This window comes from Mesoplodon bidens (genome assembly GCF_964165515.1).
Source record: "Mesoplodon bidens genome assembly, chromosome: 3".
Taxonomy (NCBI): Eukaryota; Metazoa; Chordata; class Mammalia; order Artiodactyla; family Ziphiidae; genus Mesoplodon; species Mesoplodon bidens.
In genome coordinates, this window is record NC_138178.1 from 168,152,345 (window position 1) to 168,223,086 (window position 70,742).

At 53.0% G+C, this 70,742-nt stretch overlaps 2 protein-coding genes across 2 annotated transcripts; one reads left to right on the plus strand and one right to left on the minus strand.

Moving 5' to 3' along the window:
- Nucleotides 1-12,491: 12,491 nt before the first annotated feature.
- FAM181A (family with sequence similarity 181 member A) lies at nt 12,492-13,453 on the plus strand (the record flags this gene model as incomplete). The annotated part of the gene is made up of 1 exon (XM_081229163.1): nt 12,492-13,453. Exon 1 carries the CDS (start codon nt 12,575-12,577, stop codon nt 13,451-13,453), a length of 879 nt encoding a protein of 292 aa, XP_081085289.1. The 5' UTR covers nt 12,492-12,574.
- A 5,320-nt stretch (nt 13,454-18,773) lies between these two features.
- On the minus strand, nt 18,774-47,639 carry ASB2 (ankyrin repeat and SOCS box containing 2; the record flags this gene model as incomplete). Its single annotated transcript, XM_081228576.1, has 9 exons — nt 47,337-47,639; nt 40,206-40,304; nt 36,925-37,091; nt 35,921-36,076; nt 33,632-33,877; nt 30,447-30,618; nt 22,749-23,313; nt 21,646-21,799; nt 18,774-18,910 (listed from the first exon to the last, which is right to left on the minus strand). Exons 1-9 carry the CDS (start codon nt 47,540-47,542, stop codon nt 18,774-18,776), a joined length of 1,902 nt encoding a protein of 633 aa, XP_081084702.1. The 5' UTR covers nt 47,543-47,639.
- Nucleotides 47,640-70,742: the final 23,103 nt, after the last annotated feature.

Here is a 70,742-nt window from a genome sequence, read left to right on the forward strand (position 1 = left end):
ACTGACCTCTAGTGGCAGCAGACAGTAAAGCAGGTGAGTAAATATCCAGAGTGTTTCGCGGAGGTGAGGGCGATGGAGAAGAATAAGGCAGAGGAGGCGGATAGGATGGGGGGAGAGAAGACACACCAGGGGGATAGTGGGGCAAGACATAAAGGAGGTGAAGGGGTGAGGCCTGCAAAGATCCAGGGCAGGGGTTGGCAAACTTTTCTGTGAAGGACCAGATAGTAAATACTTCGGGGTTGCACACCCTCTGGTGTTTGTCACGGGCCCTCCGCTCTGCTGCTGTTACCCCAAAGCAGCACAGACAACAGGTCAATGGATGGGCATGGCTGGGTCCCAGTAAAACTTTACACAAGCAGGTGGTGGGCTGTGGCTTACCAATCCTGATCTAGGGGAAGGGAGTTCCAGGAAGAGGGAACAGGACATGCAAAGGCCCAGTGCCTGGTGACCGAGGAATAGCAAGGAGACCGGCTATACCATGTACCAAGCACAGGAACGCAATACAAGGGGGAGACGTTGGCCAGGAGAGCTCAGGCTCGGTGCTGGGACAGAGGTGAGGGGGCTACTGCATTCACCGTGGCAACTCTTCTGACTCCCCTCTTACCTGATCAGGACCCACTGGGGACCTTGGGAATGGAATGCACACAGCAGGCCTGAACAGCCCATTTGCTGATCATGCAAATGTTCCTCTGCTGTGGTAAGACTTTGTTCAGAGAATTCTTTAAAGGGGTGTTTGGGGTTGGATTTGGGATACACACAGAGTTGTGATCAGATGTCAGGAAATGCAGCTAGATGATGAAAAGGAGTCCGCTATATATGACCAAAGTGGGACAGTTGCTCCAGGTGGGGGGCAGAGGGTTAGAAGTCCGTGAGGTCAGAGATAGACAAGAGGGGGCAATGCCCGCCCTTCTCTGAGGAATGCTGGGGTATAGACACAGACTGAGGTCAAACCCAGCTCTTCTGCTGCTCAGCTCAGTTATAAGAAATAGTTCTTCTACCTCCCCAAGCCTCAGTTTCCTAATCTGTTGAATGAGAAGGACAACGCCCACCTCAGAAAGTTTCATTTGTTCATTCATTCACTCACTCATTCATTCATTGAGGATTAAACAAGATGGCAGATATAAAACTCTGAGCACATTGCAGTATTCAAGGGGAGTCAGACCCCTGCCCCACCATCTTTCTCTTGGGAAATCCCATTCCTAGGGAGCAAGGGCTCCCCTTTGATGATGAGAGTGTGTTGTTTGTGCAAAGCAGCCGAGAGGGAGAGCTGTGGCTGGGAAGGCCGAGCACTGAAGAGGCACCTGCTGTTTACAGGTTTTTAGGTGACTATCTGTTGAGTTCCCAGGATGACTCAGAAACCAACCAACCATTTTGCTCCATGTTCAAGTTTGTTCATTAAATCATATACTCAGCACACTTTATTATGTGCCTACTGTATGCAAATATACATGGAAGACAACCTTCCTTTCTAGCCTTTTCCTGCCCCACTCCCTGTGGCAACCTCTCCTCTCCGTTGCACTAAACTTCTCACTGTCTTCATTCTCCAGCACGCCTCACACCCCGGTCTCAGTTTGGTGAACTCAACTGATGAACTCTGGCCTGGAGAGTGAGAGCACCTGAGTCCTCGGGGAGTCGTTTCCCTTCTCTGGGGCCCTGATCCCTTGATGAAAACCCCAGAGGTTGGGTTACCAGAATGCCAAGCTTCATACCCCCAGCTTTGCATCCTGTGATATCAAACGGGATTCAGGGACACCTAGCCCATCTCTATCCAGGCCCACAGAAGACACCACTAGGCAATCAGGGCATTCTAACTGATGAGCCCTGCGGGGTCCTCAGAATCTTTCCAGGGGGTACCTTCCAGCCATTACCAATCAAATCCAAGTTGGCAGTTGAGATTAAACAGACTTTCATTCCTGGCTGGTGCCCTGGATGAGGTGAAGAGACACATCAGAAAGGCGCCAGATACAGTCAAGGTGATGGGCATGTGGAGGGTGGCAGGGGTCAGTACGGGGCAGTGGTCCATTGGGGGCACCCAACAGGGGTACTAAGACACTACTTCTGTGTCATTCCTGTCACATCAGACCCTTTAGGGTGAGACATGCCCAAGGTGGGCTTCACCTGCCAGTTTTGGACCCAGCTCAGAGGGGAGGAAAAAGTGGGGGAAGGGCATTAACTATCAGCCAGGCACCATGTTAGTCTTTTTTAAAGATGATCTTTCCTATTTCCCATTATCCACCCTGCCTGGGAACTACTGTTAGCTCCATTTCAAGATGAAGAACCTGAGTCTCAGAGCTTATTGAACATGATGACTAATCATAAAACCATAATAATCTGCTGGGGTTGGACTCCAGCTTCACCTCTTCTGGCTGTGGGGTCTTAGGCAAGTCGCCTAGTCAGCCTGTCCCTCAGTCTCCTCATCTGTAGAGTGGGGATAATAGCAACAGCCAGCTCATTTTGAAGGAGTTAATATAGATGACATTTTGGGAACATTCTCTAGCATAGAGCAAGAGGTCTATTTGCTAGGCTGTTTGCACGGGTGTCTTATTTATTTTGATATCTCCAGCACCTCACAGAATGCCTTGCACATAGTAGGTGCTCATTAAATGCTTTGGAACTGAGCCATTGAGCTCTGACTATCCTTAGAAGAGTCCCGCATAGCTCTCCTTGTCCCCGTTTCACAGAGAGAAAAACTGAAGCTTGGTGTGATAAGGTGACCTGCCCGAAGTCCCAAAGCTAAGAAATGGTGGAGTGAACTTCCACTCCAGGTGTGTGTGAGCCCAGAGTGCTTCCCATGCCCCTGCCTCCCTCAGGGGCTTCACCCTTCACTTTGTCCTTAAAATGTTCCAAAGACTCACCTGCTGTTCAGCCCCTGAATAGAGGATATGTAACCACGTGTCATAGGAGAACGTGAGTGGACAGTGATTCTGACCAGAAGGAATTAATTAACCAATGAAGTCTGAAAGCTAGATCTATAAAGTAACTGAGATATTTGATAAGTGTGTTCCGAGCTAACCTTGATTCGAGGCAGTGGAAGGTGAAGAATGAACATGATATAAAGTGAATTAAGAGAGTTCAAGGTGCCCATAAGCTGGATAGGGATTGACCATGGGTTTTATCTTATTTGGTGGAGGCTGCTGAAAGGTACAGAGCCACTGCAGGGGTCAGCAGGAAAGGGTGCTGACTTGCTGTGATGTCTGCCCAGGGATGGATGTGAACAGTTGGCATCTGTGAAGGAAATGATAAAAGGCTGGTTCTTTGGCTGGGAACTGGCCCCAGGAACGGTGACGAAGGGATCCTGAGCCTTTCCGCAATCTCCTGATGCTCACTCAGTGACTCAGGTGTTTTGTGAATGGCCAGCCTCTAGAACAATTGGGAGCATTGACTTCTAGAGAAACTGAGCACGGGCTAAGAGCAGAGCCCTCCTTGGTGAGATGGCCGTGTGTCTGTCTCATTCTTCCTAACTTCACCCACAGGTTTGCTTCACTGTACTAAGTAACTTCTAGCCTTGGAATTATGGTGAAGTTTCAGACCTGGACATGTTTCCAGGCTCTGTGAGAACCTACACCTGCCCAATTTATCTGTCCTGGAAGGAGTCTCAGAGAGCATCCAGGCAGTGAACTTCCATCCTGGCTGCACATTAGAATCACCTGGGGGGCTTTTAAAACTACCAGGGCCTGCCTCACCTTCCCCCCCACTGCCCCAGTGAAAAAGATTCTGAGTTTGTTGGTCTCAGGAGGAGCCTGGCATTGGGTAGAGAAGCACTGATTTAGGACAACAGTAAAATGATGGCAACACATTGAAACTAATAGACTGTAACAGTTATGTATGTACACTGAAATACGTAGAGCAACCGCTAAAAAAACTATGCAGAGAGATATATCCAAAGAAACAGAAAACAAATGACCAAATGGCAGACTTAAGCCCTAACATGTCAACAGTTAATGTAACATAAATGGTATAAAAATTAAAAGAGATTGGCAGAGTGGATTAAAAAATGACCCAATCGCCTATTGTCTACAAGAGATTCACTTCAAATATAACTATATAGGCAGGTTGAAAGTTAAAAGATGAACAAAGATATATCATGCAAACATTAATTTTTAAAAGCAGGAGTGGCTATATTAATATCAAGTAAAGTAGATTTTAGAGCAAAGAGAATTACCAGGGACAAAGAGAAGCATTACATAATGCTAAAAGCGTCAATCAACCAGGAAAACATAGCAATCTTAAATGTTTGCACATCAAACAATAGAACTGCATAGTACATGAAGCAAAATCTGATAAAGCTGAAAGGAGAAGTAGACAAGTCCACAATTATAGTTGAATACTTAGACACCCCTCTCTCGGCAATTGACAGAACTACCAGACAGAAAAGCAGCAAAGATGTAGAAGAACTGAACAGCACGGTCAGCCAGCGAGATCTAATTGACATTTATAGAACCCTCAAGCCCACAACAGCAGACCATACATTCTTTTCAAGTGCTTGTGGAATATTTGCTAGGATAGACCATACCCTGAGTGATTAAACAAACTTCAACAAATTTAAAAGAATTCAAGTTATACTGTGTATGTTCTCTGACCATAATGAAATCAAAGTAGAGATCAACAGCAGAAGGATTACTCCCCAAATCTCTAGGCACTGGAAATTAAACAACATACCTCTCATGCTTCTCAGTAATCAGTGGGTCTGTAATTATCTGTAATTAGTCAGAGTTCTCCAGAGAAACTATGTCTATCTATCTAATCTATACACACACACACACACACACACACACACACACACACATACACACACATATATGGGAGAGAGAGATTTATTATGAGGAATTGACTCATGTGATTATGGAGGCTAAGAAGTCGTATGATCTGCCGTATGCAAGCTAGAGACCTAGGAAGGCTGGTGGTGTACTTCCAGTCTGAGTCCAAAGGTCTGAGAACCAAGCGAGCTGAATATGTAAATCCCAGTTCAGTTCAAGGGGAGGAGAAGACCGATGTCCCAGCTCAAGCAGGGAGGCAGGAAGAGAAGAAATCTTCCCTTCCTCTGTTTTTTGTTTTATTCAGACCCTCAACAGATTGGATGATGCCCGCCCACACTGGGAAGGGCAATGCCTTCTCAGTCCACTATTTCAAATATCTCTTCCAGAAACACCCTCACAGACACACCCAGAACTAATGACTAACCAGACATCTGGGCACCTCATAATCCAGTCAAGTTGACACATAAAATTAACCATCACAGGGTCAAAGAGGATATATCAAGAGAAATACCAAAGACGCACTGAACCGATGGAAATTTAAGATAAAAGATGTCAAAATTTGTGAGATGCAGCTAAAACAGCACTGAGAGGAAATTTTATAGCACTAACTTCTTACATTAGAAAAGAAAATCTCAATTATTTAAGTTCATGAAAGTAGAAAAAGAAAAGTAAAACAAACCCAAAGAAGGGGGAAGAAAAGAAATAATAAAGAGTAGAAATCAATGAAATTGAAAACAGAAAGACAATACAGAAAATCAATAAACTGCTTGTTCTTTGAAAAGATCAATAAAATTGATAAACCTCTAGCAAGGCTGACCAAAAAAGGAGATACAAATCACCAGTATCAGGAATGAAATGAGATAGCACTACAGATAACAGCAGACATTAAAATGATAATAAAGGAATACTATGAACAACTCTATGCACATAAATTCAACAACTTAGATGAAATGGATCAATTCCTCAAACACTACAAACTACTAAAGCTCATCCAATATGAAGTAGATAATCTGAATAATCCTATTACTATTAAAGAAATTGAGTTTGTAGTTAAAAACCTCCCCCCAAAGAAATCCCCAGGCCCAGATGTTTTCGTGGGAGAATCCTACCAAACATTTAAAGAATTAGCACCAATTTTATACTCTTCTAGGAAAAAAAATTTGGAAACATTGCCAAATTCATTTTATGGGGCCATTGTTACCATGAAGCCAAAACCAGACAAAAACAGTACAAAAACCAAAACTATAGACTAATACACCCAATGAACATAGAGAAGAGCAAAAAAAAAAAAAAAATCCTCAATAAAATATCAGCAAATTAAATTCAGCAATATATGAAAAGAATTATACACCCTAACTGAGTGGAATGTTTTTCCCAGGAATGCAAGGCTGGTTCAATATTTGAAAATCTACCAGTATAATTCACCATATCTATAGGCTAAACAAGAAAAACCACATGATCATATAAATTAATGAAAAAAATCATTTGACAATATTTAACACTGATTCATGATTAAAAAAACTCTCTGCATATTTGGAATAGAGGAGAACTTTCTCAACCAGATAAAGGGCATCTACAAAAATCCTATAGCTAACATCATACTTAATGGTAAAAGACTGAATGCTTTCCCCCTAAGACCAAGAACAAGGCACGGATGTCTGTTCTCACCTCATTCAACATAAAATTCTTTCTCTGAACCTGGCCCTTCCTGAGACCCCATGTGATGAATGAAAATTTGAGGCTCTAGCCTCTCTTCCTAGAGAGTTGGGTCCTCGGACTCACCTGCTCATTCGTATAACTTTCCAGAAAGCACAAGAGAATGCAAAGGAGTTCACCTAATTTTAATATGCTGAATCTGCTCTAATTTATGTTAGGAAAAAGCACATTTTCTAAGTTTGGAACGTGTGTAAATAACACAGACTTGTGACACACCAGCTCCACACCAATGTCCATGTGTGCACCATGGAGGCTGAGAGCTGCTAATGTAATCCAGCCAGGAAACTGAGGCCCAGAGAGGGTGACTGACTGGTCCAAGATCACACAGCCAGGTATGGGCAGAGTTCAGAGGTCTTATCTCCAAAACCAGTCTCCCTTCTGGCTTCATAATAATGCAGTGAAATCACTTCCAATATGGGACTTAATCACACTGACATTTGTCTCTGTCACTGCAGTCGAGCTGTGGCCCAGGACACAGGGACTGTCTGAGCTGGGCTGTGACCTCTCCAGGTCATCGTGAGGTCTCTAGCTGCTCTGAGGGCACAGCCATGCTGATGTTCAGCCTCAGTTGTGAGGGAAGGTCGCCAAGGTCAGAAGCCCTCGGCCCAGCAGCCAAATTTCAACCCGACACCTCCCATTACAAGGAAACAGGAAGCCTGTCTGCTCTAATTACAGTTGACAGTAAGCCTCAGGCTGGTCTTTCATAGAAATACTCCCATTATGTAAGGAGGTTACATAAATCATCTTGTGATGCCGCGTCATACATCCACAGAGGTGCTGGCTGGACCACTGTGCCCTTGCCCCCAGTGTAGCCTCTGCACGTTTCCTGAGCGGGGGTGGTTGGACAGTACAGCTGACGTCAGAATGTAATCTATAGGCCCTTATTTCCACATTCCCTGTCATCAAAACAGACTCCTTGCTCTAATCCACTGTTTGCAAAATAAGTAGAAAGTATGCATTTGCGTGTGCAAAGTCAATCTGGACTCACCACACACTGTTGTCACTGTTTTACATGTTGGACTCCCACACACTGTTTCTTAATGGGCTTCTCTGCATAAAAGCGGTTTGAAAGCGCACTGCCCCAGATCGCCTCCCTAGGTTCCCTCTGGCTGGGTTGGCACCAGACATGGCTAACTGCCTCCTTTAGCTTTTCAGTTTCAGGCTGCACCGGTGTCAGCTAATTCTAGAAGAGGACCATGTCAGATGACATCCAGAGATTCTGGATGGGTGGTCCCTAGTAGTTTGGGAAACCAAGGAAAGTTAGGGTGTCGTTCGTTTCACTGCTGGATGGGCCCGAAGATGGATGCTTAATCATCAAGACAAAGTTGATCTCTCCCCTCCAGTAAGTTGCCTTGAGGACAGAGAAGCAAGCGAAATGTGCCCACCCTTGAACCCTCTGGTCCTGGCACATAGTAGGTGCCGAATGGAGTCCCTCGAGATGAATAGTGTGGATAAACTTGAGGCGGGGTTAACACGACTGGGATGTAGGAGATCCATGGTAATGACAGCAGATGGTTGGGACGGGACCCTCAAGTTCAATTCAGCACAGCTCACTTGCTTTCAACAGGGCTTTCTAGAGCCCCTGCTGTGGCGCAGGGGGATGCAATTGTGAAAAAGAGCTTCCTGCTTTCAAGGCACACACAGTTGAGAAGGAACACACAGTTGAGAAGTAACACACAATTTCTCATCAAGTGCAACCACAGCAGCCACAAGGGTCAGTCATGAAGGCCTGCTCTGTGCCAAGGCCATTCTAGGCACCAGAGATACAGAAATGAACTGGCAGACAAGCTCCCTGCTCTCATGGAGCTTGCCCAGGAAAGGCTGGGAGGTGGGGGCAAGCAATAAACAATAACACTAGACAGGAAGCAGTTGCTTCTAGTCCACAGGATAAATTCTATTCGGCAGGATGGCCAAAGTATTTAATTCACGAAACACTTAATGAGAAGCTACTCTGTGCCAGGCCCCAGTAGGGGCCAGATTCCAAAGGGCCTTTTGTGTTAAGCCAAGGAGGTTAGACTTCATCTTTGAATCCGTAAATGGAAGGATGGGAGATGGTGTCGTATACAATGCTGGCAGTTGGTGGAAGTCTTCCTGGATGTTTGAGCTGGGCCTTGAAGAATGCCGAGGGGACAGGGTTGCCTGAGTTGGGCCCAAGAAGCAGAAGTCTGAGGCTTGCCTTTGGGTGTGTCACCAATTGTACATAGGGAGAGCAATTCACTCCCTGCGCAGGGCCAGGACCACAGTGAGAGAACGACTGTGGAAGGACTGTCTAGAGTGAAGCATGGTTATTATTAGTGATGTTTTTCCACCTGTCTATACGGCCCGTTGGAAAATAACGGAGAAGCCTTCCCCAGCAGGGGTCACCGGCACTGCCAGAGGCCTGGCCTGAGGCCTGGGGTGCCTCCGCGTCCATGTGGAGCCGTGGATCAGGTTCTCAGGCCACAGTTCAAGCCACAGCTGGCCTGCTCCCCTCGCCTGGTCACCGACAGCCACGGCTCCCGTGTTCCTGAGTCGGAAGTTGAAAGTCGCATTCCAACGAAAGGACGCAAGAGCTGAACCCGGGACTTGATGTAGAAAATCTGGTCTGCGAGGCCTCCGGACAGCTCAGGGAATCAGCGAGGGCTGGTGGGACTGACATGGGCTTTGTACACAGACAGTCCTGGCTTCAAGTTCAAGTTCTGCCACTTAGTAGCTGCGGGGCCTTGGGAAAGTAACTGCACCTGTGCTCTTCCTCTGTGATGGCCACACGCACACCCTCGGAGCTGTCTCAGGGCCACGTGAGATGGTCCGTGTGCATGCGTCTCAGCGCGAACCAGATGTCCTGCAAGTATCGACTGTCTTCACCCCGTGTTTTTCTCCCTCCCTCCCTTCCTTCCCTCTTTCCTCAAAAAGTATTTGGTGGAAGAACAGCCAGTGTTAAGAGCTCTGGAGATTTTTAAAGATGCAGACTCAACTCCCACGGAGCTCAGGGACCTGTTGGGGACAAGGGTCCATTACTGGCTGAAAAGCAAGGGGATACTGTCACAGGCAGGCAGCATCAGGTGGGTTGGAGTGACCGCAGGTGCCCTGGAGTCTAAAAGGAAGCTGAGATCCGAGCAGAGTGGCCTGAGAGCGTCTTGATGCTCTTAGAAGGGAGAAGGCGTTCCAGAGAGAGGGGCAGGCAGGAGCAGACATGGAGTGTTCAGGAGGCCAGGCAGGAATGGGGCCAGTGTCCCAGCAGAGAGTAATGGAGAAGGTGTCTCCTGGGCCGGTGCTGGGTTATGGAGGAACCGGAACGCACATCAGGCTGGCTGACCCAGCCTCCACCAGGCAGCAGGCAGCGGGGAGCCATGATGAGAGCAGTTCCAGAGCCTAACCTGGTGACCTCAGGCATTAGAGTGTTTTCTCCAGCCATGTGTGTGCAGGACATTTTGGAGCAGAAAGGATGTTTCTTGCTTCTACCAGTCAGGGTGGGCTGGGTTATGCTGCAGAAACAAATAACCCCTAAATCTCAGGGGTTTAAAATGACAGTGGTTTAGCCCTCAGCCACACAGACGCTGCTGCAGATATGGGCCAATAATCCAGGATGCTCCGGTCCAAGGTCACCTTCACCTCAGCAGCAGGGGAAGAGGGCATAGAGAACAGTGCACTGGCTCGTAAATGCCTAAACTGAATTCTCCTCCGAACCCGTCCTTCTGCCTGTAGAGACTTTCAGGCCAGAGAGGAGGCGGCTTGGAGCCCAGTGCTGTGGGCAGGCGCCTCGTGCTGGCAGTGGCTGCCTATTGGCCAGCAGGAGGGGGTGGGACCACCACTCTTGGGTGAGTCCTCCTGCCCTGCCGGTGCTCCCAGTCTGGGGGAGTGGGACCCTTGGAGAGGAGTCCTTGGCATTATAGGTTGTGATGTCAAGGTGTGGGTTGGTGTCAGCTGGCTAGGGACAGGAGGAGAAGGTGGCAGAGGAAAGGGGGAAAAGAAAGGAAGAGGAAGGGAAGGAGGAGGGGAAGGAAGAGACAGAGTGTGGGACGGTGGGGGCCCACCCAGCTGGCTGGCATGGAGGCCTCGCCCATCAGCACTTCCCAGGCAGCTTCCCTCCACCTGCGGCCTCACCTTCCCTCCGGGCCATCAGTGGGCAGGGCCAGAGGCTGGCTTTAGGCTCCCTTGCTTGCTCAGAGCAGCCCTGCTTGCGGGCCCCGCCAGCGTTGGCACGGTGACAGTAGCCAAGTGTGCAAACTTGTGCCATTGTCCCCAGGCCAGGGGGAGCCATGGAGACTGGCTAATATGACACAGGAAAATGTTTGCTGATGGCAATTCTATGGGCTTTGTCCACCTCTTTCTCCATCATGACGACTCGATTTAAGTCCCTAACTGTTTGACTACAAATGCTAGGGGACCGTGCAACGCCAACCTTTTGTCCGGCCGCGCTGAATGGGCAATTCAGGCTTTGTGCAGCTCAATTGAGGAAGCAAACATAAAGACAAGATTCCTGAGAGCTCCAGCTCCCTTCCCATGGATATCCCAGCACCTCGTTAGAGAGTCCTTCCCTGGCTACCTCTCCAACATCAGTGTGCTGCCCGCCCTCGCAGGCCTGCCAGCGCCCGATGCCTTGGGAAGGGGGTGGGGAGAGAGACAGGACAGGGGAGAGAGGGAAAGAGGCAGAGACAGCAGAGAGAGCCACTCAACACCCCCCCCCCCCCCGGGGACAGCAGGGGAAGCAGCCCGCCCCGGCTCACCCCATCCGATTGTCTGTCTGCACTGGAGCATGGCAGCTGTAGGCCTGGAGTCTGGGGGAGCTTTGCCAGCCCATCTCTTCTGGGCCCAGCCCCTCCTCAATCTTGGACTTTTTAAACGTGCGCGCGCGCACACACACGTACATACACGCACTCGTGCGTGCACGCGCGCGCGCGCACACACACACACACACACACACCCCGCCCCCTCGAGGAAACAGGGAACCGAGGTCAAGGGGAGGAGGGGCGTGGAGGCCGAGAAGGAGAGTGGGCTGAGGGGTAGAAATTTACCGGGAAATGATTGCATTTGGGAGCTGTCTTTTTTGTGATGGTCCCCATGGTGACAATTTGTGACGGCAAAGAATGTGGGAACGGGGCGCTGCCGCCTGATTGGGATGCTTTGTATCTGGAGAGGCGCTCCTGATTGGCCTGAGGGGCCCCCCAGCTCCGGGGACTCGTCCTCCATTCAGCCCGCTCGAGGGCTGCACAACTGCCTGCAGCCGGACCACGGAGCTCGCCGGCCGCGCCGGGCCTGGCCCAGGTCTGCGGCGGGGAACCTGCCGGGCCACCTTGGTGGGGCCCAGGGCCCCGCACCCTCGGTCAGTGTGGAGGTCCAGGCGTCTTAGGCCCCACTGGGTGGGGACGTGGGGCAGGCTGGGGCCTGGGGGAGGGGCGAGGTGCTGCGGGTGGTGGCCGAGGAGGCATGAAATTGCTGCAGATGCTTCTACGGGGGAGTCCCTGCTGCCCACAGCCTGAGATCAGCCCGCCAGGCAGGCCTCGGCTTGAGTGCCAGACAGGGGTCCTGCCTGTCCTGCGTGAGAACTGTGGGTGGAGCGTGGGGACTGAGGAGGGGGGTGGATGCTAGTAGGGCTGGGGGCGGGGGTGGGAGGAGGAGGGCACCGCCGGGGAGACAGGGGGCTTGGCCTTGCCTTAAAGTGGAGCGGTTGCCTCGGCTCAGAAAATGAAAACCTTGCTGGCAGGTTGTGCATGCCGGCGGCGTGGTATGTGGGAGACACAGTGGGCTCCAGCCCCAGCAATGCCACTTGTGGCTGGGTCGCCTAGGGCAAGTCGCCCGACCTCTCTGAGCCTAGGCTGCGTGTGCAGGGCAACAGACCCAAGAAGATGAAATGTGTTTGTGCATCACAGATGCTCTGGGAATGCTTAGAGGCTTGAATGAGCGTCCCACGGCCCAGGACTCTGTCTAGGGCTGAGGGGTGTTGTGGTGAGGCGCACCGTCTGCAGCCATGTGGCCTCTGGGGAGGGCTGAGCGTGGTTGTGCAAAGAGACTCCAGCGGCTGCTGTGTCCCTCCAGGTCAGCCCCGTGCCCTTCCCTGGAGCCGCCAGACGCCTGCAGAGCCGCCCTCTTCATGGAAAGCCCCGTGCGGCGGTCCCCTGGTGATGGCATCCGACAGCGACGTGAAGATGCTGCTGAACTTTGTAAATCTGGCATCCAGCGACATCAAGGCGGCCCTGGACAAGTCTGCACCCTGCCGCCGCTCGGTGGACCACCGCAAGTACCTGCAGAAGCAGCTCAAGCGCTTCTCCCAGAAGTATGCCCGGCTCCCGCGGGGCCTCCCCGGCAGAGGGGCCGAGCCTCACCTGAAAAGGGGGTCCGAGGACCGGCCTGGGAGGCTGCCCCTCGATTCTGGCCACAGTTCCAGCCCCAGCGGGGGTGGGTGCTGCAAGGAGAAGGCGTTGGGGAACCCCTACAGGGAGGAATGTCTCTCTAAGGAGCAGACCTTACACGGGCCGGATCCAGAAGCTGCCAGGCCTGGCCAGGTGCCCATGAGGAAAAGACAGCTACCCGCTTCCTTCTGGGAAGAGCCACGGCCCACCCAAAGCTACCCCGTGGGGTTGGAGGGGGGACTGGGCCCCAGGGAGGGACCTCCCTATGAGGGTAAGAAACACTGCAAGGGCTTGGAGCCCCTGGGGCCCGAGACAGCCCCAGTGCCCGCACCCCCAAGGGCACCCGCTGAAAAGGAGCCACTCAAGATGCCTGGGGTCTCCCTGGTGGGCCGTGTCAATGCCTGGAGCTGCTGCCCCTTCCAGTACCATGGACAGCCCGTCTACCCAGGCCCTCCAGGGGCCTTGCCTCAGAGCCCGCTCCCCGGCCTGGGCCTCTGGCGGAAAAGCTCGGCTTCCCCCGGCGAGCTGGCCCACTTCTGCAAGGATGTGGAAGGCCCCGGGCAGAAAGTGTACAGACCCGTGGTTCTGAAGCCTATCCCCACCAAGCCGGCCATGCCCCCGCCCATCTTCAACGTCTTTGGCTACCTCTAGCCGGGCTGGGAGGGCCCACCGCTGGCTTGCAGGGGTGTTGGAGACCCCGGGAGCTCTCCTGGTGAGCAGTGGGCTGGGCAGTGGTGTAGCCTCTTGAGAGCCTTCCCTTTGTGTGTGGGGGGAAGGGGGAGGGCAGGATCGGGGCAGGGGCTTCTCAGGCAGTTGCCCAGCCAGCCCTTGCAGCCTTGGGAGCGGTGGAGCCGGGCTCGGCCGGCCCCTCTCCAACCGGGCCAGAGCCCGACAGATCACCCGCAGGCCTGTGCAGACCTCAGTCGGCGGGGCGTTGCTCTGGTCTGCCGGCCGTTCCAGAAGCCAGAGTTACGCACCTGTGCATCTGCCACCCACTGTGTAAGCCAATCTCAGTTCTGTTCTTCTTGTTCTTTGTAAATATTAAGAAGGCTAAAAGAATAAAAACATTTCTTTTGCAGTTTTCACATCTTGGGTCCATGAAGTTGAATGGTCCCCAGGACTAGGACATGCTGGCTGGCCCAGATGGAGGGCCAGAGGCTTACAGAGGCTGTGGGGGAAGCCTGGAGTGGCCCAGAGACCTCCGTGATGTCTGGGGATGGGCACTGGGGCCCAACCGCTCAATTCCAAGGAAGGAGGGTGGAGACAGTTCACGGGAAAGGATGCTCTGATTCCCCACGCCAGAGAACAGAGCGGGGAAGGTGTGGCTACCCAGAGGGTCCAAACTGCTCTAGAGAATAGGGAGGCTGGGACCAGGGCAGGGGGACCTGTGCTCCTGGCTCTGCCGTGGGGTGTGGGGCTGGAGCCTTCCTCTTGGGGCCTCTCTGCCCCACCTGCAGGATGAGGGGTGGGAAGAGAATGGTTCCCTCTGCAGTACCTTCCACTCCAATCACAGCCTCAGGGCAGAGACTGGGCCAAGACCAAGCAGGAGCAGAGCCCCTTGTGGACAAAACAACTGGTTGTTTGACCAAATTGCTCCTTTTTTCAACATAGTCTTTGGTTCTCTGTCCATGGGCAAAATCATCATCATCACCATCATCATCATCATCATCATGTCTAGCTCATTCACATTCCTAGGTTACCTGCCAATGGCTCTCTTCCCCAGGCCTGATGCAGCCCCTGGCACACCCTAGGTGTCCTGTCAGTGGAATGATGAGGGCCTCTGCCTGTGACAATGCACAGAGGGGGACACTGGTGGCAGGGAGTGGCCCTCGGTTTGGCCCCAATAGTGCCCAAACCAGCAGCCTTGGGAGGTGGGGGGCCAGCAGAGCCAGAGCCCGAGGGATCACCCGCATGCCTGTGCAGACCTCAGTCGGTGGGGCATTGCTCTGGCCCGCACCGCACGCTGGCCCAGGATCTGCGCTGCTGTGTGTGGCATGGCTCTGTGGCTGAGAGCGTAGGGGCTGCCATGGGCGCCGAGCGGCTCATTTCATCAAAACACAGTTCTCACGACCGGGACAGGTGCAGGGGACCAGCTTGGTTGGGGACTATGGCTCCCAAATCAACAGCATACTGTTGAACAAGTTAATGCCCGCTCTGTGCCTCAGTTTTCTCCTCTGTGAAGCAGGAACTAGATCAAAGATAGCAAACAGATGCACCCACCACTTCTGAGTCCAAGGCAAGTATCATCAACTGGTCACATACTCGCTCTGTTGGGGCCCGGATGTGGCCTCAGAATCCTTCCTAACACAAGGCCCCAGGATTAGTGATTGCTAAGGGCCCTTGCTACCCTGCCTGTTTTTACTCCAGGATTCCCCTGGAGAGGGGCATCCACGTGGAGGGGCAGCTTCACTGGGAAGCCGGTGGGTTTCTGGTGGTTTATGCCTGATGGTCTCAGAGGACTTCAGAGCCATGAGGCCACATGATGCAGGCAGGGTTGTCCTGAGTTATTATCTGGCTCATGGGGTAGGGAATCCTCAGCCAGAGCCCTTGCCTCAGGCTGCTCCGGTTTTAAAGAACAGAGAGGGGGCCTGGAGGAGGCAAGTCCCCTTCTCTCCGCATCTGCACATCATTACAAAGGCCCTGCAGGACCCACTGTGATGAGGCTCAGCCCCTCCACATTGTACAGCAGGGTGTTAAAAGCTCTAATCTGGGCCCTGCCACCAGCTAGCTGTGTGACCTTGGGCAAGTTATTTACTCTCTCTGTGCCAGAACGTCCTCATCCAAAAACTGTGATTGAAAATAGACCTGCCACGTGCGTAGCTGTGGGGATGTTGTGAGTGCCGGGCACTCTAGTACTTCACAAAGGATGAAAAGCTGCACCAACCCAAAGTCACCTCTCCTAGTTATCTGACGGTGTCTGTAGGTCCTTGCACACTGACATTTCAGTGTTATTTATAGAGTGGGCAACCCACGGGAACGGGTGCCCGGGTCATCCAGCCACCCGCACTCCTTCAGAGAAGGAGCCCAGCTCTGGGAGGCATGTTTTCTTGGGGTGCTGCTCGAGTACACCAGGCCTGGGTCCCCACAGCTCCTCTGGGGCTCAACCTTTCCCAGGGGATACCTGGCAGTGCCTTAATTCAAATTCTGGGAGCCTTGTCTGGAAGCAGAAACCTTTACTAAGGTGCCACTCAACAGAAGCACCCGACACCATGATTTTCCACGTCGAAGCAAGTTGGGGAAAAACACAACTTGGAAAACATCAGTATTAAAAACAAACAAACAAAAAACAGCCGCAGTAGCAGCAGCAGCTGCTTCCCTAACCAAGAAGTGAATGGTGTTGTTTCAACCTGAAACCCAGGAACTCATCTCCTGCTCACAGGCTCAGATCTCCAGCACTGGGTCAAACGTGCCCCTGCTCACGAAATGAAGACTCTTTCAGGACGTTTACTGTTTGGTGATGCTGTCTAGACACCTCTGAGGCTGAAGCCTTCCCAGGGGCTGGGTAAGCGTGGGAGTGGTGTCTGTACAGTCCTCTTGACAGCAGAGATGGTCAAAAAACAGAACCACTGGCACAGTGTGAGCACTGACCACTCAGAACTGACCCCCCCAGGGGGAAGCAGGGCATTTACGCTTTAGCTGCTGGGTGATTCGGAGGTGGGGGGCTGGGCAAGGCACTGGAGGGGAGGGGCCCTGACCAGTGGCTGTGACTGACTGGTATGGATGTATGTCAATATTCTAAGAACCCAAGGCGATTCCTGTACCTCCCAAGCCGGGCTCCACATCCTACAAATAAACGGTGCTGATGCTGAATCCAGGGGCTGAGCTCTCCCTTCCCACATCTCCCACCACCTCCTCAAGACTCACCTCCTCCAGGGGAGACCTCCCTCAGACCAGCGTCCCCATCCTGCCCAATGCCTGTGGCTCCTGCCTGTTAGGACCCTCTAGGACACAAGGTGACCTGAGAAGTGCTGTAGTTTTCAGAGCTTTGCCTGGTACCCAGCCCCACCCCAAATGCCCCCAAACATCTTTCTGCTCTGTCCTATTATTGACTGCCACCCGCTCTGGCTCCCAGGTCAGCAAAGGCATTCTTCAGTCAGGGCTTTCCTCTGGCTATGCACTGAGCCCTCCTTGGCCCCTTCCCCTGGGACCCTGGGGTTGAACATCCCCAGTCTGGGAGGACGCAGGTTTCCTTCGATATTTCCTCAGGATCTCTGAAGCAAGACAGCATGGGACTCTAGCCAAGCACTGCTGGGCTGGAATCCCGGGGATTTGCTGTGTGTACCCAGGCAAGTCCCTTCCCCTCTCTGGGCCTGTTTTCTGTCCTGTACCAGGAGGGAGTGGGCAAGATGTGGCCTAGTCCCCTCTGGCCCCTGGCTGGAAGGTGTCACTTGGCAGACTCGTCCTCTTCAGGAAGACACTGGGACTTACTGGTTCCATGGCAAGCCAGCGTGTCAGAGCCAGCAAGGCCACCAGGGGCTACAAGGATGGCAACCTGAGGCCCCAGAGGAGTGAGCCAACAGCAGAGCCAGGCCTGGAACTGGTGCTCCCCCAACCTGCCCAGCTGCTTGTCTGCCAAAAGCCAGAAACTACGGCTGACATCGCTTAAGCCTCTCCTGGGGCGGGGCCGGAGCAGACTCTGAGGAAGGTTACCTGCTCTGGTGTCACCTGAGTGGCTTTAACCAGTCAGGGAAGGCAGCGCCTATGAGTCACTGGGACTTCCATGGAAACAAAGCAATCTCGGTGAGCGTGAGCAGGACTCAGATGGCGAGAAAGCACTATAGCTGTGCCAGACCTCAGCCCTCTCACCTGCACCACCCCAAAAGGGCGTGCAGCTCCTGCTGGACTCCTCCCGCCCCCACATGAGGACGGAAGGATGCAACGGGGCGCACAAGGCTTCCTGTCTCTCAAGTGTGGTGCCTTTGCAAGGGCTGACGATGTCTACCCCTCCGGCGTTTGCTCACAGGAGCCGGTATTTGAATGGTTTTCCCCAGTATCTCAGCTTTTGTAGCAAAACGGGTAAGAAGTGAAGACAGTGCCAGGGAACACGTGTATAGGACAAGCCCAGGTGTCAGGAGACTTGTAGGATCTGAGACCCTGTTTGTGATGAAGCTCCAGTTTCCAGGACAACTGAACCGGGAGAGAAAAGCCAACCTTGGCTGCTCCAACCACAGGGCAGGAAGCTGCCCCCTCTTCTGGGGCTGTCAGGTCTCTTCTGGTGGATGAAGGACACATTCTCTTGGGCCTTTCAGAACCCCAAACAAAGGTGACACTATCAGGGGGTCCATGTGCCCTGTCCCAGCACCTGCTCCTCCCCCACTCCTGCCAGGAGCTGGGCTAAGGACCTGAGGCCCGGGGCCGGGCGGGGGGGGGGGTCTGGCGAAAGGGACTTCACCAGGCAGGGCACCGTCTGTGCAACATTTATTGTGCCTAAGGAAGCCCTCTGGGACCGAGGTCTCCCCACCCCACTCCCCTGGGCCACACCTTTGGGGAGAGAGCTCAGAGTCAAGTAGAGAGTTTCACAGAGCAAAGCGGGAGGGGCACAGGGACACTCTGCAGCAAGGCTGTCTGGGAAAGACAGACTCGCCCCCGAAAGCTCTCCAGCCACAGCCCAGAGGGGGCGCCCGGGCTTCCCTGCTGGCCCCTGCCTTCCCCAGACCACTCCAAGTTCTGCTCTGGTCCCATCTCCTGGCCCCAGGAATGGAGCCTTCTGCCATGCCCGATGGCAGAGAAGGTCGGGGATCTCCTCGTCCATTTGAAAACAAACATGGTTCTTCTCCTACTTGACACATTCCGTCCTCTGCTCTGGGCAAAGCTCTGGCCCAGAGACCGGTGAGATCACGGCGCTATCCCAGCTTAGACGGAGGCAGCCCACAGCCTCGTCTGTCACCAGGTCCCCTTGGATTTGGGGCCACTGCGGTCCTGACACTCAGTGAAACAGTCTGAGGAGCCACTCCTTCTCCACGTGCCCCGGTTACTGGGTGTTCTCATATTTCAGGTATCTAATCAGCCTGCCTGGGAGTGGCAACGTGTCCAACAGTTTTATACGGTATTTCCCAATGGCTTTTCGAACTTGCAGCCGGCAAAGGTGAGCCAGGGGTCTTGGAGGTTCTGGAAAAAGGAGAGAGAGATGCTGATTCGCCGTTTGCAACCGGCAGAGGGTTTGCATCTGTGACCCCCGGCTTGTGGGAAGTAGCCAACCCACGTGGCTGGCTAAGAGAGCGGGCGCCTGGACTACCCCCATGCTCCATAACCCCGGCCCCTGCCAACTGAAAAGACGTCACCCCTCATTCGTCTGCACAGCCCAGGGAAGTAGTAAGGCAGGTACCAAACCCATTTTACAGGTGAGGGCTTAGCGAGGATCACACCTGGGACTAGAACTGGCATCTCCTTTGTCCTGTGCCCCTTCCTCTACACATCAGCCCAGAGCCCGCCCCTCCCCACAGCCTTAGCAAATACGACCTCTTAAGTGCCCCCATGCATGGAATTCAGCTCTGGGCTCTGGGGGTTGCAGAGAAGTCAGGGTCAAGGGGCAGGGACTGGGCAGCTTCCAGCAGGTCCCAGAATCCCACCGGGCTGCCTCCTCCAGGAGGCCCCCGGGATACCTCATTCAGTGGAGTTTTCTCAGCTGGGGGGTGGGGGGAGCGGGAGAGAGAGGTAAGAGCAGGGCCTGATGCATCTAGTAATTCATTTCAGCCCTGGGAACAGGGTAGGTATTTGCTGAATCAAAGAATGCCATTCATTCATTCAACAAACACATGCTGACCCCTTCACTGTGGCTGGCCCCGTGCTCGGGCCAGAGATGCAGGGGTACCCACTCAGGAGCTTTGGGGAAAGGCTTCCACACCAGATGGCGCATCTGAGCAGGGTCCTGATGGGTGGGTAGGAACCTGCCAGGTGAGGGAGGGAGGGAGGCAGGGTACTCCAGGCAGGGGAAGTAGCAGTGCGAAGCCAAAGAGGCCACCGCCACTCAGGGAAGATCAGGGTGCAGCAGGAGTGTGGGGGGAGGGGGGAGGCCAGCCAGCTGCAGGGCTGGTGTCTCACTAGCTGCCCCATCATGGCACGCTGACACTTCCGCTGCCCTCTGATCTCAGGACAGAGGCTGCCCTCCGGGATGCTCAGCCCCACTCTCGGCTGAGTGAAGTCTGAGCTTGTGGGAAGGCAGAAGGCCACTGGTAGGCAAAGGACACAGGGCCACCAGGGCTGGTATCCTGGCTGGCTTTGGAGTCTCTGATGTCAACGTCACAGCATTAAATGAAAACGCACATGGGAAAGGGTTTCGCAGATGGAGGGTGGGCTTTAAAGTAACCAGAAGAGGTATTGGTTAAGAACGATTTGTTCTTCCTGTTAATAAATGTCTGTAGCACACTAAAGGGTTCAGCATATTTTTCTCCCAGGGACACAGTTTAGTTGTAAATTACCCTTCCCAGGCAGGGCTTGAGGAGGGGACAGTGAGAGGTGGGACGACATCTAAGCAAAGACCGCTCTATTCTCTAGTGGCCTCTAGTGGCCAGTCCCCGTGATGGCAACCAATTATTCATTAATTCAAGGAACGTTTGTTTATTGAGCATCTAGAGTTCCCAGTGAGTGGGCAAGTCCATCCCACCCTCCCCCCGTCCTCCACCCCCTCCTCCTCCCCGCTGTCGCCAGCCCAGTAACTTTATTAAGGGCCTCAATTCAAGAGCTCCCAGGCATTTGTGCAAATTGAAAATCCTACAGCAAGTTTGGGTTTAAAGGGGCACAGGGGTCAAGGAGGAACGTGGCAAGTCAGAGTTGGGGCACTGGGCTGTGGGACAACTGGACAGGTAATGGGGCAGCGTTTTCACCTGGGGACAGCAGCAATGGTGGGATAATAACAACTTCCTGTGGGTCAGCCTCTGTGCTACGTGATTGACAAGCACTGGGTCAGAGACAGGACTGTGTCCCCTAGAGCCAGAGAAAGCCCTGGGGCAGCTGGATTGCCTCGGGGCAGGCATCTCCTCAGTATCAGCTGCAGCACCCAGTTCAACTGGCTCTGACGCCTCACCTGCCCATCATTTCTTATAGGAATTCTTGGCCTGACTCAGCCAGGCTGCTCCATCTACACTGCACACAGCTGCTGGACCGTGGCCAAAGCCCACCTCACTGTGCCAGGCGCACACCCGGCCCTGCAAACACCCCAAGCTGGCAGAGCTGGATGGGGCTGGACATTGAGCCTGCCAACCTGCTCTGTTCAGACAGGGATACTGAGGTCCAGAGGGGAGTCCTGCCCACGGTCACCCAGCAAGCCCCTGGCTCCAGAGTTCCGGGGGCCTGGCCCCTAGACCGGTGACCTGGAAGCACTGGTACCACCTGGGAGCATGTTGAAATGCAGACTTTTAGGCCCTGCCCCAGACCTGCTGAGTCAGACTCTGCCATTTTTAAACAAGATGCTCAGGTGCTTCGTGTGCACTTCGCAGTTTGAGATGCCCTAGCCCATAACTCCCTCCTCCACCCCACCACACTGCTTCCCAGTGGCCCATAATCCTGGGCGACTTACTCTAGAGGTCCTGATACCCCGCGGGGAGCCGGAGTTTTTGTTTAAAGCATCCTAGAGAGAGTTAGTGGCGGGATGTTGGGGTCGATCAAACCTGGGTTTGAAGCCCAGCTCTGCCACTAACTAGTGGTGAGACGCTCACCAAGTGACAGTCTGAGGGTCAGGCTCCTCACTTACAAAACGAGGAATCACGGAGACACTGGATGTGACACGCAGCACAGAGCCTGGCACGAGAAGGTGCTCATCAAATGTCAGTAACAGTCAAAGGCCCCGAGTCCCGGGCCTGAGTCAGGCAGGGTGAGCTGCCGGCCGCAGCAGCGACAGCCCCTACCTGCTTTCTCCTTGATGACAGCCCAGTCCTCGAAGCTGTCAATGTGCTCCTTCAGCCGGGAGCAGAGTTGCACGTTGCCCACGTAGTCCAGGAGGACGTCGATGATGGGCCCTGCCCAGCGGCTCACCTCCGGGGCAGACAGGATCTCGCAGAACTGAAAGGGAACACACACCAGTGCTGGGACACCCAGGACCAAGGGCACTGCCTCAGCAAGCTCATCCTACAGGTGGTGGGAACCTGCAGCCAGTGAGGGCAGGGGACATGTCTGAGGACAGACACTGGGCACGCCCAGGGTAGAATCCAGTTCTCCACATCCACACACACCCCTCTCTCATCAACACAGGCCTACTGCTGCCAAAAGCGGGAGGTGGGCAACTTGGGCAAGTCACGTCACCTCCCTAAGCCTCAACTTCCCTGTCTAGAAAATGGGTATATGACACCAACTTCAAGGTTTTTTTTTTAAAGAGAATTAAGGTAATATAAACATAAACTTCTCTGCACACAGAGGATAGCCCATAAGTGATGGCCATTAGCCATTGTTAATATCTCCAAGAGGAGGGTGTTTCTAATTTCCTTTTCATTTTACGTTCTGGCTTATTCAAGTCATCACCATGGACAGGTCTTGCCGCTGGGGTCACTGACTTTCTGCACCTCACCTGACCTTGTACCAGCCTGCTCTCACCTCCACCCCGATCCTGGTCAATCAACCTCATATTCCAGGTGTAGGTTTGCTGGGGGCGATGAACCCCTCAGTTTCGCAGTTCCTCACCAACCCCCTGCTCCACTGTTCCTTCCCCCAAAACAGCAGACCAAAGAAAGGACTTAATCGCTCACGTGAACCACGAAGTTCTGCTGCCTCTAAAGCATGCTGACACCGGGTTCCGCTGCCTCCGAAGGGCGCTAAATACTAGCTTACACTCCCTCCAAAGTGCACTGACCATGAGTCCACACTGCCTCCAAATCCTGCTAACCACCATCTTCTGCTGCCTCCCTAGTGTATTCCACCCCGCCTCCGGTGCACACAGCCTCGGGAGCGAGTGAACCACTAGTCCCCCCCAGCCCCCACTGGCCCTGGCCGCACTCCCCCCGACGCGCCTTCCTACCTGGACCACGCCTGGTGCCTTGTTCGAGCGGGGCGCGTCGTTGAACCTGCTGGAGGGAGACGGGGCGGGCGGGTGCGGGCCGTTGCCGTACAGGCACGAGAAGCAGGGCTCGCCGTTGCAGCCGAGGTCCATGAGGAACTTGAGCAGCGACAGGCACTTCATGGCGAACATGATGGTGGCGGGGAAGGCGGTGGGGTGCGTGGCGATGTAGGCGTCGATGTTGGCGCCGTGGTCCAGCAGCAGCTGAATGGTGCGCAGGCAGCCGTGGCGGATGGCCACCAGCAGGGGGTTGATGACGTCGCGGTTGGGGTCGGCGCCGGCGAGCAGCAGCAGCTCGGTGGCGTACACGTTGTTGTTGACCACCGCGAAGTACAGCGCCGAGGTGCGTCGGTCCTCGTAGAGGCGCGCGCGCTCGGGCGCCAGGGGCGCGTTCACGTCGAAACGCGCGCTCAGCAGAGCCTCGAGCACCTCGTCGTTGTTACGCTCGGCGGCCAGGTGCAGCGGGCTGATGCCGCTACGGCGCACGCGCGTGCGGCTGGTCACCGGCAGCAGCATCTGCACGATCCTGCGGGCGGGGCGGGCACGCGCGGGTCACGGGGCGGCCCGCACGTCTGGGCCGGACCCGCCCCCGGGGGGAGCGGAGGGGCCAGGCTCGACCACTCGCAACCACTGAGTGAGGAGGCACGGGTCCACCAGCAGGGGGCGCCGCGGAGACAGCCGTTCTCACAATTACCACTTGGGGGAGACTGGGTCTGCTTTACAGATAAGGAAACTTGCTCAGAGAGCTTCCACCAGCTTCTCAAAATCACAGAGCCAGTAATGAGTGGAGCTGGGCTTCAAACCCACAACCCTTAGCCTCCAAAGTCTGAGTCCTTAAAAACCTCAGCCAGACTGGCCTGTGGTTTCAAGAATCTCTTGCCGACTTATTTCAGGCTAAGGAGTGTTGCCCATTCCCAGCTCAATTATCTGAAGGAATTGATTAGAAGGCCCCCAGACCTAATGAATGTCCGGGCTGCTATCTTCAGAAGGCAGTAGAGCCACATCGTGAAGCATGGAGCTAGACCCTGCCCTGCCTAGGTAGGCTGGGGGTGTGGGTAGGCGTGGGCGGGCAGGGACAGCCGTATCCAAGGGCTCACTATGTGCCAGGAGACATCCAAAGGCTTTACCAGCACTATTCAGTTTAATCTTTACAACACCCCATAAAGTATGTCTCGTCATTCCCTTTTTTCCAGATGAGAAAACTCAATGCTCAGAGCGGTTAGGGGGCTTGCCCAGGCCATACATCGGGAGACACAAACCAGGATTTGTACCCTCCTCTGACTCCAGGGCTGAGCTGTCCTGCATCTCTGTCTTGCTGCCCTGAGGCCTTGGTGGAGCCACCAGGTCCTGGAGGACAGGAGGGGACAAATCTGTCTGGCCCCAGCCACTCCTGCCCCAGACCCCAGTTAGCCCTCAGTGACCATGAGGTCGTCTCCACGGTTCTGGGGGTCTCAAAGCCTCTTCCCCTGAAGGCTGACTCTAGCCTCTCCCAGGCTCTCTGCCCTGCCTGTGGCTTGGAGAGGGTTGATCAGCTGCGGCTGAGGCTGGAGATTGCTGCCAGGCCTGACTCTGCTCTCTTCTGCTGAATCAGGAGCTATTCTCAGCACTTAACCTACACTAATCTGTTATATCCTCCCAGCAGCCCTATGAGATGTGTACTAGCATTAACCTCATTTACAGATGAGGAAAGAGAAGCCCAGGGATACACAGCCAGTAGGTGATGGAGCCAGGATTTGAACCCAGCTAGTCTGATTCCCCCTAGAGTGAGGACCACACTCTTAACCACTCCTCTGCTTCTTGTGTGGCAGTCAGGACACAGCTGCTATGTCACAGGGTTTTACATTCTTCACAACACATTACTTGCCTGCCTCCATTTTACCTCCACTGAAAGCTGTGGAGGTAGCCAGAGTGGGTCTGTGGCCTTCTTTGTAACAGACGGGGCTCAGAGGGATGAAGTGACTGATCAAGGGCCATAAAGCAGTTCTGGGGCTTGACCCCAGGAATCCTGACCCCTTGTATTTGCTGTCTTCCCCTAGACCCCTGCCACCTGCCAAGCTCTTGCCACTGACGTGATTACAGACCCTAATCCACACAATCCAGGCTGACAGGTGACCTTGTGTGGGCTCCAAGGAAGTGGCCATGACAGGGCAAGCAGGTGCCACCAGGCCCATTCCCACACCTCTTTGCCTCCTGGCACTTGGGCTCCTGGGGCTTCTGGCTTCTTAGAAATGTGATGCCAGGGACCTCCCGTTAGGATCTCAGTGGAAAGTATTATTATGGTTAGTGACGCTGTGTTTGCTTAAAATCTGCCTCTCAAACCTCAAAAGGAAATTCACACACCCAGGGGGGCTAATTGCCTCCTAATTTCTGTTTGTGCAGGCTCAGGAGGCCTGACCTCGCTCTGTTGAGGTGCTGGTCAAAGGCGGGGCGGGGGCCTCACCCTGGACCACAGCCATCACCAACAAATGCTCCCTAACAGCCGTAACAAGCCCAAGCACGGGAAAAACAGTGAAAGGGGCTGCCTGGGGCCACTGGCCAGATGGGCTGGTATCTCTGGCAGGTCACAGCTGGTCTCTACTGGTCCCCTGCCGAACCAAGGGAAAAGGGCAGAAATGTGGGAACGTGACTGGGCGTTGCCTAGAGTCCCAGAAAATAACACAGTGAAATTATCTAATTGGTGTACGCTTCTGGAGGACTTGGCCAAACTGAGGGTAAATGTAATGCTGGGCAGGGTCTGGAGATCAGTGTGTCCAGCCTCCCATTTTACAGAGGGTGAAACTGAGACCCGGGTGTGGGGTGGGAGGCGGAGGTTGGACTGGAGGTGGATGGCAAAGCCACAGCAGAATGCAGGTGTCAGAATGCCCAAGGCCAGGCCTTTCCATGATGCCCCAGTCCCCCTAGGCCTGGGGAGTGTTGGTCATCCCACTGCATGTCATCACTTCTCTCCCATAGCCCAGTTGGTGGGAGGAGGGCAGGAGGATTTGGGGGAGACCCCACAAGACAGGCTGGGACATTCCCACTTCTCCCATGGGCAGGTCCTGGGACCACAGGTGCTCAAAATGCACCTTAAGAAGAGAACAAATGTACCCATTGCCTGGCAGAAACTTTGGTGTCTGGGAGGCCCAGTTTCCTGTCCCTCCCTTCTCCTTTCCCCAGCACGGAGGCTGCACCCACCAGCTCAGCCTCCTGGATCACCGGGTCACGGTGGTGTGACCTCTGCCAGCACTCAGTATAAATTTGACCATGGACTTGACTTTCACAAGGGAACCAGCCGCCCACAAATGGTTCTGCTCCCAATACCACTGGTAGCACAGTGTCAACCTGGCAGTGTGTGTGTGTGTGTGTGCGTGCACGTGCGTGTGTTTGTGCGTGTGTGTGTGTGTGTGTGTTGAGGGAGGATTACCTCTTTGCTGAGCCCTTATGGAGCCAGAAAAGCTCCACCAGTGGAGAATCTGCCTGAGGGTGCTCCCAAGGGCACAGTGGGACTCCTGCCCACGAGGGATCCCTCTGGGGGAAAGTCTGCAGCTCTTCCCCTGGGAGCTGCAGCAAAGGAGCAGGTCCTCCATAAAGGAGGAAGAACAGGCCCACTGCTACTCTGTGCCACCTGTTGGATGAACAAGCAAGCCTAGGGGTCTCTGGGTCCTCGGAGAGAGAATGGAGCTTGCTGAGGATGCAAACTGCGTGCTCTCTATCCCTGTGCAACTCAGAATCCCTGAGGGAATGCTGAAAATGCAGATTCCTGGGCCCTGCCATTCAGGGCCCAATTCAGCAGGTCTGGGGAGGGGCCCCGGAATCTGAGGTGGATGATCTATGCATCACGCCTTGAGAAATTTTGCTGCAAACTTTCATTTTCCTCCAGAAGGCACAAGCAGTAAACCAGTTTCCTGGAGTGGATGGGGTTAGATAAAGGGGCCTGTCCTCTTATTTTCTGGGAGGCCTTGAGCTCTGAGCCTCAGTTTCCCTTTTAATTAAGGGGCATGCTAACTTGCCTATGAATGTGTTGAAAAATGCATTTTAATTTAATGTATTAAATGTTCTCTATTCTGCCTTTCCCAGAAAGAGTTTTAAGTGGCTTGCAAAGGTAATATAAATGAGAAGTAAAAGAGAAAGAATATTTAAAAATTAGGGAAGGCCCAAAATACAAGTCAGTATTATATGTCAGACACAAACTACATATTGGTTATCCCCTGGGATGCCTGGTAAAATCACCTGAGGGCTTTTAGAAATCCTGCAGCCCTAGCCCCAACCCAGATTGCTTACAGCGATATCTCTGAGGGTGGTGCCGAGGCCTCAGGGTTTTAAGAGTTCCCCAGGGTTCCAGTGTGTAGCCAAGGTTTCGAACCACTGGTTTCAGTGCTATTCTAAATTCAGTTTAAAGGGATCTTGCGCCATCTGCTCTTGTCTAATACAATTTCTTAATAAGTCTATCTTTGGTGCTGAGTTTTAATCCCATAAGGTGTCTTTACTAAACTGGAAAAGAAAAATAAGAAAAAGTGTGTCTTGGGGCTTCCCTGGTGGCGTAGTGGTTAAGAATGCTCCTGCCAATGCAGGGGACACAGTTTCGAGCCCTGGTCCGGGAAGATCCCACATGCCGCGGAGCAACTAAGCCCATGCGCCACAACTACTGAGCCTGTGTGCCACAACTACTGACCCCGTGTGCCTAGAGCCCGTGCTCCACAACAAGAGAAGCCACCACAACAAAGAGTAGCCCCTGCTCGCCACAACTAGAGAAAGCACGTGTGCAGCAATGAAGACCCAACGCAGCCAAAAATAAAAAAATGATAAATAAAAAAAGAGAGAAAGAAGAAGAAGTGTGTCTTGGAGGTGCCTAAGACTTCAGGGTCTTGGGGGCTCCTTTCTCAGCCATGCCCAAATGTCATGCCCTCCAGTTAAAATTGCTGAAGTCACCATCTGGCGAACACCGAGCCCAGATGCTGGAGCCACTTTCCATGCTACGGACAGGCAGCGTGTCCTGGAAGGTGGCTGAGTGCAGAAGGCCCAGGGAAATTCACATCAAATGCCCAAGCAGCCAAGGGAGGACAGCGTGGAGAGGGCCACATGCCACATGCCCAGGGAGTAAGTGCAGAACTGGGGGCTTGCCTGGCCGCGGGCCCTGCCAGGTGGCAGGAGCTGCTGGGAATCAGCTTTACCCCTTTGTAGGGCAGCCCTCAAAATGTGGCCTGGCCCCTCTCAGTCTTGGGGTCCAGAGGGGACTGGGGTCTGAGAATGGAGGGTGAATAACCCGGGAAATGGCTTTGGGAGTCAGCACGAATCCAAAGCAGGAGACTCTGGGAGAGCATAAGCCATTCACATTGGTGGTTCCAGAGAGGCCCAGCCTTTCTCCCTGGCCATCCTTAGCCACACCCAGTGCTCCTTCAAACTCCCCACCAGCTGGGGCCAGACTGCTGACATCTAGCTCCACCTGAAGGCATTGGGCGTGACTGGAGGATGCCAAGTGACAGTCCCAGCTCTGCCACGCTCTGGCAAGCCACTTCCCATCTCTGTCCTCGGGTCTCTCCTCTGCAAAATCAGGCTTGGATTAGATCAGTGGTCCTCCCCAGAGGTCTGGCTGGGCTGTATCTGGTTGACTCAGAGCTTTTCAGTGATAGAGACTTGGGCTCCTTCTCTCCTGGAGATTCTGGTTTCGTGTGTCTGGGATGTGCCATTTAAAAAATAGCCCAGAGTGACTGTGCTGTACAGGCAAGTATGGGGAGCCAGTGTACCAGGAGATTTCAAGGGTCAACCCTTCTGTCTCTTTCCCTCGGGATCTCTCTGGAGTCAGGTTAAGATAATCCATGTTTGTTGACTGATGCTGGATCTTTCTGGAGCTGAAGAACAAGATGCTATCTTGCCCACCACCTATGTCTGACTTAAGTTGCTTTCATCCCTTCGCTGGCTTCACTGAAAAATTATGGAATGTACCCTCCCTACATAAGAGAGAATGCAGACCCAGTGAGCACCTACTGTGTGCCAGGTGCTCTACTGAGGGCTTTATTTCCATTCTATAGCCACGTATATCCATTTCACTAGTCCCCGCAACAGCCCCCGAGGCAGTGCAACCTACCTCCCATTTTACACAAGAGGGAATTGAGGCTCAGAAAGGTTAAGCAACCTCCCCAAGGCCTCGGGAGGCATTCAAACCCAGATATGTCTGCCTCACGGCCTGCTACTTGGTCCAGAGAAGGCGGGGCCTCCTCTGTGCCAGTATGGGGCATGGAGCCGGGAGGGCATCCTTGGTTGGTCATTTGTGCGGGTACCTACAGAGCAGGGCCTGGGGCCCCTGAGGGTCAGCTCTATCTCCTGTGTCTCCACTCCATTCTCCAGGATGTCACTCTCACCCCCATTTCCCTCTGCCTTAGCGGAGGCCACCCACACTCTCCAGCACGCAAGATCTTCTCCCTGCTGAGGACAGGGCTGCATGTCCCAAAGTGTGTCGTCTGGGGTACACGAGATGGGATTTTAGGTGAGAAGTTTTTTTAATTAATTGTAAATTGATAATTTTAACAATTTAATAGTGTGGTAAACGTTCCCTTTTGAAAATAAATTCATTTAAAATAATAATGTCTTGAAAGGAAAATACTAAGAAGTGAGGGTACAGATATCTAAAATCAGGAAGAATGTCTGTGAATGCTCAAAGTGTGGGGAACACGGGTCGAATGGAAATTACTGGGCCCTGTGCATCCTCCATGGGCAGCTAGAGTTCCACCTCCTAGGCGAGTCTTCCCTGACTCTCCAGCTAGTGGTGGTGCAGGTGGAGGTTTAACAACTTGTTCTCTGGGGGGAGGAGGGGCCTCTGATTTCTAACAGTCATTAATTTCCATGGTGTAAATACTCTCACCATGGCCAATCTCAGACTACCGATGTGATCAATCAGCTCACAGGAGCTGTACAAGCCAGCTCTAGCACACCTCTGCTTCCAGCCCATGCTAGTCTCTAGGACCACCACGGACCTCAGCTCTTCATGCTCTTTCATTTGTTATGAATTTGTGTGTGTGTGTGTGTGTGTGTGTGTGCATCTTCCATCCCACCAGATTGCTCCCTGAAAACTTAAGCTTCTCTCATCTCGCTCAAAGTACCTAGCACATAGTAAGTGCTTAAGAAAAACTAGCTAGTATCAACGGTACTATTTGTATTATTGTAGGTATCCCCTGTATGCCTGCTAACTGCCTAAGAGGTTATCTTTGCATCCCCAACCGAAATATCCACTAGTCCAGACTCATATCTGGCTTCCTGTGTGGAACCCAGTAGATGTGACGTTTGGAACAGGTGAGTTCCTGTCATTTGCAAGCAGAGTGACCTTGGGCAAGTCGCTCAACCTCTCTGTCTTAGCTTCCTCATTTGAGAAAAAATGAAGATAATCGTATCTACCTCAGTAGATCTGTTAAAAGAATTATGAAAAGTACAGTTGTTAGGATTAAGCACATTTCTAAGGTAAAGTGCTGGAAAGTGCCACATAGGTGTTGGCTATTATTATTGTTCCTGGTGTTGTAAGCATTCACTCTAGCTTGCTGACTGCTGAGGGGTCTTCCTCTTTTCCACCTCAAACGTGTCCTGGGCTCTGACCTCTCCTGGGCCTCCCTACCCCCATGGGCGGGGCATTCAGAGGAATGGGCGGGGCAGGGGAGGAGCCTCGGGTGCAGGGGCGGGGCCTGGGCTGACCTGTAGTTGCCCTTCTTGGAAGCGATGTGCAGCGGGAGTATGCCATCCTTGTTGGCCTTGTTGGCGTCGGCACCCTGCGACAGCAGGAACTCCACCACCTTCTCGTGCTCGTTCTTGCAGGCCTCGTAGAGGGCAGATGCGTGGTCGCTGGCCTGTGTGTTGATGTCAGCACCTGGCAAAGGAGAGGCGGATGGGTGAGTGATCAGGGCGGTCACTGTCCTTGATGTAACGCCCACCTCGGGCTGGCCGCTGTTGCCCTAACCACTGTGATACATTGGATCACCCGGAGGACCGCCAGCTCCTTTCTGCTACATTGAGACCCGCTGTCTGCCATCCTGAGCTGCCACGACGATGCTGGGATTTACTGAGCACTTGCTCTGTGCCAGACACTGTGCTTTACCTATGCTATCTCTTTGAGTCCACAACATATTGTAACCCCATGCAATCAGTAACAACTTTATCTCCATGTCACAGACAAGGAGGAAGAAGCACAGAGAACCTCTGCAACTGGCCCCAGAACCCCCAGCTCCTAAGGGAAGAGCCAAAACTTGAACCCAGATGATCTGATGGCAGAAGCCTTGGCAGATGGTCAGATGGCAGAGACCATGCTCTCAACACTCATTCCACCTAAAAGGGTCCAGATCCTGCCCCGAGGAAGGCCCTCACAGCTCTAGGAGGGCACAGAGCCTCCTCATAAAGAAAACCCCTAATAATTTTATTCATTGGGATTTGCTCTTCTCTGCCTTCCATTTCAAGGAATAAGAGAGGAATTACTTCTTGTCTCCTCTGAAGGAAACACTACACTGTGCTGCAGGAGGGAGGAATCCAGCCTGGTGACAGTCTCCCATGAGCCCAGTCCCCTAAGCCTTCTCCGTCTCCTGGTGGTGATGGAGAGAATGCAGGGGTTTCTCTGCAAAGAGCGGTGCAGCCTGTTCCCAGTCCCTCCCTATTCCGGAAGGAAATAGAACTGAGATAGTAGTGAAATGTCAGTAAGGGCTGAAGAGCATCTGTTAACCACAGATCCCCTCTCTCTGGGCATTCAGCTTATCACAAACTTTCTTGTAATTTAAAATTTTTGATGACTGACTTCTGGTCTAGCGGAAAGAGCACAGGCTTTCATGCCAGACACGAACCAGCTGAAGTTTCTGTTTCATGCTTTACAAGCTCTGTGGCCTTGGGCAGCCTTTAGGAGCCTCAGTTTTCTCATCTGTTGACCAGGAATAATAGTACCTACTCAACTGCAAGGAGTAAATAAGGCAATGTAAGCAAATATCCGCTATAGACTGAAGCACTCATGTCCCCTGAAAACTCTTACGAAACGTAATCCCCAGTGTGATGCTGTTAGAAGGGGAAGCCTTTGGGGGGTGATTAGGTCATGAGGGTGGAGCCCTCATGAATGGGATTAGTGCCCTTATAAAAGAGACCACAGAGAACTCCCTCGCCCCTCCACCATGTGAGGACACAGAGGCTGCCTAGGAAGTTGGGACAGGCTCTCATGGGACACTGAATCCACCGGCACCTTGATCTTGGACTTCCCAGACTCCAAAACTGTGAGAAATAAACCTTGGTTGTCTGTAAGCCACCCAGTCTGTGGTATTCTGTGATAGCTACCCGAGTGAACTAAGACAACCTCCCCTCCAGGTGGCTGGCACAGAGGGACTGCTCAGCAAATGTGAGTTCTCCAGGATGGAGGTGCCGGGGCTCAGAGGTTTGTTCTGCCTCCACCCCCAGGGAGAGTTGGACAGCGGCTCTGACACTGTCAGGCTCTCAGAGTCAGGCTCCCTGGAAGCCTGGACCCCGCCGGCCGCCGGCAAAGCCGCCTGCTCACACAAGAAAAATATTTGTATTTGCAAATGGACTCAGCCCACAACGGGAACAGACCCTGACTCAGGGTGTCAGCAGGAGAGCTGGGCAGATGTTTAGTGTTAGCCAGTTCCCCTCGCCTGCCTGCTGAGCACCCTGCCCTTTGCCCAGCCTCCTTTCCTGGCTCCTAGGACCCTGCCTGTGCCCCTTTGTCCTCAGGCTGATCAGCCCAGATATGTCCCCAGTGGCAAGGAAGTGCCCTGGGTCTGTTTTCCCAACTGCTCGGGCATGTGCTGAGTAGGTAGATGCTTATCCAGGCCAAGTCCCAGGATGGAAATTCTCGAGGCCTGGGGTGGGGTGGCGGGGTGCGAAGAGCATGTAGTTTGGAGTCAGATGGATGCAGTTGGAATCCAGGCTCTGACTGTCACCAATCATTTAACCTCTGTGAGCCTCGGTCTCCTCATCTACAAAATGACATGAGGACACTCCCTACCTCTTAGGGCTGTGGAGGAAACCCCACTGGCTTCTTGTGTTCATGCTTAGTGCAGTGCCTGGCACACAGCGGGACCTCAACAAATTATTCCAACTCAGCCTCAGCGTCTGGCTTACCCCTGGGTTCCCTGTTGCTCAAGTGCAAGGGTCACTTCCCATGGTGGGAGAAAGGAAATCAAAAGTGTTCTTGGGGTAGATCAGAACATAATACTCTTTAACCAAAAGAATGTCTGCCAAAGTCTTGGAGTCTTCTGTTACTGGGACACGATATTTCAGGCAATATTATTTTATTTTGTCCCATTAAGTGAACAAAGATTTTTCAGAGGCAAAGAGTGCAAAGACCAGGGTTCAAATCCCAGTTCTCATTTTCCGTGAGACCTTGGACAAATCATTTTCCCATTCTGGTCCTTGGTTTCATCACCTATAAAGTGAGGAGGTGACCTAAATGTTGTCTGAAGTTCCTTCTGGCCATGATAGAAGGAGAAGTGGTTAGGGTGTCGGGAGACTAATATTCTGGCTAGTTCTGTCACTAATTTGCTACGTGATTATAGATAGATAAGTCCCTTCCTCTTTCTGGGCCTCAGATTCCTCATCTGTAAAATGAGGTTGTTGGGCTAGGTTAGAGATGGCTAATATACGGCAGGTGTGCCAATTCACTCCAAGTTTGTACCTAATTGCAGGGATCACTGGTGGAGCTCAACACATTTCCGACTGAGCCTAGAAACAGCCTCAGAATCCTTCTCAACACAGTACTCCCGGAAGATAGCATCACTCCGTCAGAGTATATCCATAGAGGACCCCTAAACTTGCCTTCCCTTAGAGTTGGTCTCTGAGGTCCTTCCCAGCTGTGCCCCTTGGGAACTCCATGACCCAGGGACCCTAGCACTCACCGTGTTTGGCCAGGAACCTCAGTGCCTCCAGCTGCCCACTCTGGGCGGCCACGAACAAGGGGGTGATGCCATAGGCGTTCTTGGCTTCCACCTTAGCACCTCTGCTCACCAGGATCTCCATGACCTCCAGGTCATTGCGAGCAACAGACTCGTGCAGAGCCGTCCAGCCTCGGTTACAGCGGTGGTTCGTGTCCGCGTTGTACTGCACCAGAATCCTCACCGCCTCCACGTTCTTGCGCTCACAGGCTGTGCCCAGGGAGAAGCAAGATGGTCAGCAGGGCCCCGGCAGGACCTGGCCAGCCAAGACTTCATTCATTCGTTTGTCCACCTACCCATTCACTCATCAGCCATAAGTGGATTCACTCATCAAATATCTACTGGATCTGTACTAAGTTTCAGTCTCTGCATAAACCTAGGATATACAACTAAAAGTAATAGTAATACTAATCAGAATTAATATTTGCTGAAATGGATCTGGCACTGGTTATGTGCCAGGCACTCTATTCTAAGCACTTCACATGATTAACTAATTTAGTTCTCCCAACCACCCTTAAAGGATGTAGTGTTATTCCCTTTCACAGATGAGAAAAGTGAGGCACAGAGAAGTTAAGTGACTTGCCCAAGGTCACACAGGTAGTAAGTGGCAGAACTGGGATTCAAATCCAGGTAGTCAGTTCTGGAGTCTCTGTCCCCTGGAAGGTTCTGGAATGCCCCTACCTCATCTCCCTTTCCAGTGTTATCTGCTTCGGTCCTCCACGAGGCCAGAAGGGGAGGAGGAGGGCAGTGCCATAGTCCTGCTCAAAACACTTCCTCAAAAGCTACTCACTTAATTTGGGCTAAAATTTATCTTCTGAGCCTGCTCAAACCTCCCTTATAAGCCTCACCTTGCTCTAGGCCCTAAATGCAGCCTTAGCGCTGGCAGAGCTATTACCCGGGAGGCTGAGCACTTGTCCAAATTAACCATCCCTGGAAGCTTCTCTGAGTCAGTCGGAGGGGGTGGTGAGAAGGAAGGGGGGCTGCCTGTGTAGTGTTTCAAACAGGACCCCAGGCTTGGTTTCCTCACCTGTAAAGCACAGATAACGGAACCTTCCCGAGAGGATGCCATGGGAGGGTGGGGTGAGGTAGCGCACGAAGGCTCTAGGGTGGAGCTTGGCACATAGTGGGGCTCATGCAGGACCAGGGCCCAGGCTTCAGCTGTGAGTCACCCAGCATATTGGGCGCTCTCTCTGGGTCAGCTGAGGCTCCAGGTGATGGCTCCAGTGCCCGGGGGACATGAGTTCTAGGGAAGACACTTCCACCACAGGTCTGCAGTGGACCTGGTTCCTGCTGCCTATGGAATGTTCCAGGTGCTGGATACCAGACACAGGGGAAATTGGAGATTTCTGTAGTTTTTCAAAGTGTAAAGGTCCTATCATTTTTGCAAGACCCGAAGCTGATTGCTTCAGCATATAGGCATGAACTAAAACACTTAATCGTGGAGTACTTCAGAGTGTGGTGCTGGCATCCAGCTCGCGGAGTTTAGATCCCAGATCTGCCCTTGCTGGCTGTGTGATCCTGGCTGCCTCATGTCATTTCTCTGTGCCTTAGGGCCTCATCTATAAAATGGGATACTAGCATTGCCTACCTCTTACGTGGATGGATATGAGGGTTAGAAAAAAGATCAGAGCCTGGTACGTAGTAAGCACTCAATAAATACCAACTGTCGTGAGTATTCGGATTTTGACCCTGGGTACTGCCAGGGCAGCCAGTGAATGTCCTTGGATGATGTATTGAGTAAGCCAGGAATGTTTCCTTCTCTTGAACATCCTGGAGGTACAAATTCCCTCTCACGCCTCTTTGCTTTTGCCGATGCTGTTCCCCTTGCTTGTCCAGCTGGTAAATCCCTCCCATTCAGGCTCCGCTCTGGGACCCCCTCCTGCGATGCCCTCTTCCACATCAGGGCCCCTCCCCAATGTTCCCGGGTGCCTTGTGCCAAGCTCTTCAATGCCAGTAGCTGACTATTACATCATCTGCAAATCGACGCCCACCGGGTGGGGAGAGCACATGGGCACAGACAGTATCTTTTCATCTCAGGGCTCTCAGCGTGCCTGGCCCATGGGAGGACTTGGGAAATGTTGACTGAATATGTGAACGAATGAATGGTTCAACTATGTAAGTTATACTTCTGAACGAGGCTGCACCATCAAAGTAGACCCCCTTGGGGAAGTTGTACACTTTGCAAGCAATCCTCCCCATTGCCCACCTAGTTTCTGGACCCTCCCTCGGGGAAGCCCACCCCAGTGGGCTCACCTTTGTAGAGTGGCGTCTCTCGGGCCTTGTTGGAGATGTCGGGCTCAGCCCCAGCCTGGAGCAGGAATTGGAGGCAGTCCAGGTGTCCCCTGCATGTCGCCAGGTAAAGGGCCGTTTCCTCCTGCAGGGTGCGCTGGTCAGTGACTGCCGGGTATGCTGGGGAGGATAGACCAGGAAATTCAAAAGGAGGAAGATACCCACCTCCCCCTCCAACACAGGGGTGGTCCCAATTTCCTCCCAGTTCCAGGGACAGATGTGAGTGGCCTCCACCTGAATTTACCATCCAGACTGCCTTCATCCCCTTGGCCTTGGATTCAGTCACTTTCACAGGGCTGTTTCAGCTTCCCGGTCATATTAATCTAGCTCAGACGCCACCTCCTCTGGGAAGCCTTCCCTGGTTGAACCCCTCCTTCTCCGAATGACCCTGTCCTTCCCTTACACTCCCACCAGCCACTGCCAGAAGTCCGTCTCACGTAGTCGCTTCTGCCCTGGAGTGTGTTGGGCTGCCTGGGGTCCGTGCTTCTCGAGAGCAGAGGTAACTCCTGCCTGCAGGTATTACCCATCCACATCTGGCCTGGGGGAGAGCTGAGGCTCAGAGAGGAGGCATGATTTGCCCAGGGTCTCACAGCTGCTGGAGACGGCCTTGGCAGGGTACAGGCACAGCTGTGGTATTTTCCACACCAAATCAGCCCCTGGAACATTCTCGAACAAGCTGGCAGTGGCTCTCCCACAAGTCAGCCTTCCCTCATTCCTTTTCTAAGAATTAGGCCCTCCTGTCCTGGGAGGCCTGGAGAGGTGGCGGGATGGGCCGGGCAGCGCCGGTGGGATGGGCAGGGAAGCACTTCCTTGCTTCCAACTTGATGACTTTAACTCTGCAAGCGGGGTGGTAACTTTGCCTTCCCCCCTTCACCATGGTTGTGGTGAGGCAAAACTCCGCAAGGAAAGTGCCCTTGCCCGTGCGTCCCGTTCCCACCTGTGGCTGCGCACAGAGCCCACCGCCTCACCTTGATGCAGCGCCCTCAGGCAGCTCAGCTGGCCGTAGTAGGCCGCCTCGTGCAGCGGCAGCCAGCCCTCCTTGTTGGGCTCTGCAAGGTTCTTCCCCGCCTTGATCATCGCCTTCAAGGCCTCGGCATCGCCTTCCTTGATGGCCTTTAGCACAGGGTCCACGGGCCTGTGAAAGCAAGGGGCAGGTCATTCCTCAGGACTGGGGCAGGCAGAGGCACGTCCAGGTGGCCTTTCTCCCAGAAGGAAAGCAGGGCCTGCTGGTGACCAGGAGTGGGGCTGGCTGTGGGATCGCACAGTCCTGCTTGGCCCTGCTGCTCTGGGACAGGTGCTCAGCCCCTGCAGCCGTGTCCTCTCAATAAGGAGAATAATTTTTCCTAACCCACATGGGCGTGCCCTGGGAACTCTGCCCTGACCTCGGCCCTGACCTTGGCCTCTCCGACTCAGCCACATCACGGCTTCCTCAGCCTGCCTGTCCAGGTCAGCCTCTCCCTGCCTCTGGTCCTAAGCCCTCAGCTAACCACTGGCTTTTACGTGTCTTTGATTGTTTGCCCACTGTCTGTCTCCACCACTGGACTATGAGCTCCAAGACCACAGGGCCCGTGTCTTTCTTTCTTTTATCCCTTATGATTTGGTTCCCACGGCCCAGCGCAGTGGCTGGTCCATAATAGGTACTTAATAAATACTTGTGGCTTGAAAGAAAGAGAGAGAGAATATGAAAGGAAGGGAGGGAGAGAGGACGAAAGGATCCAGAATTTAAGAACCCCGACAATTATTTCACTCCTTCATCTCTTCTATTTCCAAAAAGACAGCCTCTTCCCTGTTAGAGTTTTGCTTGTTTCTTTGGGGATTGTATTTATATCTCTTTCAAAACAGTCTTTGCAATGGCCTCCTTTGAGCATTTGGAGGACACACTGGCCTATGAAGATAAATGTGAGGGCTCTGGATCGGGCTTTGCCAGTGTTCCGTCCCCCTGTGAGCATCCCTGGGCCTGGGGTGTTTCCATGCCTTTATCTCCAAGTTGGGTACCACATTGAGAAAGTCTACTAGAAACATGGCCAGCTCATTCACTTCCACAGATGGAAACCAAGGGTCCCTTTTAAACAGCTCCTTGGTGGCCAAAAGAGAATTAGGGGACCCCTCTGTCCCCGCAGCTTTCAGTGGCTGCATCTGCTATACCAAGACCATTTCTACCAGGAGGATTCGGGCTTCCAGTGTCGGCCCCCCCAAAGGGATGGATAACTGACCCCTCAGGAGGTTTTAGTGATAATTAAACTCCTTCCCTGAGCATAGCGCTCCAGAGTTTACCAAGCACCTCCACCTTCGGGGCCTGTTTGCACTGAGACAAAGGCGCAGACCCTTCAGAGGGGGAGTCTGTACGGTGAGCACCTCTCTGGGGTCTTCCCAACCCCTTTCCTTTCTCCAGACCCTTCTCTTCACCTCTAGAACTTTCAGCTGCTGAAAGATTTAAGTACCTGAAGGATTAATATGTTTGACATCTTCACAGTTTAAAACTTCTGAATGTCAGAAAGATTTCAGGGCTAATGTGAAAGATAACTTCTTAGCTTGGCTCATCCAAGACACTTCGTTCGTTCGTTCGTTCGTTCATCCATTCATTCATTCATTCATTCATGCACTGAGCTGGCTTCCCCCATCCTTGGAGAGTCAGTGAGGATGCCAGACTGCTGTGGGTCCACCCTTGGTGAAGGGGCTGCATAAGTGGTCCCATTTTCCTGATGGAGGAGGTGAGACCAGAGGCAGGCCTTGTCCCAGGGTACGTCATCCCTGTCAGTGGCCACGATAGGCCCAGAGTGTCTCCAGGGCCAGCCCCTTTACCCTCCCAGCTGCTCCCTGCTCCAGCGTGAGCGGCACTTCCTCCTGACTCTCAGCCTCTCTGGTTATTAATAGCTTCAGAGCACAGATGCCGGTTAAGGACAGACCCAGCAAGGATGATGTGTAACTGACCAGATAAGCCCTGAAGCCCCATCAACGCCATCACTGCCACCTTGATGAGCTCCGCTTACGAGCGGCCAGAGCAGCCCCGGTTGGTGTCAGGAAAAGCCCCAGTGGGGTAGGTGTCCTGTCTCTCCTGCAAGGTCTCCTGTGGGACCCGGCTGAAGTGGAAGGGAGGAGGGCTGGCTGTTCTTGTGGCTTTGGCGGGTGTGCGGTGTCATGAGACCATTCTCAGGACCCACCGCTCAGCTTGGGCCTCGTCCAGCTGTGGTGCAAGGACCCTGGAGCGCTCAGACACACACACCGCCAGCTTCTGTACGAGCTCAGCCAAAGTGCCCGCCCCAGGGCTGGGGGGAACTGCTGCGGGTATCAGACCCTCAGAGACCGAGGAGCTGGACAGGACCCTGGAGGCCACCCTGTCCTCTCCAACCTTCTCTACGGAGAAGGGAGACTCAGAGAGGGCCAGCAACTCACGGGCAGTCTCACAGGAAGTAGCAACAGCACTGAGACCAGAACGTGGGTCTCGCTTTTCCAGGCTGTCAAAATCCTACCTGCAGCACCAAGGAAGAGAGGGCTGGCAGGGCTGGAAAAGGGCTGGGAAGAAGAAACAAAACATGGGCCAATTGTCTCCTCCCCCCAATGTAACTGATCAAGGAAATAGGGGCTCCAGCGATGGGACCGCTTTTTTTGCTTTTAGCTGCTTCTAGGGTCGAGCAGAGAAGGAAACAGCACAGAGCTATTTTCCAAGGACTCACCTAGGCCAGCACCCTGGTGCCAGGCAAACAGAGCCCTTCCTGCAGCTCGGATTATCTTTTGGTTTTAGCACCTGGCACTTAATAAATAAAGGCAACCAAGCAACCACAAACTTGTGGGTGTGGGCGTCGTGGGTGTGCTCAGATAGACCCACGGTGACGGCATGCGGGAAAGTGAGACAGAATGGGGGGCTGGCTCATCGGCCTCAGCTCTGAGCCCCTGGAGGACTAGGGCCGTCTCCCCAGTCCCCCTCTCGCTGAGTCCCCAGGTTCAGAGCCCTACGGGGCTACTCCAGCACGCAGGGCCCATTCTGGGGGAACTGAGGGGTTAATCAGAAGCTCAGCCTGGCTGGCAGTTCCTAGACGATGGAGCCTGAGACCACCAAGCCCAGCTCGGCAGGAGCTGCCGGGTCTCAGGGGGACACACCTGGGAGGGGTGCTCCTGGGAGTCCCTCCAGAGTACCCCTCTTCCTGGGGGCTGTGGGACTGCTTCCCATCCCTGCACCCCAACCCCAGTTTGGAGGAGAATGAGCTTGGATGGTCTGGGGGCCGCGCGGTGGGTGGTGGGGGGGACTTACGCCAGCTGGAAGGACTTGCTGCGGTTGTATTTCTGCATAACCTCCTGGAACAGGCCCTTGGGGGCTGAGGTCGGGGTGCTCTCAGGAGACACAGCGGACCTGGAGGGTGCAGGGCAGGAGTGAAAGAGGGAAAAATACTCTGCATATGAGAAGCAGGTCATGGCGGAGGCAGGAACGAGGATGGAGGGAGAGCGAGGGGGAGAGACTGACAGACAGACACAGGGCTCTGAACCAAAGCAGATGGCCGGGTCCTCCCTGTGCGCTGGACACAGCTGCTGTGTCTCCAGATTATTTTTGGCCCTTGGAGGAAGCCCTGGGAGATTTAAATGACCATATAAGACAACAATGAGGTTAACCTCACCCCACCCCCGAAGGTCCCCCTCCCCAGCCAACCACGCAGGAGGCAGATATGAAGCAAGGTGACATTCTTCACCCAGGAGGATGTGAGGAGGAGTCAGCAGCAGGTCCCAGGATAAAAGGGGCTCAGTCCCAGGGCGGGCCAGGCTGGGTCCCCACAGGGATGGACAAGAGATTCACCGGGGTGGGGGGCTAGGAGAGCAAAGCTGGGGCGCCAAGCCAGGTCTGTGCTCCCACCCTCACCTCACTGGCTCCTCGTTAGAGGGTCCTGCTGTCCCGGGGTCGGGAACAAGCAGTACAAAGGGTAGAGCAAAAGGATGCACGAAGAAGTTCATCGGAGTCGGGGCTTGGAGTCAGAGTGACACGGGTTCAAATCCAGGCTCTGGCACTCCCTGGCTGTGTGACCTCGAACAGGTGCATCTTCTCTGGGACTTAGTCTGGTGAGGCCTGAGTGCGTGAATGGTGTAAAGTGCTTACCAGAGGGCCAGGCACAGGACCCCACACGTGTCCACCATTCATTGCATCATTATTTCGTCTCTCTGAGTCTCAGTTTTCCCATCCCACTGGGCTGTTGTGAGGACGGGAGGGGTGAAAGGAGGGGTGGTGGCCACTGCACAGATCTGGATTGGTTGGAGCTGGGATGGGAACAGGACATGCTGGCCTCTTTTCCAGCGGGTTGGGGACCCTGGTGCAACAGACACCCCAGCGGACCCAGCCTGGTCTCCTGCGCCCCTCTGCGGGGTCCCCTGCGGGATTGGGAAGGATGTTGCTACAGGTGACCAGCATCCCGTGGGCCACGGAGGTGCTGGAACTGTGACCCTGAGGCCCTGCAGATTTTGTGGACACCCTCAGCCAGGCCGGGGCACAGGGAAAAGGAGGGAGCAGAGAGAGACGGGAAGGATGCCAGCCCCCTTCACCTGCTGCACCACGGCCATCACCTCCCACCTTCCTTCTCCCCCACCTGCTCCTGAGCAGCGAGGCCGAGCGTGATGCCATGAATGCTAGAGCGGGTGCCAATGCCACTGCCTTTCCTAGACTCAGAGACTGAGGCTCCGAGAGGCAGGAAACGGCCCCAGGGCCACACGCAGCTGCAGAGTCGACTCCTATCTGCCGCGGAGCTCCGACACGTGCTCCCTCCTCCAGAGGCTTGGTGTCTCCCACCCCTTTGTCCCTTCTCTGGCTCTCAGGCCGCCACGCTGACAGGCCCTGAAACTGGGAACAAGCCCCCACCCCTCTCTGTGTCTCAGTTTCCTCGTTTGCAGAACGAGGAGGGAGGAACAGACCAGGGGTTTCCCCGCTGCTGTGGTTGCCGTGGAGCCTTCACTGCAATGAACTCATGTGGAAACTCAGGATGCCATACAGATCTCAGACCACATCCTGGGGACGGGGGTGCAGAGACTGGCCCTGCCAGGGCCCCTTTTCCCCAGCCCTGAGAGCTGCTGTTTCAGTGTCATTATCTGCACTTGCTCCCAGGCCTGAAAAGCGGAGGATGCTGGGCAAGATGGAAGCAGCCTGAGGCCAGGCCCACCTGAGCAGTCCCCAGCCCTGTGGTCATGACAAAGCCCTGGGCCTCTATCTCTACATGGCCCTGGGGACCCGGTCACTCTCATCATGGATCCATGTGTGGCCTCCCATCACTTTTTGTTGTCAGAATGTTTTTAGCCAGGTAAAACTCATTGATGAAAACCTACCCACCACCCTAAAATTAGGACATATCTCTGATGGTATAATAATAACAGCAACAATGGAATGGTGAGGCTGGTGGGGATGGCAGCGAGATGGCGACGGTGACATTCCCTCACGATGGGGCATGGCTTTGCCTCCTTTCTATCCTCCCCGCCCCCTGGATTGGTCCCACGTGCAGAGGAGGAACATTCAACAAGAATTTCCCAGCTCCTGCTGCTTGCACGGCCTGTGCTAGGGCCTGGGGGTGCAGGTCAATGGCATACTTCTTTTCGTTGATCCTCAGGTGTTCAGAGGCTCACGGGGTCAGGGGTCGGGGTTCGGGGGGCGAGGACACATACCACCACAGAGCCGCAAGGGAGGGGCTGGGAGAGAGGCAGGGGGACTCGCCCCGGGCGCTCTGAAATCGAGCGTGTTAACTAGGCTTTAGGGGCAAGCAGCATGAGTGCTCAGAGCCGGGAGGGGAGCCAGGCCGCGGACCGCGTTCCGGGCTCTTTCTGATCAAGGCTACAGGCCCCATTTGACCACAGGTGCAGAGCAGGGAAATTCCCAGCAGAGAAAACCACTAGGGCTGAGTCATCAGAGGTGAGAGGAGCCTGGCAGGATGTGGGCAAAGGTCATGCCCTGGAAGGGGCCCAGGTAGGGCCCCACGTCCTTTGTGTGGGCGGGCAGGTCGGGGTCGGTAGTATGTCACCATCACCAGCTCCCAACAGCCCCGTCCTGGAGTCCAGCTGGTCCCGGCTTCAGACACAGGTCAGGCTCGGTGAGAGTGGGGACCAGGGCTGTGATGACAAGGCCCCCTGACTTCTCAGTGGGCCCTGTCTGAGTTAATGAGAAGCCCAGGCCAGCCCCAGGAAGGCTGTTACACTGGCCTGGACCTGGCTGAATGCGGGTGGCAAGCAGGCGTCTTAATAGCAGAGGGAGCTGAGAGATACAAGAGTCCTCCCATGCCTGCCACCGAGCAGCATCCTATACCTGTCCTCCCATCTGGTCCTCACACGAACCCTATGTGGAGCACAGGTGTCATGAGTACAGGGCCTGGCACCGTAGGCGCTTGATAAATTTAAATGAATGAAACAAAACAAGCAAACAAAAGCCTTTGTAGGGATAGTGTCCCGTATGGTAATCTTGGTGCTGTGTGGTTGTATGCCAAGACCTCAAATTCCTGGAGAACCAGCCCCCTGCCCTCTTGGCTGGAGAGAGGAAGAGCTCACACAGGATTGCCCCCTCCACGTCCATTCCCCCCATGAGAGTTCTGTTTCCCCCTCACCCACTGGCCAATGCATCGTTTCTGGGCTGGCCAGAGAGGACTCACATGTAGAGAACATGGATTCCAAGCTGCAGCAACTTCTGCCTTCCCATCCAGGGCTAAGATTCACTGAGAACTTGCTTTGTACCAAGTCTTATGATAGGCACACGGCACAGGTCATCTCATTTCTTCCTCTAGTCCACTTTGTGAAGGAGATGAAATTGGCTCCCTTTTGCAGATGAGGAAACTGAGGCTCAAAGAAGTTTGCTTCCTCTAGCCTGTTTGGCAAACTCCTATTAATCCTGCAAAGCCCACCTCCTTGACTAAGAAGTAGATCAACCCTTCCTGTGTCCCTCTGACACTGAAGCAAGGCTCTTTGCTGCATCCATCCTGTTGGATGATTATGTACCTCTGGGCCTTTGCCCTCATTAGACTGAAAGCTTAAGGAGAACAGGAAACAGGCCTGATACACATCCAGGTGCAGGGAAGGCACCTGGCACATGGTAAGTGTACAGTAAGTGTAGGTGGCTTATTTGAATTGTTTGCAGCTGTGCACACGTCAGCCCAAGCAAGTTCCTGCTTCATGCTTTCTTCCTTTTTCTTCTTAGAAATTTAACCTTAAATAAAATGCAGAAGTTTAAAGACTGGAAGACTCAGCTTCCTGGACCCACTCGGACTGCTATTTTGGTACCCTTGGGCTCCCTGTTTCATGAGTGCACGAACCCTACTTCTCCACTGGATGGGACGTTGGTCTGCCTTTCAGGGGGCCCTCAGCAGGCCAAGGCTTGGAAAATGATCCTCATACACGTTCAAACTTCACCCCTTACCTTGTGGTGGGAGAGGAACAAATTGGAAAATGACTTTAAAAGGGAATATTATATTTTCTCTGGGATGCTGAGCTGACTTTCATTTCTAGGATCCCAAAGACCCGCTTGACCTTTACGTCCACGTTTGCCATTTTGGTCACAAGCTGATGACAATAAATTATATTTCTGGAGAATTTTATTGGATTCAAAATGCAGGGACTTCCCTGGTGGTCCAGCAGTTAAGACTCCACGCTCCCAAAGCAGGGGGCCCGGCTTCGATCCCTGGTCAGGGAACTAGATCCCGCACACAGCAACTAAGACCTGGCACAGCCAAATAAATAAATATTTTTAAATAATGCATTGATTTGCCTAAAAACATTCATTGGGCATCTACAGTGATCCAGGCTCTTTGCCAGGTACTGAGGAGACAAAAGTGAGTAATATCTGTTCCCTGTCCCCAAGGAGGTCACACAGTGTCACTGGGGACACTCTCAGGAGGCCGGGCAATGCCTTCCTAGGGTGACACAAAAGCTTGTCCACGATACAGAGGCAGCCTTGAGATGGGCACTCAGGGTCCTCAGGGAGGAAGTGGGGAGAAGTTGTTCAGGCTGCAGGATGTGGGAGAGCACCCACCTCATCTGATTAGCTTTTCATAAGAATACTGCAAAATAGGCCTGGGCAAGTTTTGGTTATTGCCATTTTAGGCATAAGGCTGCTGGGGCTCAGAAAAGTCAAGTAACTTGCCTAAGGACACACAGCCAGTAGGTGACAGAAGAAGGAGCCGAACCTCCCAACCCACTTCTGTTTCCACTCCAGTCTGCCGCCTCCTCACTCGTTCACCCATTCATCCGTTCACAGAGAGCTATGAGGTGTTGCCACGGGTCAGGCCCTGTGCGCTAGACACGAGGCCTCACAGGAAGGAAGACGGCTGAGGCCCCTGCCTTCAAGGAGTTCACCGGTTAATGGCAGAAATAAATACATAGAAACTGTTGTAGTCAGGGCATTGGAAGAAACAGCCAGGAAAGTAAGAGAGCAACTTGCTTGACCTGGGAGGCTGGTCAAACATGAGGCCGAGCTGGCCAAGTGGAGCCTCTGGGGACATATGTGATGTCCGCTTTCTAAACCTGCTGTGGGTCTACTTAGATGAACTCCATGATATTTGGGGATAAAAGTGGACAAGGGCTCTATTGGGCCCCATACTTACTGTAACACCATGTCTGAGTGTGAGCACAAATCCGTGTGTCTCTCATTTGGGGGACCCTGAATCTCTGTGGGGAGAAGTCTCTTCAAGGTGGAGGAGCGACAGGAAATAGAGAGAGGCTTTTGCAGAATCAACAGAGCTGGTCAAGTGTCTGAACCTCAGGGTGGGACAGACCTTGGTTCAGTTCCTGGCCCTGCTGGGTGCGTGTTTTGTCATACGTAAAATGGGCACAGAAACATGCACCTTGCGTGGCTTTTGTCAGGGTCAAGTGAACGCCTGTGGGCTGGGCATGTGGAGGAAGAGAATTTGATTAACAATCACATGAAAGGGATTCGCTTCCCTAGCAGGGCCCAACCCAGCCTCCTTTCAGAGATGAAAGGGCAGAACAGAGCCTAGGAGGTTTCAGGTCACGTCAAGAGTGAGGAGATGCAGGTTGAACCCTCCTGCCCTGCATGACTGTGCCTGGGTCTTGGGTGAGGGCCGCATGGCCTTGGATAAGTCCTTTCCCTGCTGCGTGAGAGCTTTCTTTCTCAGGATCAATGTTTACACCCCACACGGGACCTCCACTTCCTTACCACTAGAGGAAGGAGGAGGTCAGGGCCCAGTTCTAATGTTTTCAAGTGTCTACAGGACTCCTGGAGGGGGTTCCCACACTGGGGAGAAGGCTGCAGAGGCCCCAGGACGTACAGCTTGTGCTGCAGGCCAGGTTGGAGGGAACTTGCTCTTTTCTCTATCTGAGGCCTCTGAGGAAGAGGAAACCGTGGTCTGACTAAGGCTGAACTGGCCAAAACAGGAACCAGGGTCTCTAGAGCATCAGCCACCATGAGTCCTTGGCCCTGGGCTTCTGTTTTTCAGATTGGGTCTCAGGACGGGGTGTCCTTGTGGTCAACTCAGTAACCTGGAGCCTTCATATTCCTTCCAGCTGCCCTAGGAGGTTGCCTGCCTTCCCCTTTAGGGAGGGGGCTCCTGAGTGATGGGCATCCCAGGCCTTTGCCCAGCCTTCCTGGGAGAAGTGGTCCAGCCTTGGAAGGGCCAAAGTCACTTGGGGAACACCCTGGTAGGTTTCATCAGGGCACAGGGCCAAGATGTACCGTCACCCACCTTCATCCGTGTCGACTGGCTCTGGACATCGGAAAAAGTCTGTTTATTGTTGCTGCTGTTATTACTATTATTGTTTGAGGTTCAGAGGGGTTAAGTAACTTGCCCAAGGTTACACAATTCAAAATTGCATCTGTGGAACTGCAGTTGTGGCCCGTGTCATATTTCTACTGGTGCGACATGGTACTGCTGTAGATGGTCCTGCTAATGGGATGATGAGGTCGTGCTGAGATGGGGAGCTGGAACAGGAGGCAGTATGGTTTTGCTGGGTAGATGTCATTGCTTCTCAGACATGTTTTGCCAGGGAGATGGCATAGAAAGGGTTGGAAGCCCTGGCCAGATTCAGAACATCAGTTCCTTTGCATCCAAACATAAAGCCAGTGGTACAATGCCAAGCCATGGGCTCTGGAATCAGATAGCTCCAATCTCTGCACCACTGTCTGCTAGCTGTGTGACCTTGGACTAGTTACTCAGCCCTGAGCTTCAGTTTCCTCATCTGTAAAATGGGAATATAACATAGAGCCTCCTAGAAGGTCCTTAAGAGGATAAAATGAGGCAAAGTGTGTACAGCACCCAAGGTGGCACTTGGCACCGTCAGAGCTCAGTAAGTTTAGATAACACATGTAAGTCATTACAGTGTGAAAATGCATCTTAGAGACCAGGATAACTTGGTCTTGGATTAACAGTGTTTGTGATCTGTGCCTGATGGACGCCCCACCTGGCCTCCCCTCGCTCACCTGGTCCACGGGTAGAAATGCGCAGGTTCGCGGTTGACACGTGTGGACACAGCAGCCTCAGTGGTGGTTGGGCCCCGAGTCTTGTCAGCCAGGCTCTGCTCAATGGCCATCTGGACCAGCTCATCCTCGCTCATGCTGCTATACAGGTTGTACTCCTCTTGTCCAATGGCACGCTGTCTGCCCCGAGCACTGATCTCCGTGGCCATCCTCTTCCACCTCCCACCTTGGCCTCCAGAAGACACTCAGTGGGGCGGAGCAAGCATCAAATCAGAAAAGTCTGTGAGGAGATCAAAGCCACCCTGGTCACTAAGAGTTTTGCAAGGTAGCTATGTTTATACACAGGGAAGGCTGTGCTTTCTTGTGGCAATCACACAATCATTTTTCATCCATTCATTTTGTCATATGATCCACCCAACCACCCACTCATCTACACATCCATCCACCCACTCATCTATTCATCACTCCACCAGCCTATCTACCTATCCGTCCAACCAGCCAACCATCTGTCCAATTATTCATCGTCCCACACATCCAGCTGTCCACCCACCCACTCATGTATCCACTCACCCTCCCATCTGTTCACTTAGCCATCCATCTGTCCAACCATCTAATCATCCATCCAACATCCATGCTCCTATCCATCACTCATCTGTCTAGCCAATCATCCAACCATCCACCCATCTCTCCATTATTCACCCTCAGATGTATCTGTCTATCCACCACCCATCCATTTATCCATCCATCCATCTATACATCTATATATTCAACCAACCATCCACTCATCCACCATTCATTTTTCCACTCCAGACAGCCTATCTATACACGTGTGCATGCATCATTAACTGAGAGATTATTTACTGAGCACCTCTTCTATGTCTGACACTCTTCTAAGCACTGGTGATACAACAACACGGTCCCAAAAGACAGAATCCCTGCCCTCCAGGAGATTACACAACGGTGCCCACATTCCTTCCTTCCAATCATCCAACAACGCCCTATCCACGCATTTCTCTGCCTTGTGCTAGAGTTGAGATTATTAGAGATGAATCACATGATCTAGTTAAAACCGATTGTTAAAATCATTTGCCATGTAATTCCAGGGACTGTCTTCTTACAAAAATTGCCTTCAGGAGAAATGGACTTTGGTTGAGTCAACTGCTTTTAGTAAATGCAGTAAAATCAGCTTAGCCTGATTTTCCTTTTGATTGGCTGACATGCAGTGTGGCTGTAGGTCGGTGATTCTGAGCCCTGACTGAAGATTAGAGTCACATGAGATCTTTTTTAAAAATATCCAAAATACCAGTGCTGTAATCCAGTTTGCTCAGCAAACATTCACCCTCCCGTTTCCCCTGGAGGCAGAATGTTGCCCCTTCCTTCCCCACTGAGATTGGGCTTGGCCACGTAACTTGCTCTGGCCAATGAATGTTAGCGGACATGATAAAGCAGCCACTTGACATGCGCATGTGAAGTGGCACTTGCTCTTCTGCCATCGGCAGGACTCCCCCTTGGAGACATTGCCCTTTAGCTGGGCCCCAGAGTGAACCCACCTGGGGCAGCCGTAGCCCAACCTGCACAGAGGAGCTCTCTCCAGTGGGCCTGCAGCCTGAAGCTGAGTAGCCCAAGCTGAGTAGCCCAGCCTGGACTGGCCTAGATCAGCTTATCGACCTGCAGTGCCAGAGCACAAGAATAAATGCTTGTTGGGGGTGCTTTGTCATATAGAATTCTTGTGGCTCTAGTTAACCAATACCCAAAAGACTAGGCTAGGCACTTCACAGAGAGGGCATGTAAAAGGCCAACCACCAAACGTAAGGGTGCTTAACTTCCTAAGTGTTTGGGAAGAATTCAGATTAAGACCCCAATGCAATACCACTATACACCCACCAGAATGGCTCAAGTGAAAAAGATGGGAAGTGGCAAGTGTTGGAGAGGAAGTGGAGCAACCGGAATGCTCCCCACTCGTGGCAGAAGTGTCAAAATGGGATGGCATTTGCTAATGCTGAGCATATACATGTCATGTGACCCCAAAATCCCACTCCAGTCTCTATGCCCAAGACAGGTGTACATATGTTCACCAAAAGACAAGTTTGAGAATAATTCATAGCAACGTTATTCAAAATAAACCCCAATGGGGCTTCCCTGGTGGCACAGTGGTTGAGAGTCCGCCTGTCGATGCAGGGGACATGGGTTCGTGCCCCGATCTGGGAAGATCCCACATGCCACGGAGCGGCTGGGCCCGTGAGCCATGGCCACTGAGCCTGCGCGTCTGGAGCCTGTGCTCCGCAACAGGAGAGGCCACAACAGTGAGAGGCCCGCGTACCGCAAATAAATTAATAAATAAATAAACCCCAATGGAAACTCCCCAAATGTCTATCAGCTTTTGAATGGATTACTGCACTGTGGTATATGCATGTGATGGATAGTATGCACCATTGAAATAGTCAAACTGCCACTACACACAATAACAAGATGCATCTCACAAACCTGAGTGAGCAAAAGAAGTCAGATAATAAAGAACATACATACACGATTCGATCTGTATAAAGTTCAAGAACAGGCAAAACTAACTTATGGTGATAGAAGTCGGGAGAGTGGTTACCTTTGAGGGTTACTAAGTGGGAGGGAACATGAGGGGGGCCAGTCACGCTGTATTTCTTTTTTTTTTTTTTTTTTTTGCGGTACGCGGGCCTCTCACTGTTGTGGCCTCTCCCGGTGCGGAGCACAGGCTCCAGACGCGCGGGCTCAGCGGCCATGGCTCACGGGCCCAGGCGCTCTACGGCATGTGGGATCTTCCCGGACCAGGGCACGAACCCGTGTCCCCTGTATCGGCAGGCGGACTCTCAACCACTGCGCCACCAGGGAAGCCCCATGCTGTATTTCTTGATCTAAGTGGTTACAGGGTTGGTTGGTTCCCTTTGTAAGAATCCCTGGAGCTGTTCAGGTATGATCTGTACATTTCTGTACATTATACCACAGTAACACATCTACTTAAAAGAATATAAAACTGGTTCTAAACAGGATTGGTGTTTGGGCCCCATCTCAGACCCATTAAGCCAGAATCTCTGGGAGTGTGGCCTGAGCATCCCACTTCTTCGAAGGGCTCCACGGGTGACTGGGAACCACCACCTGGCAGGAGGACCAGCCATAAAGCACAAGCAGGGGGTGGGGGACACCCATCTGGGGTGGGAGCGGGGCGAGGGGTGGGATCTGACATGGGCTGAACCCTTGGTAGATATTCTTCCATCTAATTCCCGTCACAGCCCTAAGAGTAACACCTACTGCTCTGTAAGGCACCAGCAAATGAGAGCTGTTATTATCAAACAAATGTGGGTTTTCCAAACACAGCTAGACGAGGCTGCAGCTCCACAGGCAGCAGGTGAGCAGCACGAGGGCATCTGGGGACGAGGGTCCTGTGCCCTGCCTCAGCCTTCCTGCTGTCACTCCCCTCCACCTGCTTCTCCCCACCGATTCTGCCTGGTTCAAGCCTTGACTTCCTCCTGCTCGGCCTCAGCAGTGGTCTTCATGGTGGTCTCCCAGCCCCACACCCCAGACCTCACCAAGTCCTTCCTCGGCCTAACAGAATAAGGACTGCACGCCTTGCCTTGGCCTCCCACCTCTTCAAAACCCAGTCCCCACTCTCCCTTCTCCCTCTTCCTCTGCACCCCTGACTTTCCAAGTAAGGCGAGGGCACACCTCTCCCCCAACCCAACCGTGGTTCCTACCCCAGTGCCCTTGCTTGAGCTGTGTTGGACACATCTCCTTCCTTCCTGCATTTTAAGAACTGCTTCTCAGGGCATCCCTGGTGGTGCAGTGGTTGAGAGTCCACCTGCCGATGCAGGGGACACGAGGGGACACGAGGGGACACGGGTCCGTGCCCCGGTCCGAGAAGATCCCACATGCCGCAGAGCGGCTGGTCCCGTGAGCCATGGCTGCTGAGCCTGCGCGTCTGGAGCCTGTGCTCCGCAACGGGAGAGGCCACGACAGTGAGAGGCCCGCATGCTGCAAAAAAAAAAAAAAAAAAAAAAAGAACTGCTTCTCATTCCTCAAGGCCCAGAGCAAGTGCCTCCTCTTCCAGGAAGCCTACCCAGTTTCTTCCAAGGAGCATTCTGCTGCTAGAACTTCTCCCTCCGGGCTGTGGTCAGTAGTTCATGTGTGGACTTGACCCTGGGTGTCTTCCCAAGACCAATGCCTTACGAGGGGAGAATGCCTGGTTCAAGTTTACTGTGCGGGTGGCTGTATGTCTCCACTATCATAGGGCACGGCAGACCCTCTTGATTGCCCACCCAACAGCCATTTCCCCCAATTTCTCTGGTAGCAGAACCTGGCTTTGTTCAGGCAGCAGTGTGCCCTCTCCCATGGATGAAGCATGACTGTTCCAAGACAATTGGGACAATCTCACCCCCTTGGCCAGTGACTAATTTAGGGGTAGGTATATAGCCTGGTTTTGTCCAAAGAGACATAAAGGAAATTCTGCTGGGGTCTCCCAGGAAGGACTTTCCTTTTCCTAATAAAAGAGAAAGCAGTGAAGAAAATGACTCCTCGCCCACACCCCTGCTTTGTGCTGGAGGACTTGCTGCTTGGAGTGGTGGCAGCTATCTTGTAACCATGAGACAGTGAGTTTGACGGAGTGAACAACAGGTCTTCTGAGTCCTTCATTATATTGTCGAGCTGCTGAACCAGGGCTGGGTCTGCCCATCCTGGCCTGCTTATTAGGTAAAGACTGAAGATCCTTATGGTTTTAGCCAATGTCAGGTGGATTTTTTGTTATATGCAGTCAAAAATCATCTTAAAGCATGGTTCTTAGGCCTGACCGAGAGTCTTGAAAACATGCCAAGGCTCTAGTCCCACCCGAGACCATGAGCTCAAAGCCTCCAGGGCTGACAGCCAAGCATTGCAATGTTCAAGGCTTCCTTGACAATTTTAGCAAGTAGCCAGTGCTGAGAACCACAGCTCCACATCAACTGTCAGGTAGCTGCTCTGTGCTCCACACTAAGGGAGGGAAAAGGGGCATTCTGACCTCAAAATCACTTTGTGCCTAATGTTTGGGGTACTATTATTAATTATTATTATTAGCATTATTATTTTTTTGCAGCACCGACAGCCTGTTTTGTTTATGGTGTAAAGAGCCCAAGACTGGCAATCAAGAGACTGGGGGGTTTACGTCCCAGCTCAGCCACGAGCATCTCTCTTTCTCTCTCAGGCTCTCAGTTTTTCCATCTGTTAAATGGGGGATGGACTAGACCCTGCCCTCCATCCCTTCCATCCTGGAAGGGGGCACTGTGCAGCCAGGTGGTCCCCACCCCCAGCTGACCCAGGTCCTGCTCCCCACCCCTTCTTTGCTTCCCTGTGCCTGAGGTCCCTGCCTTGGCTTTTCCAGGGCTGGAGTGTGGCTCTACCCCCACCTGGCACAAGGCAGAGGCTCAGTTCATGTGGTGCTACCCTGACCGGAAGTGCCAATGCCCAGTGCCTGCCCAGCGTCGTGGTGCCCTCGCCTGAGGGCATCTGCTCCAGACCAGGGGCGAGGGGGAACAGCACTGGACTAAGAGTCAGGGACCTGGGTTATAGTCTCCAAGTTGATGCTAAAGTGCTGTGTGACCTCAGCCACATCCCTGTCCCTCTCTGGGCCTCAGTTTTCTCATTGCAAAAAGAGGGTTTTGGCTAGAAAGTTTCCAAGGGTTCTTGCAGTTCTAAAGCTTCTACAACTCGTTGAGATGTTTGGTTAGCTCTGTGCTAGTGAACACCAAACTCTCTGTCCCTGGGAGTCCGTTATGGTCACTTCAACAGGTCCACCATATGTATAGAGCTTAGCATTGGTCATGGGGGAATAGCAAACCAAGCAGGAATGGAAGGATCTCAGATTTGAGTGTCAGGAACCCCAGGTCTAGTTTCAATTCTGCAACTTACTAGCAATGTGACCTTGGTCAAGTCACTTCCCCTTCTGGGTCTCCGTTCCTTTATCAGTAACAGTGGGAATGAGACAACCCACTTCACCATGTTGAAGGAGCCATATACATGTGCTGGTCAAGTGCAGGCAGCTGGGAGGGGACCCCTCCAGCCCCTCACCCTAAGGTAGCATTGGCCCTGCAGCCTGGTATGGGTAGCTCAGAGGTACCCGGGCAGCACCCGGCTCCAGCAAGCACCCTTTCCTTGACCAGATTCCTAGGGAGGCGAGGACAGCCAGGTGATGGTTACCTGGACCTGCCATCTCCCGCAGCTAATTCCAGACTCCCCAGGCCCTCCCCCATGGATCAGACAGCGTCCAGAGACTTTCCCTTTTGTCACTTATTCCATGGCATTGCCCCAACAACAGCCCTAGAAAGTAAGATCGTTTTTTGTTGAATTAACTTATTAATTCTTATGCATCCTCTCTCTTTTCAAAAAGACTTGATGCCCCTACATGATTGATCCCATTTGATAGATGAGGCAATTAAGATTCAGAAAGGGGAAGGGAAAGGTTTGCATGAGGACAGGCAGCTGGAAAGTGTGGATTTGGAGCCCAAGCTTCCTACCTCAAATCCAGTGCTCCTTCTGGGAATTCCAGGGACACCAATCCAAGTAAGTGGCACTCACAAGGGTTCTGATCAGGCAGGGGTAATATAGCCATCCTCACCCAACCCGGCACCTGCGCGGTGGGGACCATGGTGGGTTCCCACAGATGGGGGTTGACCTTGAAGGGATCTTGAGGGAGAAGAACTTCCCTACCCTCACTGTGGGGTCGGACATCTCTTGATTTTCCCACTGAGATCCTTAGCCTTTGAGGGGCTTTGAGTAAGTCCCCATCTTTAGAATCCTCCTGTTCAAAACGGAGACCCTGGTAAGTACTGCTGTTAAGGAGATGGTAGTAGAATTAAGAGGTTCAAGCATGACAGGCCTAGCGCTGGGCCTGGCCGTTGGTAAGGACGTGTGTGATACCAGGCTACTTCCCCGTCATTGGGCCTGTGCAGTTACAGGCTAGGGCTGTTGCCAGGGACGCTGGCAGGTGGAACTGCTCCGCCTTAGCGTGAGGGGGCAATTAGGAAGCAGTCTATGGGGGACTTCCCTGGCGGTCCAGTGGTTGAGGCTCCACGTGTCCACTGTAGGGGGCACAGGTTTGACCCCTGGTCGGGGAACTAAGTTCCAGCAGGCCATGCTGCATGGCCAAAAAAGTGAAAAAAAAAAAAAAAAGAAAAGACGCAGCAGGTGGGGTCAGCTTGGCCGGGTTCAAATCACAGCTTTGCTGGTTATTAGCTCTGTGACCTCTCAATTTCTCCACCTGTAAAATGGACCTAAAAGAGTACCTATGTCATGGCAGAGTGAGGGCAGGGGTGAGGAGGTGAGATCCGGGGTGATGCCCTGCCCCTCTCTTGACCTCAGTTTCTCCTCATCTTCGTGCTGTCCAGCTTGATTTCTGAGGCCTCAGCCTAGGGGCTAGGCTACCTTCTGGGCCTGCGTCCTGGAGAGAGGCCAGCGGTCTCAAGGGACCCTCTGGGAGGCTGATTGGGATTAAAAAATAGCCCTTTCCCAGGGAAAGCGAGAGCGTAGTGGGCCCTGCCCGTCGAGCCAGGGGCCTGCAGAGGGAGCGGTGGTCGAGAGTGGCTGATCCAAGGCCAGCTTGGAACAGGGGAGACTGGAGCCACCCCTGAGGCTTCCAGGGGCTCCTCTTTTGCCTCCTTTGTGGGGCCCCAAATTCTGGCTCCAGGGGAGCCCCCACCTCTCCCAAGGCAGCTGTAAAATGGGGATAACAGTGGCTGTGACGGGGCTCCTTGAGTTAACACAGTAAAGCACTCAGAACAGTGCCTTGTCCATCCACAGTGCTCTTCTAAGTTGGGCCTCAGTTTTTACATCTGTGAAATGGGCATAGAAACATGGACCCTTGCAGGACTGGAGTGAGGACTAAATAATAGCATTTGAAAAGTGGTCCTTCTTCCCCCCAGTTCCTTCCCCTCTCCACAAATCCAGGCTCTCTGACAGCCATGGTCTGCCTGGGAGTTGCGGTGGGGTCTCTGTAGCCGTTGGGGGGCCTGCGGCGGGAAGAGTGGCTTCCTGGATGTTTTATCAGAAACTGGGGTTGGGAGGTGTGGCTGGGAGGGTTGGGGGCAGGAAAGGGACTGGCGGTCATCCTCCAGGGCATCAAGCTCCCCCTCAGCCGGGGACTTGAGTCAGGAGTCAGAGCCCAGACAAGAGGCTTCCTGTCCTCAGCTCATCTGCCTTCCCTTCCCCCCTGGCCTCATCCCCTGGCTAGTCACCCTTCCAGACACAGTTCATGCAGCTCCTCCACCAGGAAGCCTCCCTGATCTGATGGCTGAGGCATCCAGAGCTGCCTCCAAGGGCACCCCTGACGTTCTAGTGCTCTGACTGCCCACTGTGGGCCTGGCTCCCTAGAGAGTCTGGAAACTTCCACAGAGCAAGCCTGTATCACATTTGTGCCATAACCCCAGGACATACCCAAGGCCAGGTACACAGTAGGTACCTAATAAATGTTGGATGGGCAGGTGAATGAATGATTAGGTCAAACCTTGGAAGCACAGCTATTATGAGAAGACACTGTGCGTGGTAGAGGGCGTCTGACTGCCGGAGTTCAAACCCCGCTCTGCCACCAGCTGGCCGTGTGATGGGGAGCAGATGACTCCACCCCCTCTGCCTCGTTTTGCCCCTCTGTAAAATGGAGATAATAATAGCATCCGGCCTACAGAGGTGCTGTCAGACAAAACGAGGTAACATAGAGAAATGTGGGACAGGGCACTCGGCATGCGGCCAGTGGCCCAGGAAAATCTGCTAACCTTAGTCCATGGCTCCCAGGATGCTGCAGTTCTCTGCTCTGACCCATTCCTGCTGAGAAGCTGTCACCTGGAACTCGTTCCCAGTTGGCAGTTCCATGCAAACTGTTCTCCCTGACAGCTGTGGTCAGGAGGGTCGGCTGTGGCTGTCGGCCCCCGGGCTGTCCCGGGTAGCCCCGAGGGACGCTGCAGAGACCCGCTGGGTGGGCCCAGGGGTCAGTCACGGGGTCAGAGCTTGGGAAGGAGGGAGATCTCCACGCTCTCCCTAAACCCAGCCTGGATGCAGGATGGCTTCTCCCCACCACTTCCAAACCCACTGCTCCCCAGGGCCCCTCCCCCTGCTGCCTCCCTTCCTGCTGGCACGACCTGCTGTCCTAGGAGCTTAGAAGGACCCACAGCCCCATCCACTCCTGCTCGTCCTGGGTTTGAAGTCAAGTATGAGGTGACCACCAACAAATGACAATAGTGGGTTTCTGGTGAGCACTTAGTTCCTGGATCAGGGCCGCACGTAGTAAGGACGGGATGAGTATATCAGGCAGGGTCCACCTGGATGTTTTAGGTGTGAGTGTGGACCGTGCAATTCAGCTCTCATGCAAAGCACTATGGCTCAGACACTGCAACAAGCACTGGGAGAACCACAGCCCTGATGCCTCCCTTTGCAGTTAATTTACACTCTTACGTATGTTGTTAGCTTGAGCTGTGTGATAGATTTGTGATGAGGGTATGGTTCCCATTCTACAGATGAGGAAACTGAGGCACAGCAGGAAGAAACTGATGAGGAAGGGACCAGAGGCTACATCTTCTGACTTCACACCTAGTCCTCATCCTATGTAACCCACAGCCTCCACTTCTTTTTTAAGTTTTGAGTAAAGGCCTGGGTTAAACTAAATTAATTATCTATCTATCTACCTATCTATCTCTCCATTCCAGGGCCTCACTTCACATGACCTTAGCCCAAGGCAGTCCTAAATACCTGCTGCTTGGCGAGCCCGGGCCGTATGAGGAAGTGAGGAATTGACCTGGGCTGTTCCTTGGCCCCCAGGGTCCTCAACCCCTCTCCTTGCAATGCCCAGTATGTTTACGTCAAAGCTTATCTTTCTGATCTGCTGTTCCCCCAGGATCCAGAGGGGTCCTAGGAAATCTGAGGAAACACTTCCAGCTGGAGAGCTCGTGCTTGTAAAACATTAAAGCATTATCCCCCCTTCCTGGGTCCTATGGCTTTAAAACCTAAACCGTAAAAAACGCTGGTGCTCACACTACTATGTATAAAATAGATAAACAACAAAGATCTTCTGCATAGCACAGGGAACTAAATTCAATATTTTGTAATACCCTATAATGGAAAAAAATCTGAAAAAGAATATATATGTATATATATATATATATATGACTGAATCACTTTGCTGTACACCTGAAAAAAATAGCCCTTTCCCAGGGAAAGCGAGAGTGTAGTGTGCCCTGCCAGTCAAGCCAGGGGCCTGTGGAGGGAGCGGTGGTCGAGATCCAAGGCCTGCTTGGAACAGGGGAGACCGGCGCCACCCCTGAGGCTTCCAGGAGCTCCTCTTTTGCCTCCTTTGTGGGGCCCCAAACGCTGGCTCCAGTATATCAACTATACTTCAATAAAATTTTTTAAAATAAAAATAAAAAGGCTGGTGCTGTGGGTCCCTGAACTGTTTCCTGGCCAATTTCGTGTATTGCACCATTTGACTTCTCAAAACCTCCAGAGTCAGGGGAGGATTCTTCCCATTGCCCAGATGAGGAGACTGAGGCCCAGATTGTAAGTGGCAGAGAGCCTGCCTGCCCCTCTTTTCATTGGACCTTCTGACACCGAATATTTAGGGCAGTGGCCAGGGGTTATTTACTCTGGAAGTCTCTACTCTGGCTAAGGGGCGAGCCGGCCTTGCAGGGAGGGAGAGTGGAATCCAGGTCACCTTCACTGGCCCCCAGAGGGGCCCAGGTCAAAGCCCCAGGGTGGGCCTTTGTAACAGGCAGTGCTGACAAGCCTTTGGCTGCCAGTTGTCCAGGGCCTGGCAGCTAATGGGATTTGAGCCTTTTGTCCAGACTCTAAAGCTCAAAAGCCCCTCCCAGCTCTGCTAATCCAAGAAACTTTGATGCTAGTTACACACTCCCGGCTTCTCTCGGGAATTAGGACGTTAGGTTTCTGAAGCTGGGCCAGGGTTGTTGGAGGTTACCAAGGGTGTCTCATCACAGCTGACCCCATAGCCCAGGAGGGAAAGCTGAGCCCCAGGGACGGGGCATGACAGGCCCAAATGACCCAGGTAGGAGGTGACGGCCAGGGATTTGAACCTGTCCAAAGCCGCTTCTGCTCCCACACCACCACACCACTGGACCCTCTGTGCCCACTGTATGTTTGGGAGACCAAAACTCTATCTGAAATGAGCTGAGCGCCCCTTGCTAACCTGAATCTGGATGAATCACTCACAAGTGGTCTAGGACCCTGATGACAAGTTTTAGAAGATTATTTACTTATTGTTGTACATTGAGGAAGCTACCCCAAAACAGGAGGAGAGAAAGAGGGTGAGAGGGAGAGAGGGAAGAAGAAAGAACAAGAGGAAAAAAACCTCTTTCCTGTTTTTGGTGGAAAATATTCCATTTTCCGAGGAGAAGCATAAATTCCACACAGGCCCAAAGGTCCACAGTCTGAGGCGGTGCCATGAGCACCAGCTAAGAAAAGCATCAGTGAATGCCAAGTTTTATCTCTTTGGGCCCCATGCTATTGAGTCCCCAGGCTCGTGGGTTACCTTCAGCTCAGCCTCCCAAGTGGAGGACACGTCTCTCACCCCCTGGCCCTGCAGGGGCTGGAGGTGAGCCCTAGCTATGCTGACCCTGGCACAGCTAGCACCTTCCCAAGGTCCTCCTGGTCCGTCTCCCTGCCTTTTCCTGCTGCAGCCAGCCTGGCTCGCTTGGCACATACAGTCTGGGCGCAGGACTCCAGGCCCCTGCCCCAGTCTCTGTTCAGGGCTCAGCGAATGCCTTGCTTTGCCATCTGTGCCAGCACCCTGGGCTGGGGTGAGGAGGGGCCAGCTCACGGGTATGGGGCTGAGCCTCTGACAGCTGCTGCTCCGCCCCTCTGCAGCCCAAGTATGGCCTTACCTAGCCCTATTCTGGGTACCTGGAGGACAGGGACTCTCCCTCATCTTGGCCCCTGGGTGGCAGAAGGTTCTGGAAGCTCTAACTCCAGGCTTCAGAGGGGGAAGCCTCAGGCGGGGCAGAGGTGTCCTCCCAGAGCCTAACCACACGCAGGACTGGCTGGAAATTGTTTTATTTGAGATCACACCAAAATCAGCTAGGATTGTTCTCCTTTCTGTTTTTGTTTGTTTGCTTTTTGCTCTCCTGCCTTTATTTAAATCTTTTTCTTCTCTCTCTGTACTTCTCCTCTCTTTTTCCACCCCTCTCTTCTGTGTGCTTTTCTTTAAAAAATTCAGGCAGGTTAGGAATCACCTGACTTTTACCTTACCACCATCTCCCCGAAACGTTTCCCTCAACCGCAAAGCTCTTAACGACTTCATTGATACCCCCAGGCATTAACGAGTCCAGAAGAAGGTGATGAGGATGAGAAGTAAAGATATAAACAAGTCCTGTGACAGCCGCCCACTCCGGGCAGCCTGACCCTCTACAGCTCAGCAGTGGAAGGACAGTGGGTGGGTCCAGAGATATTTTTGTGCCTCCTTTGGGAAGACTGTCTTGGATCCAGCCTGTCCACAATATACAGCACCTTATGATGCTTCGAAGGTGCCAGGACGTGTCTGTTTACCTCAGTGCCAGTCCCCTGGGAGGCTGCAGAGACCACGGCTTAGACTGTGGGCACTGGAGGCCCATTGGCCAAGAGGCCAGGATTTGAGTTCCAGCTCCAACTCCTCCTAGCTGTCTGGCTTTAGGCGAGACCCTTAACCTCTCGGGACTTCAGTTTCCACATCCGGGAAATGGGAGTAACCATCACTTTTAACTTATGCCCATGAGAAGAGTCATAGAGAGCAACCACCGCAAGCCCTGGACTCAGTGCCTGGCTCACGGTAAATGCTCAATGAACACTCACAGATACTGATCACTCTTATTAATTGTAAGGTCACCAGGGGTGGATCATACGGGGTCCCCACCCCAAGGAGGAGGAGGAGGGCATCATGGGCTGGCCTGTTTGTGCAAGAATGGATGATGCAAACTAGAAGGGTGCCAGGTGGAGGCAGCTGCCAGCCCCTGGAGGAGGTTGTGTTGTAAACAGACCTGCCACCAGCTGTCGGGACCCGTCCAACGGTTTCAGAAGTGACTGGAGCATCTGCCCCTGGCTGCCTCACTGCGCTCTGCCGCAGGCCTCCGACAGCAGAGATCAGGGCCTATGGCTGGTGGGCTGGCCCCTCAGGATCTGCCTGGGCCCCTGTGAACTCCCTCAGTCCCTATCTCACACATAAGCTCTTCCATCCTGGGCAGGGGGCTTGGCCTCTGCCCCGACTCAGGTCTTCATCACTTACCTAAGGGTCACTGCCTCCCTGCCTCCTCATTCCGGGCCATCCCCCTGGCTTCCTGGTGAGCTGCCTGAAGTCAGATGCTACCCACGCCTCCTCTGCTCAAAAAGGATCAGAAAATGTTCCATCTTCCTGCCTCGCCTGGTGGGACCTGCATCCCCCATCCCCACCCACAGCTTCCCCTCCCAGCATCAACCCCGCTTCTCACCTCCTGACCCTTTGCTATAGCCACACTGCGCTTCCCACCATCAGCCCAGACTCACCCCGGCTTGTCTGCCTTTGCCCGAGCCGCCCCTCCACCTGGAGGTCCCTCTCCCACCCTCCCTCCACCCACCTGAAGACAACCACCCATCCTTTCAAAGGCCATTACCTCCTTGAATATGTCCTCATGTTTACACACACACAGCGCTTCTCATTCTTTATGTGGTGTCAGAGTTTTTGTTTGCAGATTCTATTCCCTCTCCTAAACCCCACGTCATTGCAGCTACAGCCCTTGGCATCAAGGCTGCTATCACCTGCCCCCCCCCACACACACACACAATACTACACACACATAGGTGCTCCATAAATGGCACATGAAATTGACGCCCCCATGCATGAAAATATCTTTCATTCAACCTAAAAGCATTTCTGAAATTCATTTGTCTGACACAGACATTGCCCAAGGCCTATGGAACCAACAATAGCATCATTGATAACTCCTTTTACATTTCCATTTTTAGAAGTGCACAGCAGAGTGATATTCTGAGCAAGAATCCTCCAGAAGATCGGACAAGTACGTGCAAACAGCCGATTCTTGTCCTCCAAATCCAAAATGAAAGTCACCAGCTTGCTTTATAACTCAAGAGAATAAGAGAAAGAGGGAGACGCAAGAACATACTTTGACTTGAAGAAGTTACACATAGGCACCGCAGTGGTAAGCCCCAGCCAGACAAGCAATCTTTCTGTATAAGAAAGTTGAAAGCATGCGTTACCTGTTAAGCTCTGAGACAAGGGTACAATTCGGGGGTAATAAAAAAGATTTTCTTGCGAGTGTCTTAAGTCAGAACATGCTCCCTGAGTTTGCCTTCTGCCCTGGCCCTGGGCTCCTGGCTGCTGTGCCAGGCAGTTCTGAAACACTCTCCTTTGAAGCAGGGAGTTTATTTTGGGCCCACCGCATGACCAATGATGGCAAGCCAAGCTATAAGATGTTATGAATCTCAGATTTCCTGTTTAAAGATTGCACTGGGGAAGCCGCGATCCTGATTCCTCCAGGGCGCCTCGATTACGGACTTCACTTCAGAGATCATCTCGGTCGGAGCTTTGGCCCTCCCGTGATGTCATCACTTGTGATCCCTGACATGGAGGCCATATATGGATATGTTTCTGGAACTCCCCAGGAGGGAGCGAGAGAGGAGAGAGATGCAGAGGGTAAGAGACACGGAGCTGGGAGATAAAGACACACGAGCAAGGAAGGAAGTGTAGGAGCGATGAGAAGGGAAGAGAAGGGGGAGAAAAGAAGAAAAGTGGGAAGAGAGGATGGAGAGAAGAGAAGTAAGAGGAAGGAGAGGAGACAGGGAGGCTGGGAAAGAGGAGAGGAAGGAGGGAGATTGAGAGCAGGCAGGGAGGCAGGGAGGAAGATGGGCTGAACCAGAGGGAAGGGAAGGTGAGGGCGTTCAGCGTAAGGGCCTTTGCAGAAATCACTGCATGCGTAGCAGGTGGCAGAACCTGATATTTGGAGGTATAAGGATCCAGCTGTGGAGGCCAAGGGCTGGGGCTGGAGCTACAAAGGGCGAATAAGCACGTGGGCAAGCTCTGAAGGGAGGCACACAGCAGAAGGGAGCCCTTCCTCCAGGGCCAGGGAAGGATACCCCATTTCTGGAATTGATGGAGTGCCACAAAATGTCAGCCTCGGGTGGAAAAAAACAACACACACAGAGGCACACGCACTGAGCACACAGGATGCCAGGCACCCATATGCCTGCATCTGCGTTCAGATCTCAGGTGTCAGAGTCAGGGGGCTGGAAGTGTCACTTGGTCTATTCCTCTAAATGGAAAATAATTTCAATTTCAAAGACCCCTTCCCCCTTTCAGGATATTGGATTTATGACCCCCTGGCGTGGCTCACTTTGCGTAGTTCATCTGGAAATAAATCTCAGTGAGTTCAGGGTGCCCTGTAGTCGGGTCAGTGTTCTGGAGGGCTGACCCGGGGCTGAGGACGGGAGGACATGATTAGCCTCAGGCTGTCTCCCAGGTACTCACATCACTCCCGCTGGGACAGTCCCCCCAGGCCACTGTGGCTGGCGACCCTTCAAGGACAGCTCACACTCGGCCCCCCCAGACTGTGTGCCATGGTGGCGGGGTACAAGAGAAGGTGGTGGCTGTCTAGGGTTCTTTAATGTCTGGGGATTTTTCTCAGTAGGAAGGAGTTCTAGTGGACTCCGTGGAATGCATCCCTGGGGTCCTGATGCTTCCTTGGGATCCCTGCCAGACACGGCGCACAGATTCCTCTGCTGTCGATGTGTCACAGGCCTCAGGTTTGGCCTGGGAGGGCTGGGCCATGGGCAGACACAAGGCCCCTTCTCAGGTGACCCCCTGCCTTGCCTCTCCCTGCCAGTCCAGACAAACCACTTAGAGTCAAGAAAGCTGGAGAAACTCAGTCTCCAAATCCTGTTGCCTGTGCCTGCACTCATCTTTTGAAAGTTAAGAGCCCAAATGGTGGGTGAAGCATCACGGGGAACAGAAAGTGCATTGGGGATGGACAGCAGGGGGAGGGGACTGGCCAGTTACACTTTGACTCGTATATGATAACATCTTCTGGCTGTACTCACGCAACTTTTCCAGCAAGTGTTACTGTCACCCCATTTCACTGATGAGAAAACTGAGGCTCAGAGAGGTTGGGGGTTTGTCCATAATCCCAGAATCTATAAGTGACGGTTTAGCAGTCTGAACCACATCTGCCTGATGGAAAAGCCAATGCTTTTAGTTGCAGCTCTATCCCCCAGGTAATGGGAATCCAAACGTTGAGGCCATATGAAAGGAGCCCTGCAAGGCTACGACTATAAACCGGTGAATATTTGCTGTTCCCCTGGTCCTTCACTCATCCTACCTGGGAGGCTCGATGCTGCAGATAAAGGTCCACAGACCCTGAGATAAACACCGGTTGGCCTGTCTGTTGACATCACAGGTCACTCAACTCCAAAATGAACAGGTTGGGCTAACCTAGTGATTCCCCACCTTAGCTGTACGTTAGAATCCTATTAAACTTAGCCACGCCTGCCTCTACCCCAGAGATTCTGATTTCATTCATCCGAGGCAAGGCCTGGACAGCACCAATTTTTAAAAACTTTTCATTAAGTAATAATATACGGGTTCGTGCCCCGGTCTGGGAAGATCCCACATGCCACGGAGCAGCTGGGCCCGTGAGCCATGGCCGCTGAGCCTGCGCGTCCGGAGCCTGTGCTCTGCAATGGGAGAGGCCACAACAGCGAGAGGCCCGCGTACCGCAAAAAAATAATAATAATAAAATAAAAATAAATAAATAAATAATAATATACCCACAGAAAAGCACACCTATCATAACCATACAGGTCAATCAACTCCCAGACACCCCAGCATCTACATCAAAGAGAGAATATTACCAGCACCCCAGAAGACCCCTTTTGCTCCCTGCACCCATCTCAATACCACCACCCACCACCTCCTGCCAAGGGTGATCACTCTCCTAACAGCTAGTGGTTCAAGTTGTTTGAACTTCATATGAATGGAGTCACGCCTGTGTCTTCCTCCACTGAACTGTATAGTGTGAAGTCTGTCTATATTGTTTCATGTAGTTATGGATTGCTCCTCCCTGTTGCTGGGTAGCTTTCCATGCTATGAATATATCACAGTTAATTCACTCTACTGCTGATGGACCTTTGGGTGGTACCTAGTTTTCAGCTATCATGAATAGCATAGCTGTGAACTTTCTAGACTATCTTTTGGTGAATATCCATACCCATTTCCGTCGGGTCAACACCTAAAACAGGAATCGCTGGATCAGAAAATCAGCATAGGCTCAGTTTCAGGAACACTACCAGCTTTCCAAAGTTGTTGTACCAACTTACCTTCCCATCTGCCGTGTACAAGAGTTCCAGTTCCTCCACAGCCTCACCAACACTTGGCATTTTCCATCTTTTCTCACATTATCCATTCTGATGGACAATAGTGGTAGCACACTGCAGTTTTAATTTATGTGTCCCTGATTACAAATTACACAAGCATCTGAGAAGTCCTGGCCCCAGTGATCTTTGGAGCCTTTGTGCAAGGCCCCAGAGGTGGTCCTGTGGAATAGTCCTCCAGGGAAGGTTTTTATGGGGACAGAAAGGGCTAAATGGGGCACAGATGCAGAGGCAGAAACCAAACAACTGGTCAACCTGCAGGGCAGCAGAAAGAAGGCTGGGCCACCAAGAGAAAGCCCCCAGGGCTCACGCATGGCACCAGGAGGGTTGTACTCTCCCGATCCTACATAGAGCCTCCCCTCCCTCCCTCTCTATCTCCTTACCCTGCTTCATTTTTCTCCATAGCACTTATCACCCCTCCCCTAACTATTATACATTTATTTGTCACTTGTTTATTGCCTGTCTGTCCCATCTGGAATAGTCTTTCTGTTCACTGCTGAGTATCAGTACGTACAACAGTTCCTGGCACATAGTAGGTGCTCATTAAATGGCTGTTGCTATATGTGCTTACACGCAAGCCACACAGCTCCTGGATCTAAACTGGGAAGGGCTGTGGCACGTCCACCAGCCTCATCCTGGTTCTTGGCTGCACATACTCTCACACATAGACACACACAAACACACACCAGACCTCTCCCTTTCAGGCTTCCCTCCATGTTTATTTTAATCTGAATTCAATGAGTAAAGTTTTGGGGAGGGAGGCAGTTCCTAGAGCCCCAAACCTAGTAGGGACCAGAGAGGGACCAAGCCCAGCATGTTTTCCATATGACAGCGATACCTCTTTCAGGAAGGAGCGAAAGAGAGAGAGGGGAGAGGAAGAGCCAGAGAAGGGGAAAAGGGGGTGGGAGCTGGGATGTGGTTCCATGCCGAGTCCTGGGACAGCTCTGACCCAGTGATGGAACATCATCTGCTAAAATCAGCACCCCTGCAGCCTTGGCGTCCTGGCCCCCAGCCCTGGCTGCCCCTTAATATCCGTTTATTTTGGTTTCAAGAGATGAAGAGGGACAGGGAAGAGTCAGATCCACACCCTGGGCAGAGTTCTGGGAGGACGAGGACAGAGGGCAGCCTGCAGGGTGGGGGGAGGGGGAGGGCAGACGAAGGCTCAAGTCCTGGGAGGCGGGGAGGTGCATCGTGCAAAGGAAGGAGGGGCGAGGAGGAGGGAGAGAGAAGCCCCCCACCCCTCTTCCTTTCCTTACAATGAGCACTGTATCCTCTGGGGTACGGCCAACGGACGGTATGTTTCCTCTGGAGCAGTCTGGACCCCCGTCAACCTCCCAGCTCTGGGGCCAAGGAGAACTCCTGGGAGAGAAGGCAGTCTGCCTGTTCATAGAAAGCAGAGGGAGGGTGTAACCCCGCCCCTCAGATGGGAGAGAAGAGCAGGTCAGCCTCACACCCCAGCGACACCCTAGATGTGGAGGTGACACCCCAAGGATGAGGGGGCCCCTGGGGACTGGCCTGACCCTGGCCCTGCTCCCTCCAGCAGCCCCCATGCATGTCAAGGGAGGAATAATGGGGCCTTGTAAGGGTTTGCATCACGGTTAGCAGATTTGAGGCACAGATCCATTGTGGGACACGAGCTCTTTGCAGCCGGCTGGGGCCTTCCTAAGCCATGAGCATCCACGACTGACCCTTCAGACAAGAGCGGCCAGGACAGAGCAGCAGGACAGAAAGAAATGGCAGAGTCACAGCCTCAGCCAGCCTCACACTTCCCTGCTCTATACCTCATCCTCCGTCATACAAATCACCAGCCATCCTCGGCTGGCAGCGCCGAGTTATCCCTGCCCAGAGACGCAGAGTAAGGCCGTCTACCTCGGCTCCTGGGCTTCAGCCCTTGGATAGGGAAGCATCTGCAGCAGAAGCATTTTAGCCCCAGGACCAACTGTCTGTAAGCTCTTTCTCCGAGGAGTGTCTTGCCCTTGGAGGAGGTCCCAGTAGGGGGTGGTCCTGGGCCTGATGGGGACACGTGTGGTCAGCCCTGTGCAGACATCATCTTTCTCGCGGAGACACCACCCACATGCAATCCCAGTTAGCACCGCCCTGTCCTGTTTCCAGCATGGGCATTGGTGCCGGCTCATCCCAGCCCAACCCTCGCTTGCTGTGGGACCTGGCTACAGCCCTGCACCTCTCTGAATCTCAGTTTCATCGTCTGAGAATAGCAGAGTGATGAGTCTTCTCTCCCATGGCTGTTAAGGGGTTAAATGAGGTCCCAGGGCTCAAACAGCCCACCCAGGGCCCAGCACTCAGGAGAGGCTCATCCATGGTACTTCTTCCTTCCCACCTGCCACCTGCAGGGGGAAGGTGTGTGCAGGAGGGGAGGGCATCTCCCATGGGTCAGGCAGGCTCAGGTGACCAGTGAGTGGGCCTTGGACTGAGCCATCCTGGAGGCTGCTGACCCTGTGGGCCAACCTGAGTCACCATGCCTGAGTCACTGCTGGGAACTCGAGTTAGCTCTGTTAGCTGCTGGGAACAGATTATCCATGAACATAAACAAGTTCCAAGCAGGTCTGGGAGCTCTCTATTGCCCTTTGGCAAGAGGGAAAGGCATCTCATCTCTCAACCAAGACTAGCATGCAGCAGGCCCTCCCTCCTGCCCCCGGGGTGAGCCAGGCTGTGTCAGACGCTGCATTTCCTGCTGGATCCAGCAGCTCCTTGCCCGCCCAGTGCCATCCCTCCATAACTGCAGTGGAGTGGTGAGGGCAGGAGCCTTTTGTATTCAGCCCCTGGCCAGCCGCTCTGGAGGCAGAGCTTGCGGGGAGCAAAGAGCTCCAGAAATGCAGCTCTCACCCCTGTGGCATCTCTGCAGGGCAGCCAGCTGAAAGGCGGCCAACTGCTTCACCTTGGCCTTGCTCCTCGGGGAATCCAAAGTGGCCATGTGACACTGCAGAGATGTCAGCCAGATCCGGCACTCCGAGGAAGGGCCTGGGCTTGCTGCGACGAGGAGGGTCTGTGTTCTGGGTGGGAGGCGGGGCTGAGGAGGAGGCAGGCAGTGGATCAGGCGCCCCGACATCCTGGGGGTGGGAAGGGATGCAGATGCCCCCGTTGAGCAGCCCCTGCAGGGGTCCGGGCACCTGCATGCCGACCCGGGAGGGACGTGTTATCATCCTGATGGAGGAACCAAGGCCCTCCTGGGAATTCACCTGCACTTGGTGATGATGACACCTCCGCCCACGTAACCTCTGTCCCACAGAGAACTGAAAGATCAGAAGATCAAGAAATGTCAGATGGGGCTTCCCCGGTGGCGCAGTGGTTGAGAGTCCGCCTGCCGATGCAGGGGACACGGGTTCGTGCCCCGGTCCGGGAATATCCCACATGCCGTGGAGCAGCTTGGCCCGTGAGCCATGGCCGCTGAGCCTGCGCGTCCGGAGCCTGTGCTCCACAACGGGAGAGGCCACAACAGTGAGAGGCCCGCGTAACGCAAAAAAAAAAAAAAAAAAAAAAGAAAAGAAATGTCAGAACCGGCAGGTCCTGGGGTTCATCCGCTCCATTGTCCTTTTTCTGAGAAAAGGGAATTTGAGGCTGGAGAGTGAGAGGGGCTCACCAAGGCAGAAGCCACAGCTTCCAGAAATCCATTCTGCTTTTCTGCAGCTCCCTTCCAAGTTTACGGTGTGATCATAGTGGTTGATAGTCACATCTTGCCCTGGACCCTAAAACCCCAGTTCCTGGACAAATTGGCAGGAATCCCACCACATCAGAGGAGGATCGGCCCAGAAAGTAGGCCAGACATCCTCATGGGCACATTTACGATGCCTGCTACCCCCTGGAGACTCCCAGAAATGCTTCGAGGCAGGGAGGTGGTGGTTTGCAATAGACTACAGGCCCTAGTGACCAGCTGGAGGCTTAAGCACAGGCAATTTGGGTGTCAATGTCATTGAGCTTCCTTGTTCCCACTCCAGGGGGTCAGGCAGGGGCCACTCCCAGCACAGAATTGCTTGTAAGTTGACTGCCCAGATCTCCCTTGCAGAGCCAAGTGGCTAAGACTCGAGTCATCTGCCAGCTCCACTACTTGCTAGCTGTGTGACCTTGGACAACTTACTTAACCTCTCTGAGCTTTGGCTTTCTGATCTATAAAGTGGGGAAAAAATGATAGTACCTATGCCTCATAGGAAGGTTGCAAGCATTAAATTTTATATATAGTAGTCGCCCCCACCTTACCCTCGGTTTCACTTTCCATGGTTTCAGTTACCCTCGGTCAACCGCAGTCTGAAAATATTAAATGGAAAATTCCAGAAATAAACAATTCATACGTTTTAAATTGCAAGCGGTTCTGAGTAGCATGACGAGATCTCACACCATCCTGCTCCATCCTGCCTGGGACATGAATCATCCCTTTGTCCAGCGTATCCCGGCGTTAGTCACGTAGTGACCCTCTCAGTTATCAGATCTACTGTTGCGGTACCACAGTGCTTGTGCTCAAGTAACCATTTTACTTAATAACGGGTCTAAAGCGCAAGAACACTGGTGCTGGCAATTTGGATGTGCCAAAGGGAAGCCGTGAAGTGCTTCTTTTAAGTGAAAAGGTGAGAGCTCACAAATTAATAAGAAAAGAAAATAATCGCATGCTGAGGTTGATAAGATCTAGGGTGAGAATAAATCTTCTATCTGTGAAATTGTGAAGAAGGATAAAGAAATCTGTGTTAGTTTTGCTGTTGAACTTCAAACTGCAAAAGTTACAGGCATAGCATGTGATGAGCACTTAGTTAAGATGGAAAAGGCATTGAATTTGTACAATAGGTATTTGGAGAGAGAAAGAGAGAGGGACCACACTCACATATCTTTTATAATTGTTCAATTTTATTATTAGTTATTGTTGGTAATCTCTTACTGTTCCTACTTTATAAATCAAACTTTATCATAGGTATGTATGTATAGGAAAAAACAGTATATAGAGGGCTTGGTGCTATCCATCATTTCAGGCATCCACTGAGGGCCTTGGAACGTATCCTCCATGGATAAGGGAGAACTACTGTATATATACATTCCTTAGAATAAAAACTTACGTCAATAAATGTTAGATGTTGTTATTAGTTTAAACTTCCTAATAGCGACAGAGGGGATGGTGGTTGGTTGAAAACAGTGGTTCTTAGCTGGGGACAGTTTCCCCCCAGGGGACACTTGACAATTCCTGGAAACATTTTGGTAGCCACAACAGAGGGAGGTGGGTTTCCTACTAGATGCTACTGCATCTAGTGGGTAGAGGTCAGGGACGCTGCTAAACACCCTACAGTGCACAGGACAGTTTCCCCAACATAGAATTAATGGTCAAAATGTGCACGGTGAGGTGGTGCAGTGGGAAGAGGGCGTGCAAAGGGAGGAAGAGGTCTGCTAGGGGTGAGAGAGGCTCCCCAAGGATGGCTTTGGATTTCAGGAATAGCTGCCGTCAGGAGGGCCAGGTGTTTGGATTTCAAATACCTTGTGATTGGTATAGGGATGGCTCACTGAAAGGGGCTCATAAACAGCCCTGAAGGTCACCAGCAGAGGGAAATGCAGCCGTAGTTCAAGCAAAGCAGAAGCAAGAGCTTCAGGGATCACCATGAAGCTTGGGGTTCTCCATTAAGCACGAAAGTGGGGGGGACTCAGCCCTGCTAGTGCCAGGTGTCCCGGCTGGTAGCTGGTGCATTCAGACAGACACACAGAATAGACACAGGCACACACACACACACACACACACATGCTGTTGATGCTTAGATCACACACACACTACACATACAGCTTACCTTCTTTCAGTGAAGAAAAGAGGTGAATTTAATCTACCAGTTGGCAGGGCAGTTAGCAAATGAACTAGTCTTATAAATATATTAAGTAACTGTTGATGTCTCTTGTTTCCTAAAAATATAGATCTGTCTCTCTTTCTTGGTGCATGTGTGTGGTGAGAGGCACCTGGCACCTTGGGGAGAGCTCAGGCCTGGCCTCTCGGGTGCTGGTCTTGGCCCTTCTGGAAAGTTCTGTGTGACCCTGTGCAAGTCTTTGCCCTCT